A 60948-nucleotide genomic window follows, 5' to 3' on the forward strand; every position below is an offset into this window, starting at 1 on the left:
CTCCCACATAAACCGATCTCCCTAATATACTTCTTGATCCTCTAGGGGCGCAGTTCTTATCCGATTTGACTGGAATTTCGTTCGATAACTTTCCGTATAGCCTTCAAAACATATACCAAGTATGGTCCCAATCGGTCTCTGCCTTTCCACACCGCTCCCCTATGATTACTTTGATTATCTGACGATTGTGCGACCTAATCCTACCTTTCCAATCCATTCCCCTATCGCCTTAAGTCTTTTAACTGCGATTGGTGTGTCATACATTGTCTATACGTCTATGGGCCCGTTGTCATCTCTAGGACCTCAATTATGCCAGGATAACATCATCAATGGAAGTGTGGTACTGTTTTTAAAACACACTACCTCTCCATTGTGGTCAATCATACAACAAATGTCAGAATCAAGCTGACTAAACTTTCGTAGAGCGTAGAGCAGTCTAGGGATTCCCTCCCTATTTCGAGTCTATGGCTCTACTGCAAAGTGCCCAACATCAGTGTTTTCCGTTTTCTCCGTAATTCTTGACCCCCTAGAGGTCATAATTCTTATCCGATTTGACTGAAATTTTGAACGATGACTTTTCCTATGACCTCTTCTCAGTTTGAAGCATGGCCCGAATCGGTTTAAAACGAGATATGGCTCCCATATTAACCGATCTCCCGAATATACTTCTTGGTCCTCTAAGGGCGCAATTCTTATCCTATTTGACTGAAATATTGCACCATAACTTTCTCTATAGCCTCCAAAATATGTACCAAGGTCGTAATTCTTTTCCATTTTGGCTGAAATTTTGCACGATAACTTTTCCTATGATCTCCAACAGATATACCAGGTATGGTCCCCATCGGTCCAAAACCTGATATAGCTGCCATATAAACCGACTTCCCGTATATGCTGTTTGATCCTCTAGAAGGCGCAGTTCTTATCCAAGCATATAAAAATCTATGCAGATTTCTTGTTATTACATCCCATAATGATTTTTTTAGTTTCTGCCTATAAAGAGAAACCGTCCAAAGAACTAGGCAAATGCGATCCAAAGTGGAGGGTATATAAGATTCGTTCGGGCCGAAGTTAGCACGCTTTTACTTGTTACTCATTACCATGGAGCGTATGGTACATACAATTATAAAGAGTAGGACACCCAGCGGATTGCTGAGATACAACTAGCATGTTTATGTCAAGGAAAGATCGAGTTTGCCCGCCTTGCACCAAGTACCCTTTGGCGGTATTCAATATCATCGAAGGGTTTTTATGAATGTAAAGATTTACACACTCATCTAATTTTTTGGCCAGTACCGGGTGGTCAAGGTTATTAACAACTGGATAAACTACATGTCAAAGAATTGTGTGTCATATGCCATGAATATAAGGGACAAAGTGGCACAGGACACACCCCAAGGGGGTATTTAATCGCCACTCGTATGAGTGACTACCGATTCCGATTGCGGAGTATTTTGAACCCATTTGTAATAATACGTCTAAGGGTTAATAATCTAAATCAATTTGTAGAAGGGTCCAGACGGTCATGGAGGTGTCTTACGTATGACTGGATTTATGCGTTTAAACGTAAACCCAGAGAAGATTGAAATCTGCATGTTCACGAGGAAGACGAAGGGGAGATAATTTGATGCACCATGTTTCCCCAACAGAACGATTTCAATATCTGACAAAGTCAAACATTTGAGGGAGATCTTGGAGAGGAAACTGAACTGGAAGTGCCACATTCAGGAACGTACTGAGAAGGTTTTCAGATATAGGACACTATATAGACGGTTCGTAGACCTGAAATGGGTCCTAAATTCTAGGATATTTCACTGACTCTTCAGGAGCGTGATCTTGGACAGGAAACTGAACTGGAAGTCAGGAACGTACTGAGAACTCGATAGTTTAGTATACTGAAATGGTGAAAAAGTGCATAAGGGGAATGCAACAGGTTCAAAGAAAATATAGTCTTGGTATAGAAAGGGCGTTGAGAACCACGACCACAAGAGCACTTGAGATTCTAGTTGCCTGACTCATAGATATACAAATTTGGTATGAATCAGCCACTGCAACTATGGGGTTTAAGGGGATGGGAGAATGGATAATGGATAGGAGCAGGTCATGCAAGCGTGGTATAATCGAGGCTGCAATAGAAAACCTAGAAGGAAGGGAATAGGTTTCAGATCGAATACCTGAGACGACACTTGAGGCGGAGTGTGAGGCACTGCCATTAACGACACTGTCTGCCATTAACGGAATTCTGATATTTACATCAGAAAGCTCATGCTACACGGATGGATTTAAGTATCTATCGCGACACTTGAGGTGGAGTGTGAGGTACTGCTATTATCGGCACGGTCTGTGATTGACGGAATTCTGGTATTGCCACCTGAAACTTCATGCTACACGGATGCTTCAATGCACCTGGGACGACACTTGAAGTGGAATGTGAGGCACCGCTATTAGTGACACGGACTGGGATGGATGGAATTCTCGTATCGACATTAGAGAGTTCATGCTATACGAATGGGTCGAAGCTGGAGCATACTGAGCATCTTTCTCTTTGACACCATGTCTGAAATCCCACGTGATCTGTCAAATACTAATGCATGAAAATCCTAACCTCAAAAAAATCACCCTTTATATAAGAAGATTTCGTACCCTGTTACATGTCATGAAGTTTGCTAAATGGAATAGCAAGAAACCCAAAAACAAAAAACACAAATTGTGCGAATGCTCCAAGTGCATTGGATGCAAGTCTCCGCAAAGTGGTAAATTTCAAAAAAACGCTGAAAGACAACATAAAATACGATAGTGTATCGGACACCAAGCGCAACAGAGAAAAAAAGAGACAATGCTGCCCACATTATGCTGATGTTGGCAACGACATTAAGGTATTCATTAAAAATGGCTAATATGTGCTTGAGCTGGGATTGGATTGCCTATGCAAAAGCCATTGAAAGCACATCATAGCAGTCAAAGGCTGCATTGTGGCCAAAGAACTCTTTTGACATGTTTATGCCCATCATCCAAATGACTTTGTGTAAGTTTTTCTTTTAGTGTTAATGGTGGGGAAATTTCTTGTTATACTGTTTCTTGCAATCCTGTTTTTTTGTTTTTTGGTGAATAGTGGGAATTTTAAAAATTTTTGCATGGTAAATGGCATTTTGTCACCATTCTCAAAAATGCCACAAGAAATCCATTCATTATGACCAGACGCACACACATACAGGCTGTCTTAGCATTCGCACGGTTAGGCCCCTTTTTTTGGCCTTTTGGCAACCAATAAAACTCAAGCCGGCCAAAGCACGGAAGACCCAAAAATGCATGAGCGACGATGCATGACTTATGGCTTGTTAACCGGTTGGTCTGCCACTCATGCAATGTGGCCTGGCGGCTGGCGTTGGCATAACAAGACATTTTGGCAACTATCGTTCGCATATGACCTCTGGCGCTAAGCTTGAATTCAATTGTGGCGTTTCTTTCTCATTTTCTTTATTTGCTATTCTCCGAGCAACTCAAGACTCAAGAAATGATATATGACTTAATCTTCGTTATGGTCGTCATAAACCAAATGTTGTTGTTACTTTTTTATGATCACAAGAGATGTTTTTTTTTTAACGTAATGGTTCGTTCGAGGCAAGCAAATATAACAAAACATAGTTTTACACATCACATTTATTTTTACAAAATATTTTTGTAGATTTTTTCCACAAGAAAAAAAATAGAAAAGTGTCCTATTTTTCACTGAGGAATTTAGTTTATATACTGCAATGCTTTAAAAACCCCTCAACTGGGAATCCACAAATCCTTGGGGATTGCAAAGCGCACTCTTTGCCAAAATCCTAACTGAGTGGCTGCCACGTATTCATGAGCTCCGTTAGTAACTCAATAAATTTTCCTAATGAAACATCTGTTTGGTTTCCCAGGATTGATTTCTTGTTGATATCCCAAATACTTTTCACGCCAGGCCTTTACTCATCGTTGTAAATGTCGTAATAGCTGCTGAATAGTAAATGAAAATGTTTTGGTGTGTTTCCAAGGGGTTTGTCGTTGTAAGCGCATTAAGGCATTCCATGTCCATGAAAATGGGATGGACCGTTTATGTTTGTGCTTCGTTTCTTGTTTTCCATTCTCTTGGCGGGGCGTTGGAGGTGTTAACAATTTTCTATCGATTAGTATCAAACTGTGAGTGAGAGTGTGTGTATGTGTGTGTGTGTGAGTTTACTGCCCTGACACAATTGTTAGAAAATCCAATATTAATTGAATTTGACTTTGAAATCATATTTCATTTTGATCCAACCAACAATTTTGAGGAATTTGAGAACTCTGGGAAGTTTTCAAGAAGAAAAGAGTTTGACAATGGAGGCTTGTTAGTAATATTAGTTTACAAAGTTAGTGGCTCGCTAGTGATCATTTAACTCAAATAGCAATTATATCAATGGGCCAATTTGAGTGAATTAAATTTCGTCAACGTCTTAATTGACAAATTAAAAAAATTAAAAAATATAACAAGTAAAACTGTGCTCGGCCGAGACGAATCTTATATACCCTCCACCATGGATCATATTTGTCAAGTTCTTTGGCCGGTATCTCTTTATAGGAATACAAAGAATAATAGATAAGAATTGCTACGCTATTGGAGCTATATCAAGTTATAAAATGATTTGAGCCATACCTGGCTTGGATATTGGAGACCGAGTAGATGCCATTATGCAAGTTTTTAACCAAATCGGGTAAGAATTACGCCCTCTAGGGGCTAAAGAAGTAAAATCGGGAAATCGGTTTGTATGAGAGCTATGTCCGGTATTAAACCGATTCAAGTCATACTTAGCAAGTATGTTAAAGGTCATGGAAAACGTCACAGTACAAAATGTCAGAGAAATCAGATAAGAATTGCGTTCTCTAGAGTCTCAAGAAGTGTAGTCGAGAGATCGGTTTATTTATAAAATAAAATTTTTAATATCAATATCTCCATTGCCTTAGTAGAAGCGATGATGACCAGATGATGATGGGCCAGAGTGCCCAGGACAGTGGAGACGATTCTAGATATCCGACCCATAGACATACAGATTAAGATTGAGGTTGTCATTGCGGCTTAAGGTGGTGGGCGAATGAGTGAATGGATGTTGTTGTTGTTGTTGTAGCCACATTTTCATGTGGAGGTGGCGATCCTCGTCAAGCTCCTGTAGGTGAGCAAGCTCGTTCCGGTCCAAAGGACCGATCACCGTGGGAACAAGGTGCCCATTGGTTATTTAAAGGCGCCAATAACTCGCCTTGTCATATCGAGCATCATAGGCACTCAGTATTTGTGCAAGAGCCGGTGGCGCCCAGTCTCTCACTGAGACTCTCCGCTCAATACCGTTGATTGTCCGCGACTGTCATTGCAGCTACTCCATTTGTAGCATTCCACTATCCGCAACCTGTGGACGCGCCCGGTAGCTCGCAGCTAAGCTTCTTGTGACAGCAATGAATACCTCACAGATTGGACCTCAATGTTCCAGCCTTTGTGGTGCTCTCAACTATCGCGTACCGGGTGGGAGAATGGATAGAGGATAGGAGCAGTTTATACTATCGCAGAATAATTGATGCGACGATAGGAAACCTGGAAGGAATGGAAGAGGTTTCCAATTGGATACCTGAGACGAGGCTTGAGGTCGAGTGTGAGGCACTGCTGCCAGCGGCACAGTCTTGGATTGACGGAACCCTAGTATTGCCATCTGGAAGATCATGTTACACAGATGGATCAAAACTAGAGGACAGAATGGGCCCGGGGGTCTACATTGAGAACCCAGGGACTGATATCTGTTTTAGACTGCCTGACCATAATACGGTCCTGCAGGTGGAGATCCGGGCGTTCACGGAATGAGTGGGTGGTGTGGTGTTAACGCGAGGACGTCAAGTATAAACATCTTTACGAACAGTAAACAGGCCATAAGGGCAATATCAACCAGGACGGTAAAATCACGAACAGTGTTGGAATGTAAGAAGTAGATTAACGCCTTTTCTGAGGATGGCACGTTTCGCATTGTTTGGGTGCCGGGCAATAGCGGAGTAAGGGGGAATGGCAAAGCAGGCGATTTGGCGGTGAAGGCCAGAGGACTGCCGTCAATAAACTTGGGTCAACACAGTCCGAGTTAAGGGCTTGGGCGATGAATGCCCATGCAACCCTCTGGAACAGCGAAACGGTCGGTAGGACGGCGAAAATCCTATGGGGAGATCCAGATCGTGAGAAAATGAGTCTATTACTGAAGGGAAGTAAGAAGGAGGTCAGTATAGCTCTCGGTATCATAACGGGACATATAGGAATACGAGCTTACTTTTGTAAAATCTGTGCGGCAAGTGATGATCGAGAGAACGGTTTACATGGGAGCTATATCAGGTTATAGACTGATTTGGATCGTATTTGGCACAGTTGTTGGAAGTCGTAGCATAGAGAAGTCAAATCGGGGGATCGGTTTATATGGGAGCTATATCTGGTTATAGACCGATTCGAACCATACTTGGCACAGTTGTTGGAAGTCATAACAGAACACAACATGCAAAATTTCAAATCGGACAAAAATAGCAGCTTGTAAGGGCTCAAGAATTCAAATCTGGAGATCGGTTTATATGGGAGCAATATCAGGTTATAGACCGATGTGGTCCGTATTTGGCACCGTTGTTGGAAGCCATAACAGTACACTACATGCAAAATTTCAGTCAAATCGGATAAAAATTGCGGCTTGTTTGAGCTGGAGCTGAAGAAGTCAAATCGGGAGATCAATTTATATGGTATATTTAAAAAAATTCTTAAATCTATGCGAAATAAAATTAAAAATCTGCAATGTATTTTTTAAAAAAACAATTTGAAAATATGGTTAGAAAATTGAATATAAATTTTTTTCATTTCTTTCTATTGATTTTTTATTCAATATTCACCACTTCTTCCAGTACTATGCTCTTCCTCCCATACTCCCTGCATTCAAGTTTTGAGCATCTGTTGACTATCAGCAATTATGTCAATTCTCTGTCTACTATTCGCATGTCGATAAATTCGAAACTGATTTGAAAGAAGAAAAAGAAAACGAGCTCATTCAGCAGGAAACTAAAAGCTATAATAAATATTATAGGTATCTCAAAGATCCAAGCAGCAAAAAACTACAATCAATTAAATGCGAATAATGCAACTGCCACACACATTCATGCGCCACCCAACAATTGCACAACTGCAGTGCCTTTGCCACAAAAGAGGCAAAAACAAAAATGCCATCCTTTTTTTTGCGCTGGTTGGTTATCGCATTGAACAGAGGCCCCATAACTGTCATCACTGTGACAGCTTATTTGAAAATGATCAAAGCAAGATGGCGCTGAAAGCAAAACATTGTACATTAAGAAAGACTACGTACAATAAAGGGGGTCAAGTTTATTAAAAGCTATTACGGTAGTTATTGTAGAACGAAAATTCGTGCTAAAATTAACATAGAATATCGCTGCTGTGTAAACCATAATGCTTAAAGATCTACACGCGGACAATAAACGAAGAAGATTCTATACTGGTCCCCCTAAATTAGACCACAATTTCGCAGGCAGAACCTGGACTTTATATGGAGAGAGCATTCAATCCATTACTGATATTATCGCTAGACAGGCAACGATGTCATTACAACACAGCTTACGTATTTTGATAGAGTATTTGTGGTCAGCCGGAGGCAAAAACTTCTTGTTTCCTTCCGTTTCATTCATTTAATGAAACCAGGAAATAACAAAATTTGTAGTAATGAAACTTTTCATTGAATTAATGAAAAAATTCTTGATATTAATGAACATTTTCATTGAATTAATAAAAACACACCAATGTAACGCGTTCATTGATGCGATGAAGCATTTTCCTTTCAGTGTACTATGCCATGCAAAAACTTCTCTCCAAAGAGGTGTCGCACTGCCGAGTTTTGCCGAGTGAGTTTTGTCCAAATCGGTGTATAACCTGATATAGCTCCAATATAAACCGATCTTCTGATTAGTCTTCTACGGCTCTTAGAAGCTTCAAGTTTTGCCTGATTTGGCAGAAATTGGGCGCACTGTGCCACGCCGTTTAGACTCGGCTATAAAAAGGTGGCCCCTTATCTTTGAGCTTAAACTTGAATCGGACTGCACCCTTTGATATGTGAGAAGTTTGCCTCTGTTTCTAAGTGGAATGTTCTGGGGCAAAATTTGCATTTGCAATATATGCATATTTTACTACAAACAGCCTGGGCATGGTGCCCTTTTAGCAAAACGTGGAAGTCGAACAAACGAAATTAGAAGGAAACAATTCACGAATGGGAGATCTAATCAAAAACTATACCTCTACCCATACGTTTTGAGATATTTGTACTACTGTATGTTGTACAGCTGTACCAAGGGTGTATTTAAAGGATGTATAAAATAGAAAGGTGCGTAGAGGTCAAAGAAAACATTTTGACAAGTATATTTCATGTTGCAAAGCACATTTAAGCCGTTGGACCTGGATTGGACTAATGGGACTTTGAAACCAGCCATTTCATTCTGCCCGCTTCTTAAACGTAAGTTTTTAGAGAAATTTCTGTTCCGCGTAATTTAAATACAAGTGCAGGCGCAGCGTAGCGGGCCCTGTCCAGAGACTTTATCCTTTCAGGCAAGGCGCTCCATTCTTCCATTTCATTATTGGGTATCAGAAGCAATTGCAAATTTGCCCATGTATATTTCATTAAGCGGCGGGGGCAAACTTTCCACACATCAATCAATGCTGTTGTTGTAGCCACATTTTCAGGTAGAAGTGGCGATCCTCGTAGGTGAGTAAGCTCGTTCTGGTCCAAAGGACTGATCGCAGCGGAAACAGGATGCCCATTAGTTATTTAAAGGCGCGAATTACCTGCCTTGTCGTATCGAGCTGATTGTCCGCGACTACCGCTGCAGCTACTCCGTATTAAGCATTCCACTATCCGCAACCTATGGACGCTCCCGATAGCTCCCAGCTAACCTTCTCGGTACAGCAATGAACATGACACAGAGCGGACCTCAATGTTCCAGATAAAAGTTTAAGCTCCATGATAAGTGACCTCCTTTTTATAACCCAGTCCAAACGGCGTGGCACAGTGCGCCCAATTTCTGCCAAATCAGGCAAAACTTGAAGCTTCTAAGAGCCGTAGAAGACTAATCAGAAGATCGGTTTATATTGGAGCTATATCAGGTTATACACCGATTTGGACAAAACTCACAATGGGTGTTGGAAGTCATAATTGCCCTGGAATGCAACACTTTAGTCAATTCGGACAATAATTGCGGCTTCAGATAGACTTAAGATATCAAATCGAGAGATCGGTTTATTGGGGAGCTAATATATAGGCCGATTTTTGCCGTACTTAGCATGGTTGTTGGCAGCCGTAACAGAACACTGCGTGTAAAATTTCAGCCAAATCGAATAACTTGGCACGGTTGTTGGCAGCCGTAACAGAACACTGCGTGTAAAATTTCAGCCAAATCGAATAACAAATGCATTTCAGGGGGTTAAGATGTAAAATCGAGAGATCAGTTTATATGGAAGCTACACCGGATTATACAAGGATTTGGACGTCATTAAAAAAAATCCTTACAAAAAGGTTTGGAATAACATTTGCGGCTTCTAGGATTTCAAAATTTTTAAATGAAACCCCATTTTTTATGGGAGTTATATGCAAATATGATGGGATCTGGCCCATTAATAATTCCCAACGACCTACATCTATAAAAGTATCTGTGCAAAATGTCAAGCTGATATCTTAGTATGTTCGATGATGTCGTGATGTCGGCAGACGGATATGGTTGGGTCTATTTAAAATGTTTAGACGATGAAGAATATACATATATACTCTTTGGGTTCGTAAATCGATATTTTGAGGTGTTTCAAACGGAATGACCCCCCATCCTATTGCGGTGGGTATAAGAAGGGAAGAATATGTCCAAGAGTCACACAGTACCAAACTGGCTACTTGACAAGAAAATAGTTTATTGTGTTTCTAGAAGAAGTTCGTCTGGGTCTAATCTTACGAACCCACCATAGATTTCGATGTGTATACGATTTATTATAGTCTTTACTTCATTTATTATAATAAACCAGCAAGGAAAGAGAATAGTCGGGCGGTGCCGACTATATAATACCCTACAATTACCCTATAAGTATCATTTAGGTTATATCTAATTCGGAACCAATTTAGATGGTCCTTGGGGGAGGTTTTCAGATGGGCTATAGTAGCCGCATCAAATTTCGAGCTAATATGTTCAAAGTGTATATTGTGGTAGTTGTGGTAGTCTAGGAAAACGTTGTGTAAAATTTTGCGAAGAAATGATAATCGGGCGATATTTATAAGGGAGCTGTCTCCAAATCTGAACTGACTTCTATGAAACTCACCAATAATGTCGACAATCATAAGTCATAGTCCCTCATGCCAAATTTTGTAAGAACCGGTTAACAAATGAGCACTTTATTGCAATATTGCTCAAAATTGGACGAACATATATATGAGAGCTATATCTAAATCTGAACCGATTTCGACCAAACATTTTAAATATTGTTTTAGTTGTAGGTGACAGCGTTGGACAAAATTTTGAGAAGATTGGTAAAAAAATACGCTTGCAATGCCTCTAGAAGTGCAAATTGGGAGATATATAAATATGGGAGCTATATCCAAATCTAAACCGATTTCTATGAAATTCACCAGAAGTATTGAGGGCCATAAGAAAATCCTTCCTCTCAAATTTCTAGAGAATCGGTTAACAAATAAACACATTATTGCAATATTAGTCCAAATCGGACGAGTATATATATATACAAATCTGAACCGATTTTTTCCAATTTCTATAGGCTTTATCTCTACGTTAAAAAAAAATGTCTATGCCAAATTTGAAGATGATTTGATGAAAATTGTGACCTGTATTTTGTTCACAAATAAACATGGATAGACAGACAGAGGGACATAGCTAAATCGAATCAGAAAGTTTTTCTGTGTCGATCGGTATACTTATCAAAGGGTCTAGCTCTCTTCCTTCTGGGTGTTATAAACAAATACACTAAGTTATAATACCCTGTACCACAGTAGTAATGGTGTATGATATAAAAAGTGAATTGATGCATTATTCATTGTTCAATACTTACTCCAATACTTTTTCCCCTCATGTTGAGACTATATGGGATCAGTATCAAAAACAACTGTGGGCTAAATACTGAATCCTAGCAATTTCTGGTACTTTGTCTTTTAAGGTGAAGTGTATTCGATCAAAACATATGCTGGGCAGAAGGGACAAGGTTTGGGCAATTGATCATGAGAGCAAAAACTTTCCATCCATTGTTTTCTAAAATTTGGTTTACAGCTTTCGCCATATATGCAAGATGCAAGATTATAGTCTCGTGTCATAATGGTTGGTGTGTTGTGATCTCTGGCTTCGCTTTTCCATTGCAGAAAATCTTTGCGAAATAAAATGATCTTCTCCCTAGCTGGTAAAAAAAAATTTAAATAAAAGTTCGGAAGCGCCCGGCCGGGATTCGAACCTGGACACCGGAGCAATAACGAGAACCATTGACGAAGCCATCAGTACAACTTTTAAAAGATGCACAAATAACATGTGTGTACCATGGAGGCCTTGTAGTCGTGTGGAAAATAAGTCCATCACTGCAAAAAAAACGTATGCAGTGATAGAGAACAGCTAGTGTAAAAGGTGTCAAACTTGGTAAGTGTCATGCTTACATCGTATGCACGTTTTGAGGGCATATTCCATATATGTACAACCTACCAAATATATGAAGCCTCCACACCTAATATGACTAAAAAGCCTTCTATACAAAGATGAAACGCGTCCCATAGTGTTTGGTGTGTTGTGATCTCTGGCTTCCCTTTTCCATTGCAAAAAATTTTCGATCATTAAGCTAGTCTCGAAAGAGAAACTAAGGATAATTTATTCAGTTTATAAAAATATGGTTATAATTGCGACTTCTAGGGAGCAAGAATTCATATCTGGGGATTGGTTTATATCATGGTCGCGTGATCCATCATCGTGATGAATACAGATGATATTCATGAAATTGGCGTTTTTAAAGCGTTTGACGAGTATGTGTTTGCAATGAACGAGCACTTGCCATAATAGGTGATTACCATAATCGAGGTCGCCTTATTCTTAGCCCTTAATAACGAAACAATATTTATATTCAAATATTTTTTGTATTAAGGTCAAGAGTTATTACAAAAAAAAACTTTTTAGCAATTTTGCTGAAGTGCAAATTTATGCTCGTGGCAAGCCATTATATTTACACTTTGTTTCAATATATACCAAATTTAACTTCATCAACATGTGCTATTAAAAACTAAAAAATTTAAAAATCTCTAAAGCTTCAATTAAAATTGATTGGGAAATTTTCATTATGGCTGTTGGGTTCAATTAAAAACATTTCATTTAATTACCAATTATTTACAAAGCCATAATTTAGTGCAGTTAATGTACAGCGATTAATTATTAATTTTATGTTTAATTTCAAGTTGTATGTACTAGAAATAAAATTGAATGATGTTGTTGTTTTTTTTTTTTGAAAAATTAACCAATTGTAGGGAATTGTACAATTGATCTGGTCATGCGTAGACACACCCACCAATGGGTGGGGGGCTAAGGCCCCCCCTTTAAAAAGAGGGGATTGTTTTGAGAATATAAATAAAGTAATTTTATGTATTCAAGCAATATTTGTTTAAAGTGGGTGTGTTATTTTCAATATTTTCAAACGAAAAACACAAACATGCCTGATGTAGAAAACCAGTTTCCGTTTTGTGGTTATGTATTTAATAACCACCATTGTAAAATAGAGAACCGGAAAACCCACAAAACACACAAACAACATAACAAACTTCATATTTAATTTTATAAAGAGGGGAAACCATTAGGAGGAGGTTTATACTGGTGATTGACTCTTTCTTTTGTTTGAGCTAGAAGAGAGCAGCCATAGTAACCGGTTTTTACACACACATAGCCACAGGGGTAGCAAAGCAGCTTCATTGGATAGCATGCTAGCCTAGAAACATAAATTCGTTTAAGAACTATAGTTGGCCTTCTCTTGCCTTTAGTTAGCTTAAGGAAAAATCAGCCATTTGCATTAACATATCAAAGAATGGCATCTCTGTTTCTCTTAGTCTTTATTCACCTCTTGCTTTCATATTCACCTCTAAGTGGTGAGTTTAATGTCATTTATATCTATAGTCTACCTTGTCTTTCGTTGGCTTGCCAGCAATCATCTCCCACTTTTTCATTTCATTTCATCTCTCTCTTTCTCTGTTACTCTGGTGCTTTTGCCATGGCGACTTTGTTTTGTTTTAGTTAACATGCTGCAACACCTCGGTATGTGGCATACGATTCCCCGCGGTAAACACAGTCGTGCACACACAGCGCTAACAACAACAACTAACCACCGTACAGCCTCATTGTGTGTTTGTTGTATTTCGTCGTTCGCGTTTGCCATCCATCCATCCATCGTTTGTAGCCGTCGTCATCTTTGCTTTAACAGCGGCCAACCTACCAGGCAGCCACCAACACACACGCTCACACACAACACACCACCACCTCCCGAGTGTGCTTTGTGTACACCCAGGGGTCGTTAAACAACATTCGAATGTGTTCACATCGTTGTTGAGTAAATTTCATATTTCAGGAGTCAGTTCAGTCCTGCTGCGCATCTTGTAACGTTAAGTTTAGTCGAGAGTTGTGTGCTGTGATCACCGCTTGCCCACATCATTGCATGCTGTGGTTCTCCCAATACGACGCGTTCTATTAACTTAGTTATGAGCGGATTTAGGCGTGAAAAGCCTCAAAAGCAAAAATCGGAATATATACACAAATTGAACGGATTACAAAAATAGATAATTCAAAAAAAAAAAAACGGTTTAACGCAAAAAAGAAACAAAACAGAAAAATTAAAACCAAAGTGTTTGGCAAAATATTTGAAAACAAAACGCATAACGCATGAATGAAAAGAGAGAAAAATGTTCTAAGAAAGTTGAGTGAATTTATGAAAATTTTAATACAAAAATATTCAAGAAAAATAATACAAAGTGCTTGAAGTGATAATTGTAAAAACTTAAACATATTTGAAGTTGTTAGGAAAAGCTTCTGGCCCAAAACATTTCAAAATGATGATGAACGCTTTCATCGATCCCACCACCACAAGTCAACATCATTTGGCCACCTACGGCATTCGCATGTCCCCCACCAATACAAGCGCACAGCAACAGACAGATCTGGCCGGCCATCAGCAAATGCAACAGCAATCCTCCGCTCAAGATGAAGCCACACAACAACAATTGGATACCAGCGGTCTAATGTCTTCGGCCATGTCTTCGGGCATTTCCAGTGATATGTCCTCCCCCTCCTCCGCCTACCAAAACAGTGGCTATGGGCCCTTCAACACCCAATTGGGTTCATATTCCTCACGTGATTTCCTCTTGGGGCGGCGCACTGAACAGGATTACATGACTGGGTCCAGTTCGGCCCAGGCCCAAAGTGCTGCTGCCGATTCCATGTTGTTCCCCACCTTCCCTGCCTCCCATGCCAATCATCCCGATTTGACGGGCTCCTTTGGCCAGCATCCCTTTCACACACATCACCATGCCGCTGCGGCCCATCACCATCATTCGCATCAAATGCGCATGGGCATGGCCGACTATGCCACCCATCCCTATGCCCATGCGCAACATCACACCAACTTCCCGTCGGTGCATGCCCACCACCAACACATGGGCATGCATCCCGCCGGTGCGGGGGCCTTTTTGCGCTACATGCGCCACCAGCCACCCACCTCGGCCTCGGCCATTAAACAGGAAATGCAATGCCTTTGGATAGATCCCGATCAGCCGGGCCAGCCCAATAATCGCAAGACCTGCAATAAGATTTTCCACTCCATGCATGAGATTGTCACCCATTTGACGGTGGAGCATGTGGGTGGACCCGAGTGTACCACTCATGTCTGTTACTGGATCGGTTGTTCGCGCAACGGTCGCCCCTTCAAGGCCAAATACAAGTTGGTCAATCACATTCGTGTACACACCGGGGAAAAACCATTTGCCTGCCCACATCCGGGTTGCGGAAAAGTTTTTGCACGCAGTGAAAATTTGAAAATTCACAAACGAACCCACACAGGTAAGTGGCCACAAAACATAAACATATCCATATTTTTGAGACTATAAAACGGATGTTAGAGCTTGCTTGTGGCAAAGCTGCAAGGATTTTCCATGCTATAAAATTTAAGCCGTAGGCGTTTGCACTGACTTTTTGAGGGGATTTGCCAAAAAAAAAAAGATTTCGCAAAAGTCATAAAGTTACACCTTACAGTGCTAAAAGGAAGCTGTAGTTAAGGAAGAAGATCTACCTGTTTTAATTTCTTGCCCTTTGTGAGATTTGCAACACCAGGGGATTAAATTATGAGAGGCAAGGTAATCTTTTCCATACACTATGAAAATCTTTTAAGGAAAAGTGAAGGATTTACAGCTCACGCCTAGATTAGTGGGAGAGACAAGAATGAGGGACCGAGAGAAAGAGAGAGAGAGAGTTTGTTGTCTTAAAACAAGTGATTAAATGCTAGCCAAGTATGCCCTAAAAGCGAATTTAACTACAAAGGTTAACTTTATGGCTCCAAGTGGATGGAAAAACGGCAATAATGAGGGGAAAGCCTATGGTGGATATCAAACTGCTCCAACGTCTCAACATCTTCCCCGTATGCCCTACACATGCATTGAAATCGTTAGTCGATATCATTATTTGCTCTTTAAATTGAAGTTTACCACATGTGAAAGAAGGTCAATTAGTAATCAGACTGAAAAAATAGTTGTCCTTACTTTAAATATTTGTTATCTCAAATATTACCAATTTTCCTACACTTTAAGTAATTTTTTTCGCTGGAAGATTTTTTTACTTGATACTGAGGAATTTGTATCTTAAAGGAGGGAATTTTTCTCTATTGATTCGATATGCTAAGGCCGAACTAGTACCAATAAAATGAAATTAGAAGTCTTAAATTCTTTAATACTCACGATAAGTGATACCGTTGTGCAACTTAAGTCGAAATTTACGAACTTTTTAGAGTCAAATAACTTGTTTTGCAAACTTTTGAAATTGACACTTCTTTGTGACATTTTGCTTAAATGTGCAACATTTCTGAGATATGTGTTGTACACTGTGGTAGCAGTGTGTTGTACACTGAGTCGGTGTGTGCTGATGAAGGACTCCATGGGGTCAATCCGGTATATACAACCGGCTGCCATGGCATTGCTCTGTTTCTGTTTTTCCTGTCTGTGTGAACCGTGCAGCATCTTTCTGGATTCATTCAAATCCCAGTCAACGTAGGCGGAGTATTTCTTAATTTTTCTTAAGACAAAGTGGTAAAGGTAAAGATCACTTGACATAGAGTCTCATTGTTTGGTCTAAATGATTCATAGGCTTTTTTCACTACTTTACTAACTACTTTACTAAATCTAAACCGATCTTCAGTAAAGATCGGTTTAGATTTAGATTAAGATCCAGCTCCACGAACATACGTTAACCAATTTTCATTTATGGTGCCTTAAAAAAACCATTTGTCAACAAATATTTGCGAAAGCTGAACTTTTTTAATTCATTTCTCTTTCGAGACGAGCTCAATTATCGGAGATTTTCTTTGCAAATGGAAAAGGAAAGCCAAATATAGCAACGTTTCGTCTTTGTTTAGAGACTTTTCAACCATATTAGGTATGGTGGCTTCAAGAGCCGTGCGTTGGCATTTTATATTTGAATAGCATTAATTGCGAAAACGCATCTATGATACAATAACCACATTAACCACGCTCGACAACCCTGTCTATTAGCTGTACTTTTGCCCAATGCATGTGTTTTTGTGTAATGACAGACTTTTTTTCTTTGGCAATTACACTTCTTTTGTAGTACATATGATTTTGTACATCTATTGATAGTTGTATTGATGAACGGCTCTCGCTGTTGCTCCGCCCAGGTTCGAATCAAGGATGAGCTCTGCCGATTTTTTTAATTTTTCAAGTTTTTTTGCCTGCCCGGGGGAAGATCATTAAATTTTACAAGATTTTTGTGTGTTTTTTGTTCAATTTGGACATGTTTTCACTTTGTTTTGGGTTTCTAAAAGTCGGGCTCGCCCTATTTACTAAGTTAGTTATTTGTATTCTTTTGTAAACTGTTAAATAAGCAGTTTGAGACTATTTTTTAGAAAATGACTTTTTTGTGCGACTTTTTTAAGAATAATCGACTTTTTGTGCCACCTTTTCCAAATTTTCAATAGTAACCCGGCTTATTATTATCTGCTATTCAATGTATAGTGAAGAAATTTGTGTCAAAAATGTCAAAAGTTCCTTCAATTTAAGAAATAAAATTCTTTTTAAGTAAGATTTTTACTTGGTATTAAGAACTTTTCTTATCTCAAATGGAAATATAAACACTCTTTTGGCGTTTTGGAGGCCACCGGAGCGCAGAGGTTAACATGTTCGCCTATGACGCTAAACGCTTGGGTTCGAATCCTGGCGAGACCATCAAAAAAATTTTTCAGCGGCGGTTATCCCCTTGCTGGCGACATTTGTTAGGTACTTTGCCATGATGAAACTTCTCCCCAAAGAGGTGTCGCTCTGCGACACAACTCGGACTCAACTATAAAAAGGAGGTCCCGTATCATTGAGCTTAAAATTGAATCGGAACCATTAATTTGTGAGAAGTTTGCCCCAGTTCCTTAATGGAATGTTCATGGGCAAATTTTCATTTGTATATTAAAGGAATATGTGCCAAATTTTCCTTCAATTTAAGAAAAAATTCTTTTTGTGTACTTTTCTTATCTCAAATGCCAATATAAACATTCTTTTGGTGTCTTATTATTATTAATTTAATATGAAAATCTTTAATTAAAATTAAAATTGCTTTGAAAGTTAGAAAATTAACTCTAGGTAAAGACAACATTTACTTCAACTAAGAAGCTGAAAAGCCTTAACAAAAGGAGCGTACTTAAATACTTGCAGTTTTAAAGAAAAGATAGTAAGTATAGTAATAAGGATTGTTCCAAAATGAGGAAGTTGGGAAGTAAACTGAGAATCCGTTAGTGAAAGTGAAAGATTATGACGGAAAAAAACAGCGACTTCAATTTAAAGATAACATACTTATTTTTAGTATTTTACTTATTGGCACAAGATCATTAACTTCGATCAAGGAAAAAATCCTTAATATGTAGTAACCTTTTTTTAGAAGATTGGAATATGTTTTTTATACCAGTCTTTTATATATGAGTTAGAAATTCTCGTTAGGCGCCCCGCTAGCGTGCTCGGATTGCCAGTACGGGGTTCGTGGGTTCGATTTCCACCAAAGGCCTTGTTCAGTCGCTATTGTTTGTATCACAATGGACTAAGTGAGTCTGAAAGGACTGTCACTCTTACCTAAGCTAAACTAGAAATACTTGGAAATTGATTAATGAAAAACCTCTAAAATTATAAAGAAACGAGTTTAGGATTCCTTATATTGAAGCAAAATAAACAATTCATAACCACAATATATCTGGTCTTTTCTCATCAAGTATATTCGTATAAACTATTGATTAACTATCGTTTGCAACAATTCTTGTTATCTTCACAAAGAATATTTAACTCTAAGAAAGTTTTCTTCAATAAAATAATACTCAAAACTAAGTTCAAAGTTTTTACTGATTTCAGTCAACAACCTACTCTTTCCTTCTTCTTACGAAAAACCTTGAAAAACAATTGATTGAAATTTCCCTTTTTTTTTGTTTTGGTCTTGGCAATAGCCAGTTTTATGGCCACACTTCCCCCCACACACATGGGGAGTACACATGCCCGGGTACACAAGTATTGACGGAAGTTTCGACACGTGTCAAATCAGCGTGAAAGTGTCAAAAGAAGTGGTAAAATGTTCAAGTGGTTTGTGTGAACAATGTAGCTACACACACATACATATATGGAGAGTGTGTGCCTAGGCTAAAGGGAAGGCCTAAATATATTTTCATAAAACATATCGATAAACAATAAACAAGAACTCTTGCTACCCTAATTATTTTTTAAATAAAAGAAACGGTTATTTTTAAACATTTGTTGTCATACACAATAAGCATGCAGGAGGTTAAAAGGTTACAGTTGAATGATTTTGGTCAAAGATATTAGAGCAGAGATTAGGTTGCCAAGCAGGAATCATAAAGGACATAAAAATTAAAATGTTGCTATTTGGTAAAAAAGTGAATAAAAATATATAAAAATATTCGGAAGAGGAAAAGTTGTTGGATGAATTAAGGAACTACAAAGATAAATTCAAATATCCATGAAATTGCTTTGTTTGATAATTTGGAGATTTAGAATAATTTTCCCATACCTATCCATTTAGTTATTATGATTTTTGTCAGCAATATAAAAAGTTGATTTTATTGCAAGTAACATGGGTTAGGTTAGGTTAGGTAAGCGTGGCAATCCTTTACAGAGTCACAATTTTAAGTCCATTGTGACACCACAGTAGCGACAGTCCAAGGCTTCTGGCGGGAATCGAATCCACGACCCCTACACTGGTAATCCAAGCACGCACAACTTGGCTATCGGGGTGCCCAAGTTTCTTTATCTGTTATTACATGTTATCGATAACTTAGCAGTACATCTTTGAACTGATATTTTATACAGAGGAAAGGACCGAATACGACTAAAATAAATCACAGCAAACGAACCAAATTTTGGTTTTAGAATATTAAAAATTATTATTGAAATCATTTATTCTAAAGCTAAAGAAACATTTTCGTTATTAGGACCAGGAAAAATATCCTTGTTCTTCAAAATACACAACATTGTGACATCATGGTTATTTATATACTTCTTTGAAGTTATCTTTGTTTGCTTATCAAAGAGATTTTTTTCCTTTTTTTTAATAAAAAAGCGGCTCTTTTTATATGTTTTCTCAATATTTTTACCATAAAAAGATTTTCTTTATTAACTTTATATGTTATCTCAAAACCGCTTCAAATGTTGCCTTTTTGCTTTGTAATTTCGATTTCTCTTACTCATGGCACAGCTCCAATTTTGGTTTGTTAATAACCTCGTGGCATGCATGTATAGGGATATGCTTGATAGAAAATTAATCCATCATCATGTCTTAAATAATGTTCAATCATTTGTTCCCTTTTGCAGGGATTGGTGTTGAGGCGCTTCAACGCACCACTACCACCAACACCAATACCAACATTACCATCAAATTGAAGACCTTTATTAGGTTTTAGAGCCTCTTTCGGTGTTTTGATTTGATATTTGTATTGCAATATGTTAACATTTTAATTACTTTCCAATGATATGCAATTTTTATTCGGACTACAACACTTCTTTTCTTTTCATTTCAGTTTTTTTTTTTTTGAGTCAAGGGAAACACCCTCTTTTTTTCAGTTGTAGAAAATGATTTTTGTGGTCTTTGATTTTTTTACAAAAAACAAAAATTTTAATTATTGCCAATCATGTTATAAGAAATGTTAGGGATTTCAAAAGGAAACCAAATTTTAAAACAATAAATTATGGATGAATGGTAGATAATAATCCCGAAAGCGCCATCTAGAGAACATTTTTCATAGAGTTTAATAAAAAACAAGTAAAAACGTGCACTGAAAAAAAGTTGGCCAAAATTTAAGATTTTTCCATAATCATGGGATTTAAGCAATGAAAACGAGCTAAAGAACCATGTCAGGTATGGCTTGAAAATCCAAATTTACCCCTGAACATTCCTTTCATTCCACAGGGGCAAACTTCTCACACATCACTGAGAGTTGTCCGATTCAAGTTTATGCTCAATGGTAAGGGGCCTCCTTTTTTACAGCCGAGGCCAAACGGCGTGCTGGAGAGCGATAACTCTTAGATGAGGAGTTTTGAAATGGCAAGTACCCCACAAATTTCGCCAGCAATTTTTTTTCTAAAGTTTTCACCAGGATTCGAACCCAGGTGTTCAGCGTTGTAGGCGAATATGGTAAGCTCTGCGCTAGGGAGGCCTCCAAGTATGGCTTACATCAATCAATAACCTGATATAGTTTCCAGTTATACCAAACCTCGCTTTGACTCCCATGCCCAGGAAATATTTCTTCAAAGAGTTGGAAAATTCGACATGTCTATATTAAGTTTATAATCATTGGCTCAAACTTGTTGTTCTTGCTCTTCTTTTATTTTGTGTTTTTTTTTTTGAATAAAAAGGCAAAACAACACAAAATTATTTAAAAAGTCAAGGTAACATGTAGTGTGCAAAATGAAGGCTACAGTGATTCCAATTTCGGCCTTACCAGAGGCCTCATCAGATTGATTTGCCACTAAAAGATTACTTGCTTCCATCTATTCACTAAAAAGTGAGCAGTATAATGGTAGAAGCATGCCTTTCGAATAAAGCTTTGGGTCTTTTCGGTTGACTTTTTTTTATAGCGCAGTTAGAAAAAATTAAAATCTTATAGCCAACAACTCCTCAAAATGGCATCGAGCATCAGCAACACACTCGAAGCCAAAATTTGTTATATAGAAAATCTTCGATTGTCATAGAATAAGCTTTCAATAAGAAGCACGAATATATATTTTGTAGGTGCGGCAATGTATATTTCAATGTGTTGCAAACGAAATGACTAAATCAATATATCCTTTGTCCTATGGTGGTGGGCATATAAATAAAATATTGTTAAAAATATACCAAAATGGAAATGCGCCGCCCATCCGCCCAACCCCGTAAAGTTGAGTACTTAATTTGACAGAAAAAGCCCAAAACGGCAATGCTGCCTCCAGCAGAAATTTGATAGCACTCAATTTCCAAATTATCAATTTGTTTGCTCTTACGCACTCTCCCGCTCTTTTGTGCTGCCAAATGAAGTACGCGAACGACTTCCAGTAAAAATATCCGGTCTCAAAATTATTGCAATTGTTTGTTTCTATTTGGTATATAAAAGCAAAAAAAAAACCCTTTAAAAAGTCCAGGCAAAATGTAGTGTTCAAAATTGGGCAGGCTGCAGTGATCGTGATTCCGGCCTTACCAGAGGCCTCATCAGACTGTTATCCACTTAAAGTTTACATCCTACCATCTACTCACTAATTATTGAAAAAAAAAAATTTGGAATGTTTTAGGACAACATTGCAATTTTTAATGTTTTTAACAAAATATTTTCCCTAAAAAAACATTTTAAATAAAACAAATGTTTAGTTTTTTTATATAAAAAATGTTGCACACATATTTTGCCTTAATTTTTCTCCTTTTAAATCAAAAGCTCAAAAACTTCCAATGCCAAAAATTTATAGCTTAAAATTTAACTGTCACTTGCAGCAATGCAATGGAGTTTCAAAGTGAATGTGTTGGTGTTGTTGCTAGAACATTCAAAGCCCAAGCTGGCACAAGCAACAACAATGACTACAATGACTGCCGTTATGGTTAAAGCATGAATGCAGATGCTATAGTGTCCTTGCCTCAACTACCAACAGCAATCCCAACACCCTATGCTCAGTTTCCACAAACTCTGGTATATGGTGTCAGGCTTATGCATTCAAATGACGCCATATTTGTTTTTGTAAAAAGGCTTTTGCAATGAAAAAGGAAAATCATACACACTGACGCACATACACATGCATATGTATACAAACAAATTCGAAAACATTTTCGTACATGAACCATTATATGGTACAAAAAGAACGTACTCGAATCTATAGTCATATACAAGTACCAGTTTTTGTTCCGGTCTCACACCGGAACAGTAAAGGACATGTATGAGGAAACAATACATACATACATACAAACGTAGCACATAAACAAATGCATGTGCATATGTTTGTTATGTTTTGGGTTTCACTTTAGTGAGTGTTTGTGCTATTTGTTGGATGTCAACATTGAACAAACAGTAAAAACGAAAACAAGGTGTTGGACTTCTGTTGCTGCTACTGCCACTGCATGTTGTTAAAGATTTTCCGAAAAAATGCCATGACTATCAACATACAAAAATATTTGCCTACCTTTCAAAGGATGCTGAAGGAAAATTTTTTCGTAAAAAAAAACATAAAACCAAAATCATTGTCCTTCCCCGTTCACAAGCCCAGACCTGAACAAAAACACCACTTTTGACCAAAGTTAAATTGAATTGTCGACAATAGTCTGCATTTAATAAACACTTAACAATAAAATCAAAGGATATTGAGGTAAAACCAGGCTGGCTGGGGTCATGCCACAGCACAAAAGGACATGTTGTTTATATATGTATGTACTCGGTATGTATGCTATTTACATGCACTCACATGCTGTTGGGCGTTAAAATCAAACAAAAAGGCCAAATTTAAATGGCAAACAATGGCCAACCTTAAATACCGGTAAATATGCAGCATATGATGGGACATCATTATAAAACAAATAAAAGGAAAAATTGCAATGTAACAGGAGCGTCACACAAGAAAATTTTGAAAATGAGTAAGGCAATTGGTGAAAGGATTAAAGAATGGGTAAATTTTTAGAGAGTAAAAACATTTAAATTAACTTGGAAATATAATTTAATTTTAATTAAATTATAAAATTAATTTTAATTGCCAAGTGGTAGTTCGTAGGCTGTAATTCTCATAAGTGCGATCGATTAAGTAAATACGACCATTTTGGGAGTTTACAAACTACTAAATTGAGTAATTTTTCTCACCTGAGAACACAATGTTCGGATATGCTACAGGTTCGTAAGAGCAAATCCTTTGCTCTTTCGAGGTTTTGTAACTTGTAACGCTTTACCATATGATGCACAGCCCTTTACGGTATCGTGGATGGCAAGTCACATATATTCTTATTCTCTTTGTTTCAGTCGTAATAGAGACAGCCACGAATCAACATGCACAGGAGCATATGCTTCGTTTTTTATTTGTTTTATTTTAATACTATGATTAAATTTATAGAAGGTTTAAAAAAGTAAGCATAAAATAATGCTTACTTTTTCAAAGCACCTATCAATTAGTCCAAAAACTGAATTTTTACACAATGAGAGAATTTAAAAAAGTTAAGAGTAAGAGTATTTCACACATACAGTCACATTTTCATTTTGGACATGAGCTTGTATTTCAATATATGTTGCATACTTTCAGGCGATATCTTTCGATCGTTAGCCTTTGTTGCTATGGTGAGGATTTCGTAGAACTCGAGTTTTCACTCATTGAACCATTTTAGGTGTTGTTGCTGTTTTTCTTTTTTTAATCGCCGCCAACCCTACCAGAATCATCCCAGTAAACTAAACGCCCAGAATTCAATCAGAAGTCTGTACGAGAGTCGACAAATTTATCTGAATTTGGATCCCAAGTCTGTCTGAGTTCCTAACGAAAAATATAGGGAGTGGTTGACACGACTTCGGAACGAAATGCTGTGGGAAAATCTGATGTTTCTGCCGATGCTTCTGACAGAATTCTTAAAAAATTCTAAACCAAAATTATGGAAAATTCTAGTTGTCGTTAAGACTTCTGACCGAATTCCGATGTTGAGTCTTAATGAATAAGGATGTGCTTTAGACATGTCTTATCGATTTCTGCCCAATTCTGAAAGAATTCTTACAGTATTCGAATGTGTCCGAGTCCGAACGGGAAAAGTTGGAATAGTTATATAGCGCAAAAAAGACAAAAACATGCACAACGATTTCAGACTTTATTCAGAATTCCTTTCGAACTGTCGGTAGGAAAAATTAAAAAAAAACTTACGACAGTACATTCAGACATCATTCAGAATTCCTTCAGAACTATGGGAACAAAAATTCCTACAAACAAGCACTACAGACATCGTTCAGAATTCCTTTCGAACTGTCGGTAGGAAAAATTAAAAAAAAAAACTCCTACGACAGGACATTCAGATATCATTCAGAATATTTTCAGAACTGTCGGAAAAAAATTCCTACAGACAAGCACTACAGAAATCGTTTAGAATTCCTTTCGAACTGTTAGAGGAAAAATTCAAAAAAAACTCCTTCGATTAGACGTTCAGAACTCTTTCAGAACAGCCAGAAAAAAATCCCTCAGAAAATCAGACAGAATTCGAAACCATTTCGCAAAGATCTTGTCGGAAGAGTTCATAATTTGTACAGAAATGTCTGACTTCAAAATTTGTTTCACTGGGTTTAAAAAGATTTATGGTGCGATACACAAACATATTGTTCACTTTGAGGTGTTTGAGTTCGCCAATAATAGCCGATTGTGATTTTTCAGCTAAATATTACACTATTACGCTTGAAATCCATCACAAATAACTTTCTGTTTAAATAAACTTTGAAGTAAATACTTTTGGTGGCCTCTTAACAATATAATGAGATGTCAAGGAAACAAATGTGATTTAGCTGTCATTTCTAGTTTAACAGATATATCAATTTCGAATTTGGTAACACTTGGTGCCAACTACTCTGTAAATCACTCAAAGTCCACACAGTTCAAATGAAATCCTTCGAAACCTTTGTCTGAGAGATTTGAGAGAAAAGCTTTAGCCTTTTAAATTAAAAATAAAATTGCCCCCTCTGACAACACTTTCCAGCTACGACCTTATTTTTATATTGTGGTCGTTTTGTTTTGTTTTTTTTTTTTTTAATTTCTGTTGATGTTCTCTACACATTTTATTAAAAGCTTTTGTTTATTGGCATTGACGTTAAGGAAAACCAACCTTACATTGCTTAATGATCGAACCGTGCTCTTTATGTGTTTAATTAACATTTCACACCCGTTGTAATCAAACTCATAACTGCATTATTTATTATTTTGTATATTTTTTAAGTTTTGTTTTTTGGTTGATTGTGTTTTTTGCCTCAAATTGTTGGTAATTGTTTTCTTAAGTTGTTTTTTGTTGGATTTTGCCCAAAAAAAGAGCAATTATTAAAGTTTCTTTTTGTCATAGCTGTTGTTGATTCACACAGAAAAGGCGTATGCCATAATTATGCAAATCAGGGCAAGCTAATGATGGTTGAAGATTGTTATGCGTTTATACTTAATGGCCCAAAGAAGAAAATTGGATATGCAAATAGTTTAAAAAGGCATCTAAATGTTGACATTATTTTTGTATTTATAATAGATGAGTTTTGGAAATATTTTTGTAAAATGTTAACTAATCACCAATGTTAAGCAAAGGTTTAAAATGAATTTTTTTGTTAGAATAAATTGTGATTAAAATAATTATAAAATGTTGATTTTAGGTATTTGTTAACAATTGGTAGAAGAATAATAATATTTTTCTTAGCTTGTAGATGGTTTTGTTTAAATATTTGTTTTGCCGATAATTTGACTCTCATCTTCTTGCTATACATAATTAAGCAATTTTCTTTGGACTTTGATAGATTAATTTTTTTTATCAATGCAGGGGGTATATAAATCTAGGAATTCAAATAAAACATTTCCCGCTGGGTTTTTTAAATATTCCATTTTAACACTTTGTATTGGATTTATGTAAATTCTTCATTATAGCCATGTGGGGTTATTACAGCAAAGTTTTCAAGTTTTTCTAAAAATATTTACGAAGTTTTACATAATTTGATGATCGTCAAATAAACCTAGTTTAAGGGGTTTTGGGGCTGGGGCGATCCCCCAGGTACTTGGACCCAACTTTTATTATAAAATTCGTACTCTACTCTTGAATACCTTTCATTTGAATCCCATATTGTCCCGATCGATCCACTTTTATTTTTGGGTAGTACTTTTGGGGTAAGGGGAGGGAGAACAAACCGACAAACAAACATAATTTGAATAATTTGCAGCTAGACAATATTCGATTGTCTGATTTATAATCTTTTATATAAATCAGACAATCAAATATTGTCTAGCTGCAGACCGTAGGGTTCTCTGTGTTTAAAACATATAGAAAAGCACAACCCCTTATTTTTTAAGTTAGGCAGAATATGTGTTGCTGTAATAGCATCGACTGGTTTTCTAATTTGCGATTTCGTCCGACACTACAACTGACTCATCAGTATGATCAGTCAAATATCTGGACAAAATCCGATTATATGAACTGTTTGAAGACAGAATAATAATTCGACTGCAGATTTCTAAGCAAAATCAAAGGGGTGGACTTCTCGCAATAACATTTTATTTTACATTCATATACTGGCTTAGGAACATCCATTCAGTAGGCATAATTTTTTATTATTATATTTCAAAGGCAAACACTTTCTAAAAATGATCGACCTAAACCTCGATTACACTGCTCATTAAATCCGGATTTAAAGCTCTCGTCCGTTGATTTTATAAAGGAAAACAGATGATCCAGCCATTAATTCCGGATTTAAGAGCAGTGTTAACGGGGTTTTATTCACAAAACTTAAAGAATCTTTAAAATAGGTTTAATTGACTCTGCTATAAAGGAAATCTGTCAAATAAACCTATTGCAAGTATACATTATGTTTTGTGAATACATACCAGTGGATGTTTTTGGTGTAAAAGTCGACTATAATGAAGTTGTCAAACTTGACTCAAACTCTTCTGCTTAATACAAACTCACCAACAAGTCCATATACTAACCTTCACTATAATATCAATAGATATTCTTTTCAAATTTGTGTAAAACAAATTCATATGACCTCCATTAGATGTTACCTTAACAACAGCGTAACAAATTGACAAATCTTGCCCTATCAGTCGTTGAAATGTTTTCAATATATTTCAAATCTTTTGTTAAAAATCCGAGCCCACCATCAAACAAAACAACAAGGATAAGTTAGTTATTTATGACTAACACCACTAGATAGGTGTGATGATACCTGCTTGCCAAAAGGACCATGAGCCTTCAAAAAGTCAGCAGCAGCAGCAGAGTTATTGTTTGTTTGACATGCACCAAACAAATATTTGACAATTCTTAGAATTTTTCCAAAAACTCAACCGACCAATGAAAAGAAAAAAATCCTTTCGAGTTTTTGCATGTCAAAAAAAAAAAAAAAAAACACCAAAACACATGCACAGACACAAAACGTAATTTTATGATTTTGACAAATACGTAAACAAAATTTCCTTAGAAAAACACACAACAACTGGAGGGGGAAGGAAGAAAAACTAAGGGTAAAATAGAGTCATCAATCAATGACAAAGGCAGTTTATTAACAATAAGTAGTGGAGTAGTGTTGATAAGAAAAACAAGGATTTTAAATATTACAAAAAAATGTTTAAAAAATATATAATATTTGCGCATTTATGGGGCGGCCAATTCATTAGTTGAGCAACTTTTTCGTAGGCCGCTTTATGAAAAATAAAGAAAAATAAATAAAGAAAAGAAAATAATAAATATAAATAATATTTCTTGTAAAGACATCGCCTAGATGATGAGAATCATAGATTCGCGAAATGTTGGCAGAATTTATGATTTTTAACTAGCAAAAACATTTACATCTGTTTTTCCTTTCATGACCTCGAACCAGATTATAACAAAATAATATTATCAACAAAGAGGTCAATTGTACAATATTTTCCTTTGCTTTCCTTCCATTTTTAACTCTAACGACAACCTTATGATGAACCTTGAAAGTTAAGGCGTCGACAGTTGAAACATTTCCTCATTTCTTCCTCTTGTTGGAAATATTGTTATAAACCTTCAAAATTACAGCGTTGGAACTCTTCTTGATTTTATTGAAAATCTTGTGTTAAACCTTCAAAATTAAGGCGTAGACAGATGAAACACTATCTATTGAGATACACTAATTGCTTAAAGTTAGGTTAGGTAACCTAAAACAATGTGTATTCTTTTTTGGTATAGGTAGTGTATCATCTGTCTACGTATATACATCGACGTATCAAGATTTTCTCCAAGATTTTCATTGGAGTCACTAACAGCTTTCCGTTTCAATCAATGAGTATGATTCGATAGATATGATACATAACTGACGCACCCAATGCCATATATGTTTCGAATGATATTCATTGCTTTAAGAGTTCTCATTCTTTCATTTTCAAGTTTGTTTTGCCTTTTAGGGCGAAGATCATAAAATTCCACAATTTTTGTTTGTTTCTCTTTAGAGACGAGCTTAATGATAGGAGATTTTCTATGCAAATGGAAAAGGAAAGTCAGAGATAGCAACACATACCAACCACTATGGGACGCTTTTCGTCTTTGGTTACAAGACTTTTCAAGCATATTACGTGTGATGGCTTCAAGGGAATCGTATTTATTCCGAAAATGCCACTATGATACAATTACCACATTAACCACTTTCGACAACTCTGTCTATTATCTGTACTTCTCTTTTAAATAGAAGTACGATCTCATATCTGTCATATATGTTGAAAATTAGAACTAAACATGGCATACAGAATTTCATCCTATTCCAAAAACAACTGTATTCCCCACGGCTTTAAAAGCTGGGGATTAATCGGTTGATATGAGAGCTTTGGTTGGTTGATTCGATACTAAATACGCCCAATTTCTCACAGAGACTCTGCACTCGATATAGCTGATTGTTCGCGACTGCAATTGAATCTATTCCCATTATCCTCAACGATTTTACTTCTGATTCACTATAAATTGCAATTCTTTTAAAATTTGGCCGAAATTTTACTCTCTTATGACTTTTAAAATAAGTGACATATATAATTAATTTTACAATTTTTATTTTTCTATATATTTATAACTTAATATATAACTTAATAAACTTATAACTCATAACTTAATATAATTAAAATTTTAATTTTTATAAATTAATATAAATTGCATTGTTTTGTTTTTATTTTTTGTTAGAAATTATTTGTATTGTTATTTTTGCTTATACATCTGTTGCCAGTATACATTTTTTCTTGTTTTTATTTTTATTAATTTAATTTAAAAAAATTTAGTTTAACTAATACGTTCTTTTGTATATATTATTATTTTGTGTATGTTTTGTTATATATATATTTTTTGTTATATATATTTTTTGTTATTTTGTATATTTTTTTTTTAATTTGTTATTTACTTTTTTCTCTTATATTTATTCTTTTCTTGTTTTTCCGCTTTTATAATTTTTTTTTTGCGAAAATAGTTTTAATTTTTAATAAATTTTATCTTAATCTCCAAAAATTTCTCTTAATTTTAATCCCTATATATTTAAAATTTTATTTTGTTGTTTCCTATACAAAATCTCATCTCTCTAACATCCCTGTGCTTCAGTGATGCCCATGTGTCTGATTAAAACTGCTCTTTGCCTTTCTTTCTCCGACTAGCTGTTCTTTAATAGAGTACCAAGAACTTATTATGGGTAATAATGTCATAATACTCTTTCATTTCCCTCCCTCTCTTCCTCAAAGTTCTCGCAAAGTGGTACTTTTATAATTAGCTTTCATTTTAGCTTGGTTCTTGTTTTTCTCTCAAATGTTGTTTTTGCTTTTGTTTTGTTAACTGCGTCGAGTAAAATGAAGTGAAACTAAATGCACTGCAAAAGAGTAAACTTCATTTTAATGACCCTTGTAAAGAAGAATGTTTAAACAACAACAACAACTAAAACAACAAAGATGTAATGAGGATTTTTGCAGTATATGTATAGCAGTAGTTGTGGCTGTTAATGTTCATTCACTTGCATTAACACCATGGTCTAACGTTATGTATGCAGAGTGGGAGAGAGAGAGGCGGAGAGTTGTGATTGGTTGGCTTTTTTGGTATTTTGTAGTTGTTTTTTCTTTTGTTTATTTTCAATTATTTTGTTTGTAGCTTGTTTGTGGCCATAAAAGCCATTATAGCAACCCAACTAAAGTGGTTTGTAGGGTAAACACTTTAAATTTGCAAATAATGAATGGATATCATAAAAAATTGCAGTTGGTTGGGGGGTTTTACTATAGGAAATCTCAAGAGCTATGTGATGCAAAAAATTTAATAAAAATATGTAGGGGGAGAGAAGAATAAGATATTAGGTTGGTATAGGAGTTTCTATAATGAACCTATTATAATTATGGAGTATGCTAGTTGGGGCGTTGAAGAGAGTCAAACATTTTAATTAGTGACTTTGGTAATATTGCTCATATATCATTGAAAAAAAAACTTAGTTTAGGCATTAAGCTTTAAAAGTTTCTGCTTGTAGCTTTTTCCTTAAAATTGTTGCTGTTTTATATTTACTTTATTGCCTTAATATAAACATAATGAGTGCCATGAGTTAATCTAGTGATGTCTATAGACATGATCCTTGTAAAGCTGAATGTTTGGTAAGAGTTTAGAGTATATGCAACTTTTTCTATTCTTATGCAAGTTTATTCTTATGCAAGTTGGCTGAAATACTTCAACCGAAGTTATGTTAGGTCTTACCAAAAACCGTTTCAAATTTGAAATATTCATTAATTTCAATATATTAAAAAACATATACTGGACTTTTCCATAAGAATACTCACCCTGCTTACAAAAATTGATAATGCCAAGCTTCAAAATAAGGGTGGGAACCCTTAGCTGCTAATCGTCCAGCCCATTTTTATCATCATTAGCGTTTTGTTCATGAAATTGGCCTCAACAAGGGAAATGAAGGAACAGTAATAATGATAATAACGACGACCATGTAGGATGATAATGATGACGATGACAATAAGCGTAACTGACACAAACCAGTCAGTCATGTTATAAATGTCAAAATATAGTTGTTGTCGGATGGTTAACAAATAGCAAACGATAAACAGGGCTCATTATAATTTCAGGGTATTAACGAAGAACGGCTGCATCCATCCAACAAACCAACCATGCCAAAAGATAGTTACTTATAATGAACTATCTGCCGATGAGGCTTTAAAAGAAAGGGTTGTTCTTAAAACAAAATAGTAGCCATTTTTGTAGTCTTTTGTTTTTTTTTGAAGGGTGGTTGTTTTTTATTAGAAAATAGTCCTGGCACAGCTTAAGCATGACAATAGTTTATTATCTGTTTGGCCTGAGTGTTGCGTGTTTGAGCCGATTATGTTGACATATTCTTTTTCATTTCATTTTTGTTGCCATTGCTGATGTTCCATGACATTTTTGGAAATAAATATTACCCCTGCTAAACAATGGCCATGGCTTATTACATTTTACGTTTTACGGAAATTAGGTTTATTGAATCAGACCAGGGTTGGGGGGTCCTTTAGCGAAGAGTTTTAAGGGCAGCCAAAGGAGGGCGTTGCTGTTGAAAAACCTAGTCAAACAGCTATTGACAGGTAAAAAGGGGGTGGTTTATTTAAATTGGAAAAAAGAGAAACAAGAAATAGAAATGAAAAAAGAAACAAATAAATAAAAAAAGAAAAAAAAAATAATACAAGTTAAAATTTTTAAATAATTTACTATACACAGAATTTTTGTCGCTTTAAGTCTGGCTTGAGTTCTTATGTGAAAAATTATTAAAAACAAAAATCAAATTTATATAAAAAAACTCATGTTTATGTTTTTTGAATTATTAACGTTTTTTTTTTTTCAAATATTTCCATACACCGCCGATGGTCGTCATCAGGGCATAACTGATTTATTTTCGCGAAACAGTTGGACGTGTTCTCCGCATTTTAAGTCGATCTAGCCATGTCCGTCCGTCTGTCTTTCGAAGGCGTAAAGCTAGCCGCTTGTAATTTTGCACAACTACTTTTTATTAGTGTAGGTCGGTTGGGATTGTAAATGGGCCAAATCGGTACATGTTTTGATATAGCTGCCATATAAACCAATCTTGGGTCTTGACTTCTTGAGCCTCTAGAGGGCGCAATTCTCGTCCGATTTGACTGCAATTTTTCACATAGTGTTTTATTATCACTTCCAACAACTGTGTTAAGTATGATTCAAATCGGTTCATAATCTGGTATAGCTGTCATATAAACCGATCTTGGATCTTGACTCCTAGAGCCAATAGAGCGCGCAATTCTCATCCGATTTGGCTGACAGTTTGCATGAAATGTTTTGTTATGACTTCCAATAACTGTGCTAAGTATGGTGCAAATCGGTACATAACCTGATATAGCTGCCATATAAACCGATCTGGGATCTTGACTTCTTGAGCCTCTAGAGGGCGCAATAGTATTTAGCAATTTGGCTGGCTGTGTATTTAGCAATTTCACTACGACCAAATTTATCAACAGTTTGGCTGTTGGACTGATAATCCATTTGGTCATATTGACGATATTCATAGCCTGCTCATGTATTGCAAAATTTTTAAAAAAAGATTGGCAAATTTTCTTTTTTTCAAATTCCCCTAAGCTCCCAGCACCTCTTAACATTCCTTATGCCACAATGCCTTGAGCTGTCATAATTTGAAATTAATTTTTGCTTACAAAGCTAAATTCCTGGATATTATATATACTCTGATATAGCTTGGCCAAACGTATGGCAGGCAAACACCCCAGTAACGCCCTTTAGCTACCTTTTTGGCCTGCACCAAACAACCAAACGATGAACGATGGACCATGGCAAAAACAAGGAAAAAACATTTTTCAAATTCTTTGCGAACTTCTTGAAAAAAAGAAAACAAATTTTTGCCTTCCAAAAAAAGGTATCATAATCAAATGAATCAAAAACGCAAAAAAATTAAAACTCCAAATACAAAATCTTATAAGAAAAAAAAAGAGAAACAAAAACAAAACAGATACGCTCGAACTCATATAAAACAGATCAGGCACAGACAAACCATAAAATTAAACTGTCAACTTGTATAAATTCAAAGGAATCGTTGTTTGGCTTAACAAAAAAACCCTGCTTAAAAAAAATTCTAAAAAAAAACCGAAAGACAAGAAATCCCTGACTAATCTGGGGAGGAATATCACCAAAGGCACACAAAATATGAACATCTTGAAGAAGCCTTTAGGCCTAAAAAAGAATTTCCTTAGGAGTAGCATGGTTTTTTATTTTTTCAAAGCAACCTGAAATCTTAGTCATGTATGGCAAATAACTCCCAAAATCTTGTCAATTTTGGTTTTCTTTCAGCTTCATTTATTTTTAAGTTTTCTTTTAATAACATGTGCTGGCTGCTCTTTTTTCCTTCATTTTTCTGGGCTATATAGCCATACTTTTTCCCACCACCCGGTCTTTGTTAAAATGTTGCTGTTTCAACCCACAATGTTGACAAAAATTTCATCTTAACATTTCTGCTTGAACGCCTTTTGCGGTGAATGCAAAAGCCAAGATGACAGCAGCAAAGGCGGCGAAATTATTTTAACCCAAATATTTTTGCTGTTGACATATGCACACAACACAAACACACACACAGATACACACACACATGCACGCAGAGTATGTCTGGGGGGACCAAAAGTCAATTAATAAAATAAACAAATTTTAAATATTTGAAATTTTTTTCGTAGATTTTTCTTATTTTTCTTCTACCCATAACAAACACTTTGAAATCAAATTCTAATCACATGTGACAGCTGCTGTGACATGGTGAAAAGTTTTTTGTATACAAACACACAAAGATCAACTATACATCCATCCATCTATGCGCATTCATCCGTTTGGTCGTCTGTCCATCAGCCAGTCATTTAGTCTTGTCTAGAACCAATTACGTGTTTATAGTGACAAAATATTGTATGCAAAAATGCTTTTATTTTGGTTTAGTATTTTATTGTGGTGTTGAAAAAACTGACACGCAAAATTACTCTGTCGTTAAGGCAAAAAAAATCTCAAATTTCATTTTCTGCAAAAAAACTAAAAACAGCAAACACCAGTAGCAAAGTTTATGGGAATTAGTTTTGAGTTTTATTTAAACATTAGGAAGGAAGGAGAGATTTGAACTGATTTCTTAAACCAAAACAGAATCAGATTTCTTGGAAAGCTAATGCACCAAGAAAGTGTAAAAACATTCATAAGGTAGAGATGTGGGAAAAGTTGATTAAATTCTCTTTTTGGTTTTGCAAGAGATCATTTCTTTTAACATTTTCATAGACATTATGAAAAACAAACTTTCAAAATATTATCGAAATTTTGTTTCTTTATGATAAACCAAGAGATGAGTGCGATAGTCAATTCTAAGGTCAAACGACCTGTAACCCAACAGCACAATATGAGACTAACAGGAAAGTTATTTGGGAGTAAAGTAGGGGGAACGCCCCACCTGAGCGGACACCTATACTGTTCAGTATAATATGTGACTCAAATGAATGGTATTTTGGGAGTTGAGTATAAAGTATGAGGCTGATCTGTAAATTTAAGCACATTTGAGTTGGGGGAACGCCCGACCCTTATACCTCCAAGGGGGTATTTGGGATTAGAGTACTAACCTAAGTCTGAAATCCAAATTTAGAGTCAAGGGAGTAGGGGAAACGTCCCACCCGAGCGGACACTATACCTTAAAATACAATAAAAGACTCAAATGAAAGGTACAAGGGAGTGGAGCACGTTGTGTGAGTCTTATAACCAAATTTAAAGTCAAAAGAGTAGGGCAAACTTTCCACTTTAATAACCTGTCCAAAAGGACCTGTTACCCAACAGCACAATATGAGACTAACAGGAAAGTTATTTGGGAATAAAGTAGGGGAACGCCCCACCCGAGCGGATACCTATACCGTTCAGTATAATATGTGACTCCAATGAATGGTATTTCGGGTGTAGAGTACAAAGTATGAGGCTGATCTCTATATTTAAGGGGATTTGAGTTGGAGGAACGCCCGACCCTTATACCCCCATGAGGGTAATTGGGATTAGAGTACTAACCTAAGTCTGAAATCCAAATTTGGAGTCAAGGGAGTGGGGGAAACGTTCCACTCGAGCGGACACCATACCTTAAAATTCAATATAAGAAATGAAAGGTATAGGGGAGTCGAGTATGAGGTGTGATACTGATATCCAAATTTAGAGGGAAACGCCCCATCCTAATACCCTAGATTGATCAAGACAAACTTAGGAATAGAGTATGCACTAATCTAAGTTCCATATCCAAATTTCGGATCATGGTAGTAAGGGGAACGTCCCACCCGAGCGAACACCTGTACCAATCCAGACAATATAAGTCTTAAAAAAACGGCATTTGAGAGTAAATTAGGATTCCCATATCAATATTAAGGGTGAAAGATGTATGGTTCATTCACCCTACTGCCCTCCCCTACGCCCAACTCAAATACCCTTCGAGCGGACATATAAACCGATCTAGAAAATATAAAAAAAATTAAGGTTCTCACGTGTAAGGCAGGATTCACTGAATAAGGTTAAGCCAAGCGATCAGCCGACTTAAAACTTTTTTAATTTTTGGCATTGAGGATGTCAACTTATACTCTTTTTACATTCATTCTTTGTTAACGTTTTCTCCTATTTGACGAAATTTTCAATCGGCAGTTTTGACATCCTTAAAGATATTCATGGTGCCTATCCACTTTATGTTTGAGCAAGTGACCTAACCTTCTAATCCTGCGTAGCTCGATTAGGACTAGTTAGACTCTGTTGAAAGATTTTTAGGTCTAGGATATGAATTTGAGTATGATTTGACATTTAGAATCAAACGAGTAAAGGTACGTTCAGATTTAACCCTGCTTGTTTTATCATTTCAGCCCAAAATATGTCAAATTCCTACCTTCTTGATTTGGTATTCACATTAGACACATTTACTTTACACATTCTCCAATAAGATGTGTTATTTTGAATAACCTTGTATGGTCCTGTAAGCGTGGTCGTGTTAGCCATTTGGTTTTTTTATGATGAAATAAACATCCGATCATTTATTTAAAATAAAATTATTATTTGAATACCAAAGTAAGACCCCTTATTGGAAACCCCTATACTTGCCAAATATATATTAAGTCGTGGGCTCCAGAGGCTCAAACACCAAATGTCTGCTAGTTAAACCATGACTGATAGAAAAACTACACCAAGCTCAGCAAAGCATCTGATTTGCAAGGATTTCTGACGAAGATTTTTGGATCTTGAAGACATCCGTTTTATAACTGCATTATTTCCATTGGTCCACATCAACGTCCCTCTCTGGCAAAGTCATACATCCCTCGAAGTGGACGGATAGTAACAGCTACCCTACTCGTAAGCTTTGTAAGACCTATTCGAAGCTTGCTTTCAATAAGGAGACTTAGTCCCTTAACCCAATAACGCCTGACCCTCGATAGCATTGCCCGATTTCGATGAAATTTCATACATTCATTATTTAAAGCAGTTATATTGAGTAGTGGAAGCCATCGTAGCGCAGAGGTTAGCATGTCCGCCTATGACGCTGAACGCCTGGGTTCGAGTCCTGGTGAGAACATTAGAAAAAAACATTTTTTTCTGCGGTGGTTATCACCTCCTAATGCTGGCGACATTTGTGAGGTACTATGCATGTAAAAACTTCTCGTCAGCGTGAGTGGAAAATCACTCACGTACACATCTCTAATCCGTAGTACTTTGTGGTTTCTCTCGAACAATTGATTTACATATTGCTAAACGACTAGTCACAGATTGTAGATCACCTGCCAGTTCATCTCCCATGGCAACCGGTTGTATGTACCGGATTGACCCGATGGCTTCCTTCCTCGGCAAGGGCTGCCGCCTTATTGTACAACACACTGCTACAACAACAACCTGGCATTGTTTGTTAGGTGGTGAGTAGTCTTACAAGCTCGTCTGCTGTACAATACCTGGGGATATATCTAAAGCCCAGTACCCAGGAGAAGAGAATTCAGTCATTACTCTAAAAGATCAAAGATTTAGTTAAGGGCTTTTTGCGTCTAAAAGATACCGGCACTTAGGTGGAGACATAATACCAGACATGAAACAGCTTAGGGGAGTGGTATTGAAAACAATTAAGGATTTTTTAATTAGCACGGAATTCCTAACTTAAAAATTTCTTTTTAGAGGTTACTTTACAGTTTTTGGAGCGAACAACAAGCCGATTGCTGGCTAAGGTGTATGTATTCAGTGAATCGAGGCGGATTAATATCTGCACCCTCGTTTCAACCTAACCTAACCTAACGTTTTATCTCCAGAAAGTGGTCGCAGCTGTCATGTGTCTCACTGTCTTCAGAGTATATTGACCACAACCGGGTCCCCCACACTTTCTCTATATAATCGAGTTTGGTAAAACTTCTGAAACCTTTGTTATCATTTAAAGCCAATCTTGTTAAAACATTTGTAGGGTGGTTCGCCAAAAATTTGGCAAATCGCTATATACACCACCCTATACATAATATAAAACAATTTCTTTTCTCTCCCTCTCTCTTTCTCTCACACTCTCTGCCAGAACAAGTTGGTGAACATCTCATTTTTCACTTCCCCCTGCTTACAAGCGCCTTTATCATCATCCTATTTCAAATCCATAATTCATTTTCTTCCTGTCATCAACACTCGTACGTATTTCTCTATGGCATTGTAATAAAATGCCTTGGGCTGAAGGTAGAAAAAAAAAACTCCGAAATACTGAAACGATTTACAATAAACGCTTTTCATACGAATATAGTTATTAGTGTTATTTAAGATGACACTTAAAGTAGGGTATCATCATCAACATTATCCAAATATACAAACAGTCAAACGAAATGAAACGTAAGGCCGGCCAGAGAGAAAAAATCATAATAACCAAATGACTGAAATGAGAAAAAAACCCAAACGTATTGGAATGAATAAATAATCAGGGTAAAGAACAAAAAAAAACAACAACAATGCAGTAGTAGTAGGCAGAGCTGGAAGAGGAAGAAGAGGCATAATAACCAAGATGGTAAAAATTGTCAGTGAACAAGAGACAGACAGACAATAAGTCTATGAAGTGTCTCTAAGCCTATTGTCAGCGATATACATTACTTAAGGCAAATGAAGTGTGTAAAATTATCCGAAAATAAAGAGGAATCAGTAGAAGGTAACCAAATATCGAGAGCAATGAACAACAAGAGCAGAAACACCCCAGACGGACAGACAGACAGACAGACAGAAGAAGGGACGGACAGAGCTCAAGACAGAGCTCAACTGAAAATGTTTAAAAACCTTTGAAAATGAAATGAACAGAAACATACAGATTAGCCAGCTCAATACAAACACGCAAACAGACAACAACAAGCAACAAACAGATATGACAAAAGATTTTTATGAATTTCTTGTTCTTCTTTGGGGAGACCCAGAAAGAAACACCGAAACACCACAAAAAAAAAACACTAACTATACCTTTGGGCCAAACAAACGAGTATCATCTCCTTTGGCAAAGCAGGTATGATGATGGTGATGCTGCTGCTAAGAAATCCCAAGAAATAACTGCTCTTAAACACTTTTGCAAAACAGAAATGCCGACGGTATTTAGAGCAATGAGTCTAGAGATCCCTAAGGATTAGCAAAAACCAAGCCAAGTGTTGAAAAGCTGGAAATTTTGTCAACCAAAACTAGAGCAGATGATACTCCACCATAGTATCTTTCTTCCTGTTGTAGTTATTTCATGAATGAATTTCAATAGGCCCGTTGCCTTTGTGCTTGTGAAAAAAAACGAGTGTAAATCCTCTGGGGGGTTTAAAGATAAGATTTTAATCTTCATGCTGCCTAAGATCCTTATGAGGGCTAAGCGGCTAGCCTAGTGATCATTGAAGATCACTCTCTTTTATCACCATCATCTGCGTGTTGTTACCCACAACAAGCCCTTAACAAGCAAACAGCAAAAAATTAAAATGTCATCAAGATTGTTTTGAAAACAAGCAAAGCAATGTAAGTGTTTGTTGTATGATCTTCAAAGATTAGTTGGCTTCTGTAAGGGTCCTAGAGTTTTTAGGTTGCATGTCAATTTGTTGAAAATTAACTCTTCCTTATCGATAATCAAAATATCTTTAGAAATAAAAAAAAAAAATAAACAAAATCTTGTTCAACATTCATTGCTATCCAAGACTCGAGAGTTTTCTTGTTCTTTTTCTCAACTTGTCAATTTTAACAAGATTTTGATTTTTTGATAAACTTTGAAATGACATATTTTTTGGTTGCGGCTTATTGTCCGTCTGTCTGTCTTTCTATCTTTTACGTTTTGGACACTTATTAAGGTGTGGGTTTTTGTGGCTTTTGAAAGATTCTGATTTGAGTTTATCTGGCTCCAGCCAATGATGATGTCATCAATACATATATAATTTTTTTCTTTTTATTTCTTTCTACGTGCATATGTTTGTATGTCTGAAAAGAATATATTTCGAGTTCAAGCCAACATGATCAACAGTAGTTAAAGTAGTTATTTGATTACAAAGACAATTTATTGGATATTGAATTTCATGGCATTGTCCAATGTGTATTTTGTCGTATGGCCGGGTTTGTGGTTAAAACAGCAGGCACGCTTATGCTAATACTGCATTATTGAAGATTGATTCATTTCTTAATGAAAACATAAAATATGTCTACCCAGCAAGCAAATAAATTTGTCGTCTACAATTAAATGGGTATGTATGGTGACATAAATTTAAAAAAAAACCAAAATTGTGTAATTCGTTTCCAAGTCTCCAAAAAAAATCTAGAATTTAGTATTTTTTCAAAAAAATAAAATGCTTTAATATTAAATAAAATTGATGCTCAAGGCGTTAACAGCATTGTTTAGAAGAAAATTTAGATATTCATGGTCATTGGTAAGCCCAATATTAAGTAAAGGCAATTCTTGTCCTAAAAGACCTCCAAGAGTTCTAATGCTTCTCTTTGAGGGTTTAAACGTCTTAAGGCTGCAAACTACGTTTGTAAAACCAATAATGCTATAATATGGTGTTGAGTTCTGGTGGACGGTAATTTTAAAATCCATCGACTGTTCAATATTGAAGAATGGCTAGTCTCCGCATCACAGCCTCAGTAAGGAGCACATCATTTGATGCTATGGATCTTCTGTGCTGCGAAAGAGGCTGTGATCAGATTTAACCCATTAACGGCGAATGGTTAGAAAAATACCCAAGACTAGAACTGTCTTGAAAGAATTCTAGTCCGAGTTAGGAAAAATGTATCCTAATGAAATTGGGATTGGCGTAAAGAAGGCTTATGAAAATTGTAAAAAAAATGTTCCCGTCAAGTCAAGTTTTTGGATTATAAAATAAAAATTAATTTTTTTTTTAATTTTTTCGAAAACTTGTATTTTTAAGTTTTTTTGCCTGTTGGGGCAAAAATCATTTCATCTCATAATTTTTCGTTTTTTTCCCTTTCGAGGCGAGCTCAATGACTTGAAAATTAAAATTCAGCAGAGCCTGGCCGGGATTCCAGACAAGACGCACGGAGCAACAGCAAGTGAAATTGCCATTCTCTGGCATTCGAACCCAATACAACTGCCAAAAGATGAACAAATGACATGTGTATGCTATGGAAGCAAGATAGTCGTGTAGAAAATATTTCTATCACTCCAAAAACACATACGCTAAAAGAGAACAGCTAGTGTAAAAGGCGTCAAACTTGTGCTTGTGTCGAGCTTTACATCGTAGACACGTTTTCGAGGTATATTCGATATAAGTACGACCTACCTCAATGTATGGCCCTTGAAAGCTTCCACACCTACACTGAAAAAGAGTTGTACCAAAATGTATGTTTTTTCCTTATTCGTAGGATTTTAGCAATAAGAATTAAGAGCGTGCTAAAAATTTCAGACAAATCGAGCCCTCCAGAGGCTCAGAAAGTCAAACTGGAAGATCGGATTATATATGTCAGCTATATCAGGTCACTAACCGATTTTGGCCATACATGGAAAAGTTGTTGTTAGTCATACCTAAACGACATGTGCAACATTTCAAACAAATTGGACAAGAATTGCGCCCTCTAGAAGTCTAATAGGGAGATCGGTTTATATGGCGGCTATATCAGGTTATGAACAGATTTAGAACATATTGTACATTGCACAGTTGTTGGAAATCTTACATGTGCAAAATTTCAGCCAAATCGAATAGTAATTGCATTTTCTAGAAGCTCAAGAATTCTAATCGGGAGATCGGTTTATATGGCAGCTATATCAGGTTATCAACCGATTTGAAAAAAACTGCAGCGGAAATTTGCAAGCTCTCCATTGCCAAACTCTCAAAATTTTTCCCGCTCTCATGCACTCTCTAGCTCTCTTCTGTTGTCATATAAAATACTCAAAGGACTTCCAATAAAATGCGTGCTAGTTTGCACAAATTCTTGAGTACGAGAACACTCGTAAGGTGGAGTTACATACTATGCTCAACTCTGCAAACAAATTCTACCAAAACATTGTGACGAAGAAAATGCGAACACATTCCGTACAAGTGACACAGATTTTTATGAGTAGCGAACGAAACAATTTTCGGTTAAATTATTTCAGTGATGCCCAGCCCTTTACGGTAGCGTTGATGGCAAGTCACACGTATTCTTGTGTTCTTAGTTTCAGTCGTTCTTGAGACAGCGTCTTGGTTTTGTTTTTATTTTAGAACAATCAGTCCAAAAAATGATATTTTTTTATCTATTGAGAGAATTAAAGAGAGTATTTCACACCACAGTCACATTTTCATATTGGGCATCGCTCAATTAAATGGGTCATGGGAACTGGGTCACAAGCGATTCTATTTCATGGTGTTTGTCTTTGATGTGTTTCGTTGAATGACTTTTGTTTGTGTTATATCGTCCAATAGAATGCGACATATTTCGCAATAAAGTAATAGAAAATTTTCGTGCGAATGAAGTAGGCTTAGGCTTACTAGGCTTAGGGCTCCAAGCAATATCACCAGGTGGGCTTTGAGGTATAATCTTAAAAGCTAGAACTGGGCATGTTAAAAAGGTATTGGATCACTGTAGTAAGTTTAAGGAAGATCATTGCTCTTTTATAGAAGAGTTAATGTAAACCAGGTGTTGTCAATGTGAATCTTTAAATAATATATGTGTTAGAAGAAGGAAGAGAAGAAGACATTAGAACAACCTTGCTGTTGCTGATACAACGTTGATTAATGGATTAATGGAAGGGTGCCTTTACAATCTTACCAAAGTCAAAGAAATCGGCCTTGGCACCTTGTTAGATACTTCTGGTAAAGAGAAAAAGTATAGAGTATATGAAATCCATGGTTATCAAAACGGCATATTGACATCCTGGCCACCATGTTAACCCAACAAACAAAGAATTCTATGATTACAATATTTCACATTTCAATTTCAAGACTTTTTCTATTAAATGTTTCATTTGTTTAAAGAGCCACTCTTTAATTTCCCAAAATGTTTCACCAAAGCCTTTCGACCCCTTCAGCAGATTATTGCCGACCCCTTACTTTAAGCCATTCTGCTACCATACTTTGTCAAATCTTTGCCAGACTTCTTTGTAATTCTGTTGACGTAGTTCATTTGTTTTTCAGCCACATCACAATCACCATCTACCATATATTCGTACATACATATGTACATATTTATATACCACATATGTAAGTTGTAAGCCAAAAGAATGCTGCAAGTTTTAATATATGTGCATAAACTAAATAACACACCAAAGTTTGGGTAAAATGCGGCAAAATCGCAGCCACAGACATGCATGGCATGAGGGGAATTCAACATTTGGCAGACATAATCACATAATGCCAAAAACATGCCAAATACATATGTATGAGTCAAATTTTCGATTATAAGTTAAATATCAGAAAATTATGTTTAAGACAGCTGCAACAAGGCAATATAATGAAATCTAGGATCTACAGTAAATATAAAACATTCTAGAGGAAATTTAAAAAAAGAAAATGAAGTTCCTTTAGAAACTTTGTATGGTAAAAAACAGAAGTAGTTGCTCAAAGTAATAGAACTTTTAAGGATTTTGATGTTCAAGCTGAAGCAGAAGAATAGTTTGTCAAAGAAGTATCTATATTAAGGGGTCTGAAAACAATATTTGTTGTTACATCGAAAACTTTTAGCAACTACAATGGCTTTTACCCTCAAAAAATGGCTTCTATTTCCTGGAATAACATACACAGCTGATTTTATGAATAAAAACAACTGATTAATGATGAATTAAAAGAACGAAACTAGTTTTTCAATTGACACATCTTTTGCCGTCAAGGGCCTGGGCCTACAAATCCTAGTTTTACAAGTAATAGCGGCTTTTATCCACTATTATTTACTTATTCACTACTTTATAACATAAACAGCTGATTTCATACAAAACAACAGCTGATTTCATACATAACAACAGCTGATTTATTACATAGTAAGTGTGTTCGTGTACTCAAAAATTTGTGAAAATTTGCACAAATTGTTACTGGAAGTCGTCCGCGTAATTAATTGCCATCTGAAGAGAGCGGTAAAGTGTGTGAGAGCGAGCAGAATTTTGAGTTTGGTGATTGAGAACTTGCAAATTTCTACTGGAGGTGTTTTTCTCCAGCAGAAATTTGCTGCACCGAACAGCTGTTTTATAAAAACCAGCTGTGAGAGAGAGATTGAAAGGGCGTAAAGGCTGTTCTTACTCTCCTGCAAACTTTTACTGGATAAGTTCGCGAACAGATCTAGAAACAACTGATTTGATGGATTAAAGCCGTCATTTACAGCGGGTGAGGGGCTACAATAACTTACTGGAAAAAACCAATTTTATGTTATACCTACCACTGAAGAATTGGGGCATATTCACTTTTTCATTCCGAAATATCATATATACCGATCTCATTATTTAAGGTCTTGGACCAACAAAGGCGCTTTTATTATCTGATTGCGCTGAAATTTGGCAAAATGAGCTGTGTTAGTAACTTCAACATGAGCATCGAAAATCGTGCACATAGGAAAATATCTCGATATAGCCCCTATATATACCGATCTCCCGATGAAAGGTCTGGGGACCATAGAAGCCACATTTAATGCCCGGATTCGTTGAAATTCTGTGAAGTGAGTAGTCTTAAGGCCTTCGAAATCCGAATCGAGTATGGTTCAAATCGGACAATATCTTGATATAGCACCCATATAAACCGATACCCCGATGAAAGGTCTAAGACCCATAAAAGCTTCTTTTGTTACCTGATTTCGCTGAAATTCAACATTGAGAGTTTTGTAAGTCCTTTCGTCGTTCATGCCTTACATGGTCCAGTTAGGGCTATATTTGGATATAGCTGTCATATATACCGATCACCCGATTATAGGTCCTGGGCACACAAAAGACGAATTCATCAAACGATTTCGATAAAATTTGGCACAATGAGTTCTGTTGGTACCTTCAACATCCGTATCGAATATAATCCAGATCGGACAATATCTTGATATAGCCCCCATATAGACCGATCCCCCGATAAAAGAAACGAAGCCCATAGAAGCTACATTTAATGCCCGATTTCATTGAAATTTGGCATATTGAGTACTCTTAAGTCCATCGAAATTAGTATCGAATATGGTTCAAATCGGAAAATATCTTGATAAAGCCCCCATATTGACCGATCCCCCGATGAAAGGTCTAAGACCCTGTCATATATACTGTCATATATACCGTTCTTCCGATTTAAGGTCTTGGACCCACAAAGACCATATTTACCACCTGATTTCGCTAAAACAATTTCGCTGAACAATGAGTTTTGGTAGTACCCTAAACATTCGTATCGAATATGATGCATATCGGACAATATCTTGATATAACTTCCATATATACCGATCCCCCGAAGAGAGGCCTGAGGCCCATACAATTTCGTTGAAATTCGGAATTGAGAGTTGTGTAAGGTCTTATGTCGTCCGTGCAAAGTATGGCTTAGATCGGAACATGGCTGCCATATACACCGATGTCCTGACTTACGGTCTATCATCCATGTATAGCTAATTTATTACCCGATTTCATTGAGTTTTGGAACCTTGGACCCTCGATTTTCTTGCTGGTTGTAGTTGTAAATCGATTCCTTCGCCAATTCATTGAAATCAGCTGATTTTACAAAGGGAAAACAGCTGATTACAAAAATGCAGTGGTTTTGGCAATTTTGATTTTTTTTTTTCATTAGACCAAAATTTAAATTCCTTAATATGATTGCTACCCTTGAATTTTCTCCAAAAATATCCATTTTTCCCTATACTGTGTTTATCTCCATTTTCCCTTCTATTATCCCTATCTTCTTGCATCCTCATTAATTTATTACCTTATTGTAAAACTCATCATTCTCCACATCTCAATCACCAGTGAAGTGTAAAATTTTCTTTTGTTTTAAAGTAAAAATCCATAAAACCACAAAACTTTCAAATATTTTGACATTTTTCAATAGCAGGCAAAAGAAAAACTAAATGACCCCAGCAGTTAATTATGTATCATCATAGGACAGGGTGTTTTTCAAAAAATTCCCGATGACATCTTATGCAATTTTTCCTCTGGCAACCCAAATCATCAGCCCTAAAGATCAGCCATCCAAATGTGTTGTGCCCATAAACGTAGATTGAATTGAAATATCCTTTGTTGAAAAATCGTTATGGTCTTTTGCACAAAAGGGATGTGAATGACCATCAAATCAAATAGGATAGTATAAAATAGACACCCCTGAAACAGAAAAAGTAACAATGAATTGGCATTTAGGGCCAGCGTTTTGCATATATCATTGCTATTTGGTTTTATGAGCTAGGTAATAAATAATTCAAAACAAACAAAAAATGTGTATACAAAATTTAATTTACATAAATTATGTAGATTTGGCAACTCTAGATCAGACTAGAAACAGCTGATTAAAGACAAGGTGTAAACAAGAGTTAGGAATTACTGAGAGATAGAGAGAGAGAGAGAGAGAGACAGAACCAAATAAATGATTATTTTCCCCCTAACCAAATAGGGTTCCTATAACGAGGCGAGAATTTATTTGAGTTCTCTTTTTTCTGGGGTTTACCTTTTCCGGCTTTATGCCATTACTCAAACAAATCATTTTCTCTTTTCTGATCTTTTTTTTTTCAAATAGATAGTCTGATTTGTTTAAGCTACTGCCTTATTGTTGCCGTTTTTTATGACAATAAAATTGTATTTAAGCCGAGATTCTTATGAATGCATCTATGACACTGGGTTTTCGGGAAATGGCAAAAAATGACAATTATATTTTATGTTGTGACATTTTATTTGACTGTCGCCACAACAAAAGGGGGAGGTTTTCCACACTCAAACACACATTTGTTTGAAAAGGATTTTTTCCACTACATACCAACTCTGCTCATCATGAGTGAGGTGATGACAATGGTGATAACAAATAAAATTGCGCACCATTATTTTTTTTGCTTTATTTTCCGTATTTGTATGTTGACACTCAGCAGCTCTCAGGGATTTCTAAATTTTGTTAGGCATTTAGCCAGAGCGAAGCTATGAAAGTGAGTGTTAGGGTTGGATATTCTTATACTCTTAATGATGATTTATGTTTGTGATGATATTTAGGAGAGGATTTTTTTTATACGTTTCCGCTTCATTTTGTCCTGCTTTGTTTGCAGCCAATCATCCTCCTCTTTGGGTCTTTGGGACAAAGAAACAAAATATCAATTAATATTGGAATACTGTTAATTAAACTTGAAAACTCGTAATTTAGCAACAGAACAAGTTTGAGTTTTTTGCAGAAAACTTGAATGCCGTTAAACGACCGTTTTCATTGAAGAAGACTAATCAAATATTTTGTTTTACTTAATTAATCATTGAAGAATGATTTTTATTGCTCTTGGTTGCTGCTTCATATGAATATGGACATTTCGTAATGAATCACTGAACTACTTAAAGACTACAAAGAAAGAACAAAGATCAACAAAGTTTGGTTATATTAAGAAAATGTAATGATTTAAAGCTGTATTGGTTATCAAAGGTGTATAGAATTATACTGGAAGATAATTTAAGACAAAAACAAGTAATACCATGTTAAGTTAGTTCGGGTGGAATTTCAAATAGCCTATATCATAAATAGCAAATTCAACAAGTTCAATGCACGGTTTGTAGAAGAGTTGGAAGTTAGAATAGGTGATCATATACACAAGATTAGACAAATTGAGTAAGAAGTGATGGCTTTAGGTGTTAAAGAAGTCATCTCGCAAGATCAGTTAATAGGGGAACTTTATTAGGTTTATAAACCCAGTGGGACCAAACTTGCCAGAAGTATTGAAAGGCGTAACAGAACTCACATCACATCTGCCAAAATGAAAAAGAACTGCCATGTCTATACTTGAGCTTCTTGGGCGCCTGACGCCCATTGATAAGTAAAGGATCGACTCAGAATCACATTCTGATTTGATTAGGCTATGTCCCTCTGTCTGTCTGTCGTTGTTAGTTTGTGTACAAAGTACGGGTAGCATATCTTTATCAGACCTTTTTAAAATTGACAAAGATATCTTTCATATTTGGATATAAAGGGTGATTTTTTAGCTATTATCTTTTTGGCAACACTGGTTCAAACAGCTCACGCAAGTTTCATATTTTGTTTCACTGTCAAACATCTTCAGTTTGGTCTGTAATTAAACCTTGAATCGTCTTACAAACGAACAACGTTTGCAAATTATTGAATTTTGTATCCAATAATATTCCATTTTATGGACGGAGCTCATTTTTGTAGTGAAGATCAGCCAAAAACATTGCATGAGCTACCAATGCATCCAGAAAAAGTGACAATTTGGTGCGGTTTATGGGCTGGTGGCATCATTGGACCGTACTTCTTCAAAGATGATGCGAATCGTCACGTAACTGTAAATGGTGAGCGCTACCGTGAGATAACACCCAACTTTTTTTATGCCCAAAATGAAAAGCTTGACTTGCATGACATGTGGTTTCAAGGAGACGGTGCCATATATCACACAGCACGCGTAACAATGGACTTATTGAGAGGCGAGTTCGGTGAACATTTCAGCCGCAGTCACGGTCATCATTCAAATAAAGATTTCTTGCATTTTTCTGAATTTTATATGTTATTTTTGAAAAACATTCCTATAGCTCTTAGAAAATCACCCTTAAGCTCCCATATATATACATATATATTGCCCGATTTTCACTTCAAGAGCTTGAAATCTGTTGAGATTTATATATACCTTCCATATATATTTTCGTCCGATTTTCACCAATACTGCAATAATGTGGTAATTTGCCAACGACCCTTATGAAATTAGACACGAAGGTTCCTCTTCTATTGCAATCAGATTTAGATATAGTTCCCATATATACGTATTCACTTTTAGAGCCTTTGCAAGCCCATTTATCAACCTATCTTCTCAAAATTGTCCACACTGATTTCCTCTATGATTCTTACAATATGTAAAATTTTTGGTCGATATTGTTTTAATGAAATTATGCAAATTTCGTTTGGACGACTTAGCCTGCATATCCAATGTGAAGGGTAACAAAACGGTCAGCTTTTCCCGACTTTAGCCCATCCGTGCTTGTTTCATTTTTTCTTAAAATTTTGTAAACCATAATTTCCCATTTTGTTTCATTCTTTCAATTTATATATGAAATTATGTATATTTTTTCTTTCTTTTTCCCTCATAAGAAAAGCCCCTTGCTCCTTCCTTATAAAAGTCCCCCATTTTATATAGGTTTTGTATGCGTTGGTACAAGGCTGATGACGTTGTTATTACTGCGTAGAGAGTAGCAGCAAGTAAGAAATTGGTTTGGTGGGTTAGGGGGAAATTATTGTACATTTGTTTTTGACAGGCTTAAATATCTTGCTTTATTGCAACAATACACAAACACACTTATTCAGATACCTACGAACAACAGCAGCAACAACCACAACAACGATAGAATGAACAAAAACTTATGCTCAATAACACCCTCAAAAACATACGCTCAGACAAATGCGACAATAACCCCCAACTATAGCAGTTTACTTTTGCTAAAATCTGATAAAGCCAGACAATGGCATAACAACACCCATTTGAACCACCCACATTTACGAATCTCACCACCACCACCACCAACACCCCCACAATGATATGCTTACTGTCAGGCATAAAAGTAAACGTGAAAAAAATCACAATGTTCCCGTTGGAGAGAGAGCAAAGGAAAGAAAAAAAAAACAAACGCCCTTCACACACACACACACACACATAGTAGTAACAACCATTTCTCCCCAAAGCAGTAGTATTTGTATCTCCCCCTACAAATGGGGGGAAATATCAAAACACCCACACATTAAGCATACAAACGTAAACCCTGCTCAATTGCTATTGCCAACCCAATCACCCAAAGACACGCCATGCTGTCTAGAGCAACCAGTGTTGCCATTCCGTTTTCTTGCCTTGACAAGGCAGACTTACAAACGCTGCCATTTCTACAATACTTTACTTTAATAGGAATTTTATGCAAAATTATTAAAAAATATCAGCAAACAAAAACAAAAATATAAACGTGCCTGCTCTAAATTCTCTTTATTTGCCTCTAAAGTCTTAATAAAAAATCCTTTAGAAACCATTTTAGAGTTTAGCGTTTTAGCGCCATACAACAACAGAAACGTATAATGCGAAAATTATGTAAAAAACCTACAGCGTAATACAGCAATAAGCCTACCATTTTTGGCTTGATATAAAAGGTGCGGGGTTTGAAGAAAACGGAAATAGCTCTTCCACTACTGTGTGTGTGTGCCAAGGTTTATGGTGTATAAGGGGGAAGAAGTAAATGGTAGGTTTGCCTGAATGGGTGTGATTTAAAATAAAATTAAGTTTTTTGTGGGGGTCTTTTTCTTTTTTTTTTCTACGCATTCGTTGTTTTTATATTGAAAATATTCAAATTCCTTAAATGTTTGTTTACTTTTTTCATACTCTTTCATCCTGCTTGCTGCCTTTGAACATTTTTTTTTAAAACATGTTCGTTTAAGACCTTTGAATACAAGTTTTTTTCTTTGGAGTTTGGGTTAACGAATATGTACCATCAAGAAGAAAAAAATCAGTTTAATGGCTGTAAAAAAGATTTCGAACTGCAATTGACAGTTTTTTAAATGGAAATTAAATTATTTTTCCTTTCCTTCTTATTTTCCTGCCGAAAATGAAGCATGCAAAATAAACGACAATAGGGAATGCCATGAACATGGCTAGGGAGGATATTCACAGAATATGGCAGAGCTGTAAGAATGTTTTGTAATATAATAAAATATTTCTTCTTTTTCTGGCAATAACGGCACGAAAATTAAAAAAGTTTTTAAAAATATTCGCTGCAACCAAAATGGAAAATAAATGATGGGGAAATTAAAAGAAAGGAAAGACATTTAAGATAATAAAAAATGTTAAGTGAAGAATACATGTATAACAATATATGGACAGATTTATAGGAAAAGCAAACTTTTTGCGGTTTCAAGGCTCTTTACAATAAAATTAAAATTTCAACAATAAAAAATTTTTTATTGCTAAAAATGCCATAAAATTTTTAAACTGGTATTCACAGAAATTAATATAAATTTGACAAATTTCCTTTATAGAACTGTCAAATAAACCTATTTTAAGGCTTCATTAAAATATTTTTATAAAGTCAACAAGTCAATAAATCACTTGAAGTTTTATATTTAAGCGAAGGTTATTAATGTGACAAAACTAAGGAATTTAAATTAGAAAATTTGTCTATTTGTTTGCCGACATCTCTTTTTATACTCTTCACCATAGCATGGTGGGTTGCTATTCTTAGTTTGCTTTGTCATTTAGTTTGCAACTCATCTGAGGCCCTGCTTAATATATTCTCTTCTACATTCCCTATTTTTTCTCTCGCTCTCTCTCTCCAATTCTCCCGATTTTTCCTCAATACACCTCTCTATTGGATTTGAATATAATTTTTTAATTTGTCTTTAATTTATTAAGGCAATTCATTTTCTTTCTTTTCCACTTCAGTCTTTCCAACACTCAAAACATCACCTTTTGTCTAAGGCATTCTGCCGGCATTTATAATTTTGTTTTGTTTCTATTGTTGTTGTTCTTTTTATAGAGGGGGGAAGTTTCATCTCCTGCCCTCTAGACTGAATTGTATTTATCATAGTGACCGTTCACGTTGCTGTTGTTGTTATTGGTGTCTGTGCTATAACAATGACATGTCAAATGTCATTTCAAATAAGACTCATAAATTATTTTGACTTTATATTTCTGGCTCACTCACTCACCCTCCTCGTCTCTCTCCCTATTTAAGGCATGACCCACGTTTGATGGTGTTTTTGTTATTGTTTTGTATAGTCTACCCTACTAGTATACTTTATGAGTTTTAATTTTCCGTTGATGTTTTTGTCTAAATATAACTCTCCCTTCGTTCTCTCTCTCTCTCACACACACTTTTTTCTGGCTGTGTTGACGGTGCTGTGTGTTAAAATTTCATTGCTATGTGAATATACTTGAAAATTAAAGAGCGTTAAAAATTAATTTGCTAAGGGCTCTTGTAAAATACCAAAGTAATTAATCACACAACAACACCAAGAAACACACACATAGATAAATACAACAACAAAATCTATTCAATGAAATGTGTAATGTGTAGGAAGGTAAAAATTAGGTTATTAGCAAAAATAAGAGAAAAAAATTAAAAATTGGCGAAATAAAATTAATTAAAAATATGTTGTTTAAATATATAAAATATATATTTTTATTTTATTAGAAATTAAGCCAAAGGCCTTGGTAGCCAGTTTTTATGTATACAAATATTTGCTGCAAAAATTTATTTATTACAAATAAATTGACTAGTAATAATAATAATAACACCAAAGAAATCTTCTTCCCAGCTGTTTGAGGAATACAGCGAGAACTTGATTGAATTCCCGTCGGTAGTCTACAACAACCTGCCATGCATTTCTCGTGGCTACCCAAAATAAAGCTGTATAGCCGTTATTTGTTTATGTTTAAAAGCTTACTACCTCTCACTCACTCTCCGATGAGAGCCATGCAAGTTAAAGCTGATAGAGATCCCACCTCTATTCGGAGAAGCTTAACATGTTTTACATTTTCTTTCTCCACCACTTACATACATATGCACATACATATGTATAGTCATCGATTGTTGTTTGATAAATAACATTTTAAAAGCGCTAATCCGCTTTAAACTTTAAAAATGTCAAATGATATACAACACAAATGCAGTGACGTTGACAGCATCAACAGCAGTTTGGCCAGGCCAACAGTCTACCACATTTATAGAGAGTCATGGAAATAAATTCAAAAAGTAATCCTCAAGTGATGAAAATAAACAAAAAATCACTTATCAAAATAAAACATTTTAATATGATTGTTTTTTTCTCTTAAATTTTGTTTGAGAAGGGGAAACAATTGGGTTATGATTGAAAACAGATAAAGAAGATAAAAAACAGTGATTTTATGCATGCTAATAATAGGTGATAAAATAAAAGATATTTTAATGAAATGCCTTTGAGAAAGGCAGAATATTTTAGCAAAACAAGTAAACATATCTATGTTTTTCTCCAAAAGAATTCGGATTAAAACAATTTTATGATTTTATTTTTTTCTATTCATAATTTTAATTTTATATTATTGGATAATCTTTTTATTTATGGAATTATTTTGTTTTATATTTATATGTCAACCTTCAAAATTGGATTTTTTAAATTATTTACTCCTATATTTTTTATTTATATTTTATTGCTGTATGCTTTTAATAAAGGCTTGTTTTAAGGTTTTAGGCTTTTTGTACATTTTTAAACAAGCAAAAACAATGTATATATAAATTTAAAAAATAAACCAAAAATAAAAAGGGAAAAACACTATAAAAATCTCCATTTTATTATTTTTTTTTTTTAATTTTATTAAATTTTTTAATTTCTTAATATTTTTTTATTTTGTTTTATTGCGTTTTATTTTATTTTTAATTTATTTTGTTTTACTATTTTTTTCATATTTAATTCCATTCCATTTCATTTCAATTCATAGCATTTCATTTCATAGCATTTCATTTTCATTTCATTTCATTTTCTTTCATTTTCTTTCATTTCATTTCCTTTCATTTCCTTTCATTTGCTTTCATTTCCTTTCATTTCCTCTCATTTCCTTTCATTTCCTTTTATTTCGTTTTCATTTCATTCCATTTCATTTCATTTTCATTTCATTCCATTTCATTCCCTTCCATTTCATTTCATTTCATTTTATTCCATTTCATTCCATTTCATTTCATTTCATTCCATTTCATTCCATTTCATTCCATTTCATTCCATTTCATTCCATTTCATTCCATTTCATTTCATTCCATTTAATTCCATTTCATTTCATTTCATATCATTTCATTTTCATTCCTCATTATATGTTATTTCATTTCATTATATGTTATTTATTCATATATATATTATTTAATATGTTCAATGTTGTTTTACGAAATTTTCGAAGAGTCAATGTTTTTTGTTAAAGATAACAAATAGGTTTTTTTATAAATTGTTTTTTATTTTAAAAATAAATATTTCGTTAGCATTTTCAAAGGACTTTTATCAAAAACTTGTTTAAATAACAATACCAATTTCTTTCCTCTCCCCTTCTACAAAATGTTTCCTTAAATTTAGTTTTATACCATAATTAGTCATTAATTTTATTTTAAGAAATTTGGGAAATTTTTTAATCTATTTAAATATTTGATTTTTTTTCATAATCCCAAACTGTCTTCGTTCCCATTTATCTTCATTTTGTAACCCTCGTTAAATTTGATATTATAACCCTCCCCCCCAACCATATTTCGATTTTATTATTTCAATTTCCCTATTAAAGGTTTTGTGTAATTAAAAATGATTTTTATAGTTTCTAGGAATTTTGTCGCTCTTACTTTTGATGGCCTTTAGCCATCTTTGGGTTTTGGAAAACAATATTTTTAATTCCCACCTTTTTGATGGCATTTCGATTGTTATTATTTAATCGATAAATTATTACAAGGCTTTGTATTAATGATGCCGAAACCTTAGTGGACCAATGCTACAGGTGTTAAACTTACATGGCCATATCAATAACCCTCGCTTTCATTTGGTCCTTTCAAATAATAAACCCCTACTTGTTCCCATAGGCCTTGCTAAGTTAACTGGTCTTCCCTCAGCGTTTTTTTTTTTTTCTTCTCTTCACCTCTAATATCCAGACAATAGAGCCTTAAGGTGAGAGACCCTTATTTATAAAACGAAAAAGAAAGAAAAAAACTAGAAAATAATTTATGGCGTTTTGTGCTTGCCTCGACATCTTTTGTCTTTAAATGACAGTGTTTATTGTTGTTTTTACCCTGTGGCAGTCAGTCGACAAAGGAGAATTTTTATTGAATTACATGAATGTGTAGGAAAGCAAATAAACATAAATACTCACCTTTTACTACGATTATTATTTTATATTTTTTTATATAAATTACATACATGTTGTCATTTATGGCCAGTATTCCAATATAGCTGCAAGCAAGAATGTTTTCCTGGAAATAAAAGGGTTTATAAACTAAAATATGTTGGAATTCCTTAGTACCTAGGTTCGCCTTCTTCTTATGCTCCATGTTTATGATTCACTTTTGTGCTCTCATTTTTTTGTTTTTGTAAATAGTTGTGCAGAGCTGTATTAGTAACTATGTCACTTTGTTGTTGCTATTGGTGTTGACGGTGACGATGATTATGATGGGGATGGTGATGGTCGAGATGTTTGTCTGTCTTGCTTATGTTGTTGTTGTTGTTCTGGGGCGCCATTGTTATATTCACACTGTTGCCCCATTAATCATGTGGAGTGTTGCCATCATTTTTTTGGTTTGCTTTGTTTTTTTGTGGGAAGCTCATATTTCTTACTTTTTTGCCAGCTGAGGCGGGGGGTAGTTTAGCGACAGCCACATTTATGGCAAATTTATGAATGCGGCAAAGTTTAGAGATATTTAGCAATTTGTTTTCAAAATAAACGTTTTGGGGTTTCGTAACAAACAAACAAATAATTAATTTTAATGTTTTTATTTTTGTTAAACATCTATTAAAGATCTTTGCTTCTATTTCTTGGTCTATTTTCAGGTGAAAAACCTTTCAAATGTGAACATGAGGGCTGTGATCGTCGCTTTGCCAATTCCTCGGATCGTAAAAAGCATTCGCATGTCCATACATCGGATAAACCCTATAATTGTCGCATTAATGGCTGTGATAAATCCTATACTCATCCCTCGTCACTGCGCAAGCATATGAAGGTAAGTTAAAAATAAAACAAAAAATCGCCGACGGCTTTGGATAAAAAAAAATGTTTAAAGGGATTTTGTTTAAAAATTTACCGTATAAAATTTTAAAATATTCTTGTCATCATCTAACACAGAAAGATATTAAGGGTCCTTAACACGACATGATAAATTAGATGAATTTTAGAGGTAGGGGCAAATGTAAACTCTGAATGGTTTTACAAAGAGCCGGCGGCACTCTTGCACAAACATAAAATTAAAAAAAAGAAAAATAAAATAAAGTAATATAAAATAAAATATATTAAAATAAAATAAAATAAAAAAATAAAATAAAATAATAAAGTAAAAAACAAAGATAAAATAAAGTAAAATAAAATAAAACAAAATAAAATAAAATAAAATAAAATAACAAAATAAAATAAATAATATATAATAAAAAAATAGAGCACAATAACATAAGCTAGTAAACGCGTGCTAAGATCGGCCGGGCCTAATCCTGGGAACCCACCACCATGGATTCTGCTAAAAATAAAATATATAAATATAAAAAATAAAATAAGCTGAAGGACATAATTTTATTGTACATCCCAAACTTCGGCCAAATCGGCAAAAATTAAAGCTTCTAGACACCGAACAAGGATGATCGAGAGACCGCTTTACATGGGAGCTTTATAAGGTTAAAGACTGATTTGCACCGTACTTATCACAGTTGTTGGAAGTCGTAACAGAACACCGCATGCAAAATTTCAGCCAAATCGGACAGAAATTGTGGCTTGTAAGAGCTCAAGAAGTCAAATCGGGAGATCGGTTTATATGAGAGCTATATCAGGTTATAGACCGATTTGCACCGTACTTGGCACAGTTATTGGAAGTCATAACAGTACACTACATACACAATTTAAGCTATATCGGACAAAAATTGCGACTTCCAAGGGGTCCAGAAGTAAAATAGATGTAATGAGAGCTATATCTAAATCTGAACCGATATGGCCCATTTGCAAATTTAATTAGATATGAGAAATTTGGTTAGTTAAGAAAATGATTTTTCTGTTGTAAAAATATAATGGCTTTGGAAATGAAAGAAATTACTTTAAATAATAAAAAAAATATATATATAAAAAAAGAAAATATTTTAAAAATTTTTTTAGAAATTTTTTCAAATTTTTTAAAAATATAATGGCTATGGAAATGAAAGATATAACTTTTTAATATTAAAAAATCATTTTTAAAAATTTTTTATAAAATTCTTTTAGAAATTTTTTTTTAGATTTTTTTTTTTTTTAATATTTTTTTTAGAAAATTTTTTAAATTTTTTTAAAACATATTTTAGAAAAAAAATTACATAAAAAATTTTTTTTTTCTTTAAATTTAATTTTTTTTTTCAAAAATTTAAAGACTTTACTACGTCAATATAATTGCTCTAAATAATGGATACATGAAATTTCATCAAAATCGAACAAGAAATTCGAGAGGCAGACGTTAATGGGTTAACCCAATTTTGATGAAATGGTATCTTGTCCGATTTTGATGAAATTTCAAATATTCATTTTTAGAGCATTCATATTGACGAAGTAGTTTTTTTTTAAGTTTTTTAAAAATTATTTTAATTTTTTTTTTAAATTTTTTTAAAATTTTATTTTCAAAATTTTTTTAAATTTTTTTTTTAATTTTTTTAAAGATTTTTTTTTTCAAAAATTTTTTTTTAAAATTTTTTTAATATTTTTTTTTTAGAAATTTAAATTGAAAGAAAATTTCGGTTTATTTTTAAGCCATATGTTTGTACAACAAAAAAAATATTTTCTGGAAATTTATGACAATTTATTGACGAAAAGATGATTTTAATGACAAAAATTTCACTCCTTACAATTTTGGGAATACCAATTTTTTTATGGATACCTTTGCCCTAGCTTGAGCTAGCTAAGATAGCTCTACTCTTGGGTATTTTTCTACCATTTTTGTCGTTAATGCCTTAAGGACCCTTTAGGCCTTTTTGTTCAAAAAATTCTTAAAACTACTACTTCTCAACTCCATGCTAATTTTTGTCTTTGCATTTTTTCCCCGGTTCTCTTTTAGGTTCATGGTAACATTGATGAGAAATCACCTTCACATGGCTATGACAGTGATGGCGAGGAATCCTCCTCCTCCAGCATAGTGACAGGCGGAGCCCAGACCCCACCATCGGCACGCCTCACCGGCGATGGTTCAGCATCAGGCAATGGCAGCATTAACAAATCCTCACCACACTCTATCAAATCGGAACCGGGACAAAATACAGGCATGCATAGTGTTCATTTAGGAGCCTCATCCAGCGGCAGCAGTAGCACCAATAGCAGCTCCCATCACAATCAGCCACACGGCAGCCATCAGCATCACAGCAATGGCAGTAGCCAACAAGCGCAGCAACATCAATCGCATCATCATCATCATCACCATCTCAATCATCATCAGAGTGCTGCCACGACCAAATCTCCTGCTTTGCAATTAATGGCCGCCGCCTCGTCGGCCTATCTGCCACCACCATTGGGACCACCACCCTCTTTGACGGCGGCCAGCGGTTCACATCATCACTCGCATCATCATCATCACCAAGGCATGTCGGCCACCTCTCCATCGTCGACGAGTAGCGGCAATGCTGCGGCAGCCTCAGCCGCCTCCATGTTGGCTGTTAGTGGCCACCATCATCCCAATCATCATTTGTTGTATCATCCAGCCGCTCAACATCATGCGCCCACCGATTGGTATCATGCAGCCGCCCCTGCAGCGGGAGCGGATGCCATGAATCCCTTGAATCATTTTGGGCATCATCATCATCACCATCATTTAATGCATCCGGGAGCAGCAACTGCGTATTGAGCGCCTCAGACAGTTCAATTGCTGTAGAGTTTTTGTTTTTCTAGGAAAATTTTTTTATAATTTTCACTCAAAACTACAATTTTTGTAGGGAAGTGTCCTCCATCAGTCAGAGTGTGCGCCTCCACAATAGTGAGGCAGCAGTTATGAGCATCTCAGAGAGGCTCACATCATAGACAATGGCTTAAAAGCAGGTAGTCTGCCATTTCTCAATCTCCCTGGGTAGTATTTTGAAGAGATTGATTTGGAGGAGATAAAAAAAAGCTTTGGGCTGATTTAGAGCTGTCCCTGTAAATTTGAAAGAATATCTCAGTTTCCCCACTGTCTTTCTTTCAAAAGCCAAACCGCCTGTAAGCAGTTTTGGAATCTTACTCTTCTTATTTCTCCTTAGACTGCCTACTCCCTCTCTCTCTTTTGAGCTTCTTTATGTTTAAAACACCGATAAAACTGAATCCTATTACGTTTTACAATTGCAATTGTAAATTAAAGCCAAATATTTCCTCAAAAACACACACAACACAAATTTATTATTATTATAATAATTATAACGAAAAAAAAGAAGAATTACAATTTAAAAAATTATAAAAAATCACACCCTTAATTAAATACCTGAGCATTGAAAATACTACAAATAATTAAAAAACCTAAATAAATATTAATAAAATTAAGTTTTGTAAATAGGGCATACGAGTTGTGCCAAGCTTAAACCAAGAAACAAAAGAAGGTGAATTAAATTTTACTCATTGTTTTCTCAATTTATTTTGTAGATAATCAGTTTAAGAATAAATAAAAAAAAATTAACTCATGATAAGTTTCCACCCACCCTTTCTATTTCTCTCTCACTTACTCTTGCTACCCCTGAAAAAAATCTGTTTAGTTGTATACGCAAGCATTTAGACTAGAGTTCGATTGTTTTAGCTTCTAAGCCTTTTGAATTTGTATAAAGAATAAAAAAAAACACAAACAACAAATAATTAAATAATAAAAATTAAAACAAGCTTATTAGTACAAAAAAAAAACAAAACGAAAAAACCACAAACATTTCTTTATTTCTTAAATAAATAAAAAAAACAAAATTAAGAGCCACAATAAACTCTTTGGAAAAAAAACAAACTCACACACACAGGAACTAAAAAATACGTAATTATTTTGGCCTTAGTTTTAACTGTTGGTTATACACACACATATATCCCTACCCTGCCCCCCCCCCCCCCCCCCCCAACTTTCCTGCCTCCACCCTAATTTCAAAAAAAAAAAAAATCATAACGCGATCCAAAAAAAAATTTAAAACAAAAATAACAACCTCGTCGGCAAAAAAAATCCAAAAATATATTTAACACTCATTAAAGATCATAAAAAAATAAAACAAAAATTTTAACACCGTCTTTTCATTTCAAGTTTGCTGCTCTTCATCGTCAATGCTCTTCTTCTTGGTTGGGTCACTTTGGCATTTTTGATTTTGGTTCGTTTTATGGCCGCATCGGTTAATTTTTAATGGCGATTGTTTAAATGCGTTCGATCGTTCGTATCCAATTGGTTATTCGATATTTCATTATTTTATTGACCGCCTTTGCCTACAAATTGGTATTTATGATATCTTTGCCGTGCTCATATTGGCTTTGATATGATAACAAAAATCTCATCTCATTTGCAATTTAAATCGAATATGCAGGAAATACTCCATGTAATGTTATTTAGTATTTCCTTCTCTTTCTTGAGCAAGTTGTCTTTTTTTTGGATATAGGGTCAATCAAATCCTGCGACTTAATTATTTTACATTTTTGTTGCCAAAGCTCAGAGCTGTAGTGGCTGGGTGTGACTCATAACCCAAATGTCTATCTAACAAGTAAAACTGTATGAAGTTGGGCCGTGGCGAACTTTGGATACCCACCTTAGGATATATACATGATCCTATTTTATTATACCTCCACTACCATATCCTTAGGCATATCCAAATATAGGCTAGTCTGGTGTAGGGTATAATGACACCACCACTGTTGTACAGGGTATTAAAACTTAGTAAATTTGTTTGTAACACCCAAAAGGAAGAGAGATGGATCCATTGATAAGTATACCGATCGACTCAGAATCACTTTCTGATTCGATTTATCCGCGAAGTATCCTCTGTTCCTTAACGGAATGTTAAAAAATTAATGATGATAAATTAATGCTTTTGACATTAGGTGTGATTTTATGACAAAGTCAATAAAATTCACTTATCCTCGCTAAGTGGTCATATAATATAAAAAAATTAGTTTTTGTTCTAAGAACGTAGCCCATATTTGGATATACCCTTAGGTCCCTTAGGTATATCCAAATTTGGGCTAGTTTGCATCATTATA

At 35.3% G+C, this 60948-nt stretch overlaps 1 protein-coding gene across 1 annotated transcript; it reads left to right on the forward strand.

Annotated features, from left to right (window-relative positions):
• Positions 1 to 13385: 13385 nt before the first annotated feature.
• Positions 13386 to 59781, forward strand: LOC106094158 (pair-rule protein odd-paired). Its single transcript, XM_013261388.2, has 3 exons — positions 13386 to 15126; positions 55602 to 55771; positions 57830 to 59781. The coding sequence occupies exons 1-3, from the start codon at positions 14121 to 14123 to the stop codon at positions 58607 to 58609; spliced, it is 1956 nt and encodes a 651-aa protein (XP_013116842.1). The 5' UTR covers positions 13386 to 14120; the 3' UTR covers positions 58610 to 59781.
• The last annotated feature ends 1167 nt before the right edge of the window (positions 59782 to 60948 follow it).

This window comes from Stomoxys calcitrans, chromosome 2, assembly GCF_963082655.1.
Source record: "Stomoxys calcitrans chromosome 2, idStoCalc2.1, whole genome shotgun sequence".
Lineage (NCBI taxonomy): Eukaryota > Metazoa > Arthropoda > Insecta > Diptera > Muscidae > Stomoxys > Stomoxys calcitrans.

What these genes read in the sequence shown, in the direction of transcription:
- LOC106094158 (XM_013261388.2), top strand. Translation starts at nt 14,121, where the DNA reads ATGATGATGAACGCTTTCATCGATCCCACCACCACAAGTCAACATCAT. An exon ending in TCACAAACGAACCCACACAG is followed by an intron (nt 15,127 to 55,601) that starts GTAAGTGGCCAC and finishes GTCTATTTTCAG; the next exon opens with GTGAAAAACCTTTCAAATGT. An exon ending in CACTGCGCAAGCATATGAAG is followed by an intron (nt 55,772 to 57,829) that starts GTAAGTTAAAAA and finishes GTTCTCTTTTAG; the next exon opens with GTTCATGGTAACATTGATGA.